The following is a 72089-nucleotide window of genomic DNA, read 5'->3' as shown; positions in this document are numbered from 1 at the left end:
TAGGTTGTTGTGGGCAATGGAAAAACAGCAAGAATGGGACAGAAGGGAGGGCAAGGCAAAGGCCAGAGGGCAGGGTGTGGAAGAAGAAAACATGTGTAAAAATGCCATTATGAAATCTACTACTTTGTAGCTAACTTAATAATCTTGTAATTGGAAATACTTGTTCCTGTAGCCATCGTCCCACTTGAAATGGAGTCCATGGGGCAGGTGTTGTGCTATATTAGTTCAGACATCTATTACAGTACCAGGCATATGGTCATGCGTAAAGCATTTGCTGAGCCAGTTGTTGCCATGCATGCATCTAATTCCAGCATTTAGAGGACCTAGGAAGGCCCAAAGATTCTGGCTAGAGACTCACCTAATCTGAGCAAGACCTTATCTTAAATAATAATTGCCTATTTGCCAAATACATTTTGATAGCAATTATTGAGCTTTGTATATTATGTCTGTCGGTGATTGGTTTGATTTCATAATGATGCCTATAAGTTGTTGTACACGCATATAGTAGCCTCTTGATAATTGTGTTTATGTTCTATGACAACTCTCATGTTTAAAAACCATCTGACCTTTAATTATTTGAAAGCATTCATCTGTAAAATAATTTGTTAATAAATCATTTTGTGAGAGTTAATATTTGATTTTTTTCTGGTTATTTTGACTTTTCCATTTTGATATTTTATTGTTTATGCTGTAATCCCTCTTAATATCTATTTTCTAAAATTTAGAAAGGTTTTTGCTATACATACCAGGGTAACCTTGGACTTGTTATGTAGCTCAGGCTAACCTTGAACTCAAGATTCTCCTCTCAGCTTCCAGAGTGCTGGGATTACTGGCATGCACCACCATGTCTTGCTCAATTATTTTTAAAATAAATTATGTGTCTAGGTGTTTTGTAAACTTTGTACATCATGTGCACACAATGTTCAAGTAGGCCAGAAGAGGGCATCAGATCCAGGGGACTGGAGTTACTGAGGGTTGTGATTGACCAAGCAGGTGCTGGCAATGAACACAGGCCCTTTGGAAGAACAAGTGCTCTTAACTGCTGAGCTACCTCTTCAGCCTCTCGTCAATTATTATGTACATGTATATTTATGCATATAAACATCTTCACTGCATGTAAGCATGTGTGTTGTGTGCTCCTAGATGAGAAGAACTGCAGTTACAGATGGTCTGAGTTTCTGTGTGAGTGCCAGAAATTGAATTCAGGTCCTCTGCAAGAGCAAACAGTTTTCTCAATCACAGAAAAAACCCTCCAGTCCTACATACATATAGTTTTTCTTTTCTTTTATTCTTCTTTTTTTTTTTTGAGTCATGAGTTTACATAGCCCAGAACAATGGATTCTCCTGCTTTCCAAATCTGGGATTATAGGTATGTCCTACTGCACAAATATTTAGATCATCAACTCTTTTGGTTTTATGGGACAGGGTTTCTTTGTGTAGGCTTGGCTGTCTTGGAGCTCACTCTGTAGCCCAGGCTGGCCTCTAACGCATAGAGCTCTTCCTGCCTCTGGCTCCTGAGTGCTGGGATTAAAGGCATGTGCTCCCACCACTACCACCACCGGGCTTCATCAATTTTTCTTCCTTCATTTCTTTTCCTTCCTTCCTTCCTTCCTTCCTTCCTTCCTTCCTTCCTTCCTTCCTTCCTTTTTTTCTTTAAAAACTTATTTTTATTTATATGAGTACTCTACCTGCACGTCCAACTTTATGTCAGACGAGGACATGGGATCACACTATAGACAGTTGTGAGCCAGTATGTGGTTACTGGGAACTGAACTCAGCACCTCTGGAAGAGTAAGCAGTGTTCTTAGATGCTGAGCCACCTCTTCAGACCCTCAGCAACATTTTCTTATAGACTGATTTTTGTTTAAATTTTTCATGACTCAAACTAACTTGCACTATTACTAAACATAGACCATTTTTCATTTTAAGATTTCCTGGCTGTTATGTATTTTAGATAGGGTCTTACTATGTGACCCTGCCTGACCTGGAACTTGCAATCCCCCCAGTGTCTGATAAGAAAGTGCTGGAATTGATGATACAAGGCACACTCCTGACCTCTCTTTTATTGAGGAAGGGAAAAGGGTCTTCCTAGTAAAAAGTAGTTGTTTTGTTTTGTTTTGTTCTTTTTGGTGGTACTGGGAATTGAGCCCAGGTCTGAAGCCACATGCTAAGAAAGTACTTTACCACAGGGCCATGTTTGTAGCCCATGTCAAATGCCATAGAAATTGTTAACGGTGAAAACAACTTTGTGTGGATTACTTGAATAGCTATTTTTGTAAAACTGTGGGTTTTACTTATACATTGCTTTTAAAAAAACAATAAAACTGGGTGCTAGTGGCTCACACCTTTAATCCCAGCAAATCCCAGCACTCCTGAGCCAGAGGCAGGCAGATGTCTGTGAGTTCAAGGCCAGCCTGGTCTACAGAGTGAGTTCCACTGACAGCCAGAGCTAGACAGAGAAACCCTGTCTCAGACAAACCAGAATTTAAACCACACTGCAAAATCACTCAAATCAGACAATTTAATACCTTATATAGATGTTGGATATTTTTCTGAATAAATACTTTATCATGGATAGGTCTTGTATCCTTTATTTTTTTAGAACTTGAAAACATACCAAGTTGCATATTAAGAAGGCAATCAAAAACATTTCCTCCTCTGTTCAAGTCTGCATTATTTCAAGGCTATCCATCACACACACACACACACACACACACACACACACACACACACATCGTAAGAACAGCATCAAACATTAGTCTTTAAGCTTTAAATAACTAAAGACAATGCATTCCTAAAAGCAGGAGAGCATACCATGAAGTTACAGCAGTTTTAGGTATAAAATATGGGGGGAATGAAATGTACTTCTGTGACAGGGATATATCTCAGTGTTTTGTTCAGCTTGTGCTCAATCCTCAGCACCACAAATAACAAACCAAATTTCCTTGTGCATGACATTATCAACACATATATTCCTTAAAGGTGTGTTTCAGGCCCATAGATCTTCTGTACCAAGTAGTCTAAAGGCCTGTTCAATAACCTAAACACTTTCGTCTCTATTTATGCCCCTATAACTGCTCCCTTTTTTGTACTCCCTTGTTTGCCATTGTGCCTTAAGGGAAAGTTGTCACCGAGTATCAAGAGTTAATATGCATGAAGAACTTAAGAGCAGTTGACCTATATAAACACTCAATAAATATTCAGAACAACTTGTAAAGGAGAGTCTGCCATTATCTCCATTAAAAAAGTGAAAAGTTCTATTTTATATTCTATGTATATTTTGTTTGTATAGGCATAACCACACATGCACGAGAGTGCCTATGGAGGTCACAAAAGGGGCACCAGATCTCCTTGAGCTGGAGTCACAGGCGGTTGTGACCTGCCCAATGTGGGTACTGGGAACTGAATTTGGGTCCTGTGGTAGAATAGGAACGACTCTAAACCACTGAGCAATCTCCCAGTATCTCCACTCTTTTTCTTTCTTTTTTTGGAAGACAGGTTTTTCTGTGTAGCTCTGGTTGTCTTGGAATTTGTCTGTAGACCAGGCTGGCCTCAAACCCAGAGATTAGACTGCCTCCGTTTAATTAAATACGTGCACCACCGCTCAACCTATCCCCATTCTTATACACAAGGGATTCAAAGTACAAAAAGGTGAGGTCATACCCCAGGTCATACAAATAACAGACTGTTTCCTGTCAATCTGTATCAAACTTCCACACCTCCAATCCAGACAACTGCTGATCTAGACTAGACATGTTCTCCAAGGTATGTATATCTAGGTATCACTACATCAAAACTAAGATGTTGTTTGTTCTTCTCATGCTCATCCTTTCATGCATACATTGCTACCTAGAGACTGGCTGCTAGGACAGTCTGAATGCAGCAGCAGAATAGATTCTAACTGTCTTTCATTAGTCAGATATTAAAGGGATCTGACGTTAAAAGGGGAGACCATGTTTTGCTGCCCAATGAAATTGTTTTGCATTGGAAATATTTTAACTTTATTACATTTATTATTGTGTGTGTGTGTGTGTGTGTGTGAGAGAGAGAGAGAGAGAGAGAGAGAGAGAGAGAGAGAGACAGAAAGAGAGCGAGCAGCTGGTGGTCAGTAGCTGCTGATGCAGCAGGTTCTCTTCTACCATGTGGGTCTGGGGATTGAAAGCAGGTGTTTGGGTTTGTTGATAAGTGCCTTTACCTGCTGAGTCATCTTGCTTACCCAGATTTTTTTTTAAATTAAAAGCATTGTAGGTGGTGGTGGCACGCACCTTTAATCTGAGCACTTTGGAAGCAGAGAAAGGTATATCCCAAAGTTCGATGCTAACCTGGTCTACAGAGTGAATGCCAGGAAAACTAGGGCTGCATCGAGAAATCTTGTCTCCAAAACAAACCAAAACAAACAAAGAAGCAAATAAATAAATAAAACCATTTTAGTTTTGAAACCTTATAATAAGATTGTTATTTTAAATTGAGTTTATATTGACATTTTCTTAGTTTAATTGCTAATATAATTAATACTGCCAGACTTAGACAGTAAAACCAAAGCTCTCTGAAGGAATTACTAACCTTTGGAGAGTGAGCGACTCAAGTGTGGAACTAGAGAAGACCCGCTTTCACCATCTGATTCTACAGTTTCTGAGAACTAGGTACAGAACATGGCAGCATGCAGCTGAGATCCATAGTTGGAGGCACTTACGCTTGACGGGTATAAAGGTCTGGTTCGTCGAGGTCCTGAGATCTTAATTCCTGTGTGGAGAGGCAGCCAGCACCACCGGTGGAAATGGAACTGCGCTTCATGCTCAGAACCTAATTTATGATTTCAATATCAGAAAAATGTTCCAGATGCAAGTGGATCATTAAGCAATAATTGTCACTTTTATTCTGAAGTAGAAGAGTAACTAAGTTTATTCCTTTACGATAGTATTTTCCCTGTGTGCTGTATTTGTTTGTCGTGTATACTTAAGTCCTCACTAAAGATAACACCTATGCAACTTCAAGTATTCAATACACTCGAGCAAGACAATGCAAAAATGAACATATATGATTCCTGCATCACACGGCAATCCATGATCGCAAAATTTCAATGTGTTATCCCGAATACATCACTGGTATCTCTTATGTCTATTTCAATGGTAACTCACAGACTGCTTGACAAGAAATCTCAGGCTCCTTAACTCTCCTCAAAATGTTTCCTTTGGCTTCAAAATCAGGATTCATTCTCTTTTCCTAATATCTACTTTTCTTGCTTTATGTTTAACCCCATAGTTTAATACCCACTATTGTCTTTCTGGTTCTAATCTCTCTTTCAGTAAAGACAAGCAATCCGTTCCATAACATAATGTAGAGGCTGCTTCCATTCTCAAAATATTTTAGTATCATAAGCATACCTATGTCAGACCCTGTCTTCGTCTCTGCAGCACTAGACGCTAGCCACTCAGCTTTTTCTGGTCCTGCCCTGGCTTCTTTCTAGGATAAGACAGAACTCACTGTTGACAAAATTATATATATATATATATATATATATATATATATATATATATATATATATGTAGTGAAGAGAAGTCACGCTATGCGATAAGGCTTATACAGGAGGCTTATTGGAAGATGAGAGAGAAGGGACAGAGAAGGCAGAGAGGGGAGCAGACTAGTCCCATGGGGTAAAAAGTGCGGGAGAGAGAGGGAGGTAGACACAGGAGAAGGGGGAGGTTAGGGGTAGGTCCACCTGTTACAAGGAACCATAGCAAATGTGCCCAGAAGTGGCTACAGGTGAAGTGCTCTTAGTGGCTACAGGTGAGGAGGTTTCCTGTCAGGACCCTAAGGACAGGCAGGCCAATGCAGATTCCCAAATACTAACACCAAATAATAACACCCACTTTATTGTTTGTTTGAGCTGGGGACTTTAGCACAATAGGCTGTGCACTGAGTCACATCACTCCTTGTTCGACTGCTTACATTCCACTTAGGTCTTATTCTCAAGCCTTCAGTTTCCCAGACTTTTTCTTCTTACATGGCTTTTCAGATGCTGCATTACCACAAGAACGCAGTGTTTTAACCTGTCCCTCCCAGGCAGTCCTCCCCTTCTCCCCCTCCCTGCGGAACACCTTGGTCAGCAATCAGCATCCTCTTTTCCCTCTCCAGGCGCTGCCCACACAAACTTACTGATCCCTGAACCCAGAACCTGGCAGATGCCGCCCCAGGTCTCTGATGCCACAGAGTATCTTAGCAGGAACAGAGTTAACCCCATACCAGCAGTTACCTTTCTCTCTGGTTCTTGACCCCCAGCGCCCACTTCCAGTAAAATGCACAACTGCTTAGGAAGACACCCACCAATGCCAACCAGGAGCCATTTGGATTTTAAAGTCTCCGCCTGCGTGACGTCAGAAAGCCTCTTGCGAGTACTCTTAAGCAAGAAGGCTATGCCAGTTCCCAGACAGTGGTGGGAAGTCCTAGGGCAAAAGCTTAGATTTCTAAATCTTGCAGCTGTTGTGCCTCTGGCTAGAATTGTAGTTTTGTCCCTAGCAGCCCTTTTGAGTTTCAGTCTTTCCTAGCCATCAGTGTGTCTCCTCATCTGTATTTGAGACAATCAAGTACTTTTGCAGCAGTGCCCAGTTGTTTTCCATAGTATCTTTTATTGTTGTTTTGTTTTGTAAAATATCCCTGGGCCTGGTGAAATGGCTCCATGGGTAAGAGCACTGCCTGCTCTTCCAAAGAAATGGGTTAAATCCCCAGGACCCATAACTATAACTCTAATTTCAGGAGGTCTGATGCCCTCTTCTGGCCTTGGTGGGCACCAGACACACGTGTGGTATACAGACATACATGTAGGCAAAACACTTTATACATAAAATAAAAATAATAAAGATCTTTTTTAAAAAAATAAAGGCAAATAAAAAGTATTCTTGTACAGTTTTATCAGGACCTAAGTTCTCAAAATTCATTTCAACACTCATCTTAGTTTCAAGATGCCTTAAGAAGTACAAAATTTGCTGGTCAGTGGTGGTACATTCCTTTACTCCCAGTACTCAAGAGGCAGAGGCAGGGGGATCTCTGTGAGTTTGAGAAGAGTCTACAGAAGAAATACAAAATCACTTTAGCTAAGACATTTGAATTGGAAGTATTATCTCTGTTTGACCAAGATCTCCCATATTTTGTCATTACAAGGTCAATTAGCAAGACTATTGTAATAGCTATTGCTTATGCATTAACTACTCCTGGATTCTTTTTATAGAAGACTGAAGTGAGAAAGGATTAATGTTCTACGGGTGCTTAAATAAAGCAAGTTTTCACATACTAGTCCTTCTAAAATCATTCCTCATCAAAGAACTCATTGAAACATTTTTTTTTGTACAAATTTTAAAAAGTTGAAGTCTACAGTCATCAGGCTGGTAGTCATAGACACACAAAAACCTGACAAGCTTGCTTTCTATGTCTACTTCTGAATGCCACTCAGGATCAAGTGAGATAATTGTATCAGGATTTTAGCTTAGTGATACATGGCGTTAATAAATTAAAATTCATCCTAAGGAATGTAGTGGGAAGAAATGATAATGTAATCAAGTTGAATTTAATTTGCTAGATATTTTATAATGACATTTTAAGTCATAAGCAACTGTAATATACTTTACTATTAGAAACTCTTTTAATTAATGCAGGCCACCTTATTCCCATGTGGTTATGCCGTGGCAGTATCTGTGAAAAATTCTTCAGAGCAGGTAATAGGGATATGTTACATCTCTTTTTATCTTCTTTTTTTTTCTGAGACAAGCTTGTCTATTTAACAGTCTTGGCTGTGTCCCTTTTTTACCTTTTATGTTAATTCTTTAAAAACAACTACTTCTTTATTTTATTTATTGTATTATGTGTAGTTGGAATTTTCCTTTGGGCCACCAAGAAACTCCCAAATAATTTATTATGAATGCTTCTTATTAATTATAAGTGCTTAGTCTTAGCTTAGGCTCGTCCTGCTAGCTCTTTGAACTTAATTTAACCTGTTTCTATTCATCTACATTTTTCCTTGGGGCTTTTTACCTTTCTTTTATTCTGTATGTCTTGGTTTCCTGCTTCCTCCATGTGTGTCTGATTGGCCACTGGTTTCTCCCTGGTATCTCTTTTTCTTTCTTCCTTTCTAAGCCTAAATTCCTCCTGCTACTCAGTTTCCCTGCCTGCAAGTCCTGCCTATACCTCTTTCTTGCTATTGGCCATTTAGCTTTTTGTTAGACTAATCAGGTGCCTTAGGCAGACAAGGTAAAACAGCAACACATTTTTACATATAATTCAACAAATGCAACACGTCTTTACATAGTTATACAAATATTTTGTAACAATGAAACATCATTTCTCCTTTTACTTTTTTTCTTCAAACACGCTCTTATATGCCTCCTTGTTCCCTTTCAAATTCATGGATTTTTCATTAATTTTGTTACATGCATATGTGTATGTAACATGCCCAATCTGTATGTTACTTGTCTGTATGCTGTCAGGGTTATAATTAGGTTGAAGGGAGATAAATACACAGGGAGAAAGGAGAGCAAAATAATAGTATGGATATGTGAAAAAAATCACAAGGATTCATACTGTTAAGTACCTAAGAAACTATAACACACGCATACTTTAATTTAGTATAATGTTATTTGTATGTATGATTCAGGGCTCACCATTTGGTATTGGATAAGCATTTCGTGTACTCTTCCCACAGTAGGACTAAAACTGTTTCTCCACTCCCGGCATTTGTGAGTTCCCTATAGTTCTTTGTGTAGGGCTGGTTGGCCCCTTGTCCCTTATAGATTGCCTCTTGTCCTTATTCAGCTCATACTTAAGCAGCCATGTTAATAAGATTTTATTGGTGTAGATTCTGACATTCCTAGGAGATACAATGTCACAGCAAACTCCATGATGCTCTGGCTCTTATAATCTATGTGTCCCCTCCTTTAAAATGTTTCGTGATACTTACGTGTAGTGATATTTCATTTATTTTAATAAAGAAAGTTTAGCTGAAGATCAGAGAGTAAGTGGTAGCACACACCTTTAATCTCAGTAGCCACACTAGTTTGCCATAGAAACCTGGCGGTGCACGCCTTTAATCCCAGTGGTGCACATCTTTAATCCCAACCTAAAGAATGGAATGCAAGACAGAAGGAGAAAGCTCTCAGACACAGTCTCATCACCCTGTTATTTGATTTCTCTGTTAGATTGCCTTCACATATGCATTTATTTCAGGAAGCATCGACTGTATCAATACCCATGCCACTGCACACTACTTCCGTGGCCTTAGTTTTAGCTGTTTCTCCCTGTATACACTCCCTCGTCCCTCTATTTCTCTCCGTGCACCTCCCCTCACCAGCCTGTACCTTTCTATTCTATTTCTTCTTTCCTGATGAGATGCTTCTCTCCTCCTTAGTCTGTTACTCTATGCTTAATCTCTGTGATTCTGTATATCCACATGTAAGCTAATACATGCCTCATTTGGCTTTCTGTGTCTGGGTACCTCACTCAGGGTGATTTCTCCCCCTAGTTCTACCCATTTACTGTGAATTTAATTCTTTATAATGGCTGAGTAATATTCATTTGTATAAAGGTTCCAATTTTTATTATCCATTCATATTCATGTCTTGAATATGTTATCCAATTTCTGGGCATTATTAATAGAGCAGCAATGGACATGGTTGAGTAAGCGTCTCTGTGGTAGGATGAAGTTTCCTTTGGGTAAATGCCCAAGAGTGATAGAGCTGGATCACGAGGTAGATCAGTTCCCATCTCTCTAAGGTAAATCCACACTCATTTCCATAGTGACTGTATGAGTCTGCACTCCTACCAGCAGTGGATGAGTGTACCCCTTATTCTATGTCCTTGCCAGCAGGAACTGTCACTCGTATTATTGATCCTAGGGATTCTGACAGGTGTAAAATGGACTCTCAAAGCAGACTTGGTTTGCATTTCACGAATGACTGAGAATGTTGAACATTTAAGTCTTTCTCAGCCACTTAAGATTCCCTATTGAGAATTCTCTGTTTAAAAATTCCCAGTTTTAATTGAGTCATTTGTTTTCTTGATATCTAGCCTTTTGAGTTCTTTATACATTTTGTTTGAGTTTTTTTTTTTGTATAATTTTGGATATTAGCCCTCTATTGGGTGTGTAGTTGATAAAAAAATATTTTACCATTCTGTAAGCTGCCACTTTGTCTGAATGATGGGATCTTTTGTCATGCAGAAGCTTTTCAGTTTCATGAGATCCCATTTATTAATTGTTGAAATTAGTGTCTGTGTTAATTGTGTTCTGCTCAGAAAGTCTTTTCCTATGTCATTGATTTCAGGGATCTTCCCTTCTTTTTCTTCTGTTAGGTTCAAGATATCTGGTTTTAGGTTGAGGTCTGTGTGGGAATTCCTTTCCATTAAATATTTTTGGGATGTGGGGGTGTGTCAGCAATAGGGTGGCTTCTGTGTGCTGACATGATCTCTTATAAGGGAGAGAATGGTCTCCCATGTATTTCTGGTTTCTTCATCAAAGATCAGGAGTCCGCAGGCACTTGAATTACACCTGACTTCTCAGTGGAAACCATGAAAGCCAGAATGTCTTAGATAGATGTGCTGCCAACACTAAGAGACCATGAAGGCAATCCCAGAGTACTATTCGCAGCAAAGCTTGCATTCACCATCAATGGAGAAAAAAGATATTCCAGGACAAAAACAGATTTAAATAATAGGTAGCCACAAACCCAGCCTTACAGAAACTACTAGAAGGCAAAGCACAAACCAAGGAAGCTAAGAACACCCATAATAACACAGACATCTGACAACTCTCCACCACCACAACTCAAAGAAGGGAAACACACACTCTAATAGTAGGTTTCAACACTCCTCTCTCACCAATGGACAGGCTAAACAGACAGAAACTTAATGGAGCAATAAGAGATATCACAGATGTAGTGAAACAAATGAAATTAATAGACATCTATAGAACATTCCACCCAACAGAAAAGAAAATACCTTCTTCTCAGCATCTCATGGAACCTTCTCAAAAATTGATCACATAATCAGTAACAAAGCAAACATTCACAGATACAAAAGAAAATGTAGTAACCAGCTGCGTACTATTGGATTACCATGGAATAATGCTAGAATTCAACAACAATTCTACCCCCAGAATGCCTACAAACTCATGAAAACTGAACAGTCAACTACTCTCCAGAAGATGACATCAGATACCTTAGAATTAGAGATATAAGGGATTGTGAGCTGCCATATGGGTGCTGTTAACTGAACCTTTGTCCTCTGCAAGAGCGGCAAGTGCTCTTAATCATGGATTCATCAACCCAGCCCTAGAAGGTACTTCATTTTTTCCCTTAAACCCAGATGTCATTAGGAAAGATCCTTTTACAGATGGTGCTGAGAAAACTGGGTATGTACCTGTAGAAGAATGAAATCAGGTCGAGTCTCAAACTACATGAAACATTGAAAATAGATCACAGACTTCATGTGAAGACAGGACATGCTGAAACTGCAGGGAAGACACATCAACTATGTCCCGTGTCAACAATCATCCTATGCAGAGGTAGGAACTTCTGAATGGACTGTGACAGCAGAGAACACAACCCAAGGACTGACACATGGATTATAGCAAACTAAAAACCCGCCTAACAATGGAAGGAACCTCACAACTGAAGAGACAGCTTACAGATTTGAGAAATCATTGCCAACTCTGTATCGCATAGGGTTCTATTATGTAAAAACAGCCAAGATTAAACCAAATCCAATCCATACATGAGGTAATGAGGTGAGCAGACAGTCCTCAAAGGAAGAAATAGAAATGGCAAATAATATTTGATGATGGGTTCAACATCCTAAGCCATCAGGGAAAGGTGAAATTAAAATGATTTATACTGTCACCTTACTAGCTCAGAATGACTTTCATCAAGAAAACAGAACAACAGATGCTGGCAGGAATTTGAGGAAAGAGGAAACTTTACTCACTGCTAGTGAGCATAAATTGCAGCTACTGAGGAAATCAGTAAGTAGGTTTGTCAAAAATGAGAAAGTGGTGGGACAGATGTCTCAGGGAAAAGCACTGGCTGCTCTTACAGAGGAACTGGGTTTGGTTCCCAGCACCCACTTGGTGGCTCAGAACCATCTATAACTCCAGTTCCAGGGAATCCCTTTCTGGCCTCCACAGTCACCACGGATGTACACATATATTGCAGGAAAAATATTCACACACATAAAAATAAAAGATAAACAAATCTTTGAGGACGACAACCAAAACTATCACATGATCTGCCTATATGCCTCAGTGATAAAGAGCACTTCTTGTTCTTCCAGAGGACCAGCATTTGATTCCCAACACTCAAACCAGGCAGTTCACAACCACCTGTAACACAAGCCCCAGGAGGGTCTGACATCTCTCATCTCTGTGGTCACACACACACACACACACACACAGATTTAAAAGTAAAAAAATGACATTTGTAGGAAAATGGGTGAAATTTCAATTCAGAATGTTAGCTGAAATAAACTGCGTTCAGATAAGCACTATGTTTTCTCTCATATGTGTAGCCTTGATTGAAGTTTCTATGTGTGAGTGGGTCGGTGTCCATGTGTGGATGACTCATGAAACTAGAGAACTGTGAGAGGGAAAAAGAGACCTGAAGGATTAGGGTACAGGAACACTGACAGAAGATAATGCAATATTGTACTGGGAGAGCAGAAATTAAGTTGTTGTGGGCAATGGAAAAACAGCAAGAATGGGACAGAAGGGAGGGCAAGGCAAAGGCCAGAGGGCAGGGTGTGGAAGAAGAAAACATGTGTAAAAATGCCATTATGAAATCTACTACTTTGTAGCTAACTTAATAATCTTGTAATGGGAAATACTTGTTCCTGTAGCCATCGTCCCACTTGAAATGGAGTCCATGGGGCAGGTGTTGTGCTATATTAGTTCAGACATCTATTACAGTACCAGGCATATGGTCATGCGTAAAGCATTTGCTGAGCCAGTTGTTGCCATGCATGCATCTAATTCCAGCATTTAGAGGACCTAGGAAGGCCCAAAGATTCTGGCTAGAGACTCACCTAATCTGAGCAAGACCTTATCTTAAATAATAATTGCCTATTTGCCAAATACATTTTGATAGCAATTACTGAGCTTTGTATATTATGTCTGTCGGTGATTGGTTTGATTTTATTATGATGCCTATAAGTTGTTGTACACGCATATAGTAGCCTCTTGATAATTGTGTTTATGTTCTATGACAACTCTCATGTTTAAAAACCATCTGACCTTTAATTATTTGAAAGCATTCATCTGTAAAATAATTTGTTAATAAATCATTTTGTGAGAGTTAATATTTGATTTTTTTCTGGTTATTTTGACTTTTCCATTTTGATATTTTATTGTTTATGCTGTAATCCCTCTTAATATCTATTTTCTAAAATTTAGAAAGGTTTTTGCTATACATACCAGGGTAACCTTGGACTTGTTATGTAGCTCAGGCTAACCTTGAACTCAAGATTCTCCTCTCAGCTTCCAGAGTGCTGGGATTACTGGCATGCACCACCATGTCTTGCTCAATTATTTTTAAAATAAATTATGTGTCTAGGTGTTTTGTAAACTTTGTACATCATGTGCACACAATGTTCAAGTAGGCCAGAAGAGGGCATCAGATCCAGGGGACTGGAGTTACTGAGGGTTGTGATTGACCAAGCAGGTGCTGGCAATGAACACAGGCCCTTTGGAAGAACAAGTGCTCTTAACTGCTGAGCTACCTCTTCAGCCTCTCGTCAATTATTATGTACATGTATATTTATGCATATAAACATCTTCACTGCATGTAAGCATGTGTGTTGTGTGCTCCTAGATGAGAAGAACTGCAGTTACAGATGGTTTGAGTTTCTGTGTGAGTGCCAGAAATTGAATTCAGGTCCTCTGCATGAGCAAACAGTTTTCTCAATCACAGAAAAAACCCTCCAGTCCTACATACATATAGTTTTTCTTTTCTTTTATTCTTCTTTTTTTTTTTTGAGTCATGAGTTTACATAGCCCAGAACAATGGATTCTCCTGCTTTCCAAATCTGGGATTATAGGTATGTCCTACTGCACAAATATTTAGATCATCAACTCTTTTGGTTTTATGGGACAGGGTTTCTTTGTGTAGGCTTGGCTGTCTTGGAGCTCACTCTGTAGCCCAGGCTGGCCTCTAACGCATAGAGCTCTTCCTGCCTCTGGCTCCTGAGTGCTGGGATTAAAGGCATGTGCTCCCACCACTACCACCACCGGGCTTCATCAATTTTTCTTCCTTCATTTCTTTTCCTTCCTTCCTTCCTTCCTTCCTTCCTTCCTTCCTTCCTTCCTTTTTTTCTTTAAAAACTTATTTTTATTTATATGAGTACTCTACCTGCACGTCCAACTTTATGTCAGACGAGGACATGGGATCACACTATAGACAGTTGTGAGCCAGTATGTGTTTACTGGGAACTGAACTCAGCACCTCTGGAAGAGTAAGCAGTGTTCTTAGATGCTGAGCCACCTCTTCAGACCCTCATCAACATTTTCTTATAGACTGATTTTTGTTTAAATTTTTCATGACTCAAACTAACTTGCACTATTACTAAACATAGACCATTTTTCATTTTAAGATTTCCTGGCTGTTATGTATTTTAGATAGGGTCTTACTATGTGACCCTGCCTGACCTGGAACTTGCAATCCCCCCAGTGTCTGATAAGAAAGTGCTGGAATTGATGATACAAGGCACACTCCTGACCTCTCTTTTATTGAGGAAGGGAAAAGGGTCTTCCTAGTAAAAAGTAGTTGTTTTGTTTTGTTTTGTTCTTTTTGGTGGTACTGGGAATTGAGCCCAGGTCTGAAGCCACATGCTAAGAAAGTACTTTACCACAGGGCCATGTTTGTAGCCCATGTCAAATGCCATAGAAATTGTTAACGGTGAAAACAACTTTGTGTGGATTACTTGAATAGCTATTTTTGTAAAACTGTGGGTTTTACTTATACATTGCTTTTAAAAAAACAATAAAACTGGGTGCTAGTGGCTCACACCTTTAATCCCAGCAAATCCCAGCACTCCTGAGCCAGAGGCAGGCAGATGTCTGTGAGTTCAAGGCCAGCCTGGTCTACAGAGTGAGTTCCACTGACAGCCAGAGCTAGACAGAGAAACCCTGTCTCAGACAAACCAGAATTTAAACCACACTGCAAAATCACTCAAATCAGACAATTTAATACCTTATATAGATGTTGGATATTTTTCTGAATAAATACTTTATCATGGATAGGTCTTGTATCCTTTATTTTTTTAGAACTTGAAAACATACCAAGTTGCATATTAAGAAGGCAATCAAAAACATTTCCTCCTCTGTTCAAGTCTGCATTATTTCAAGGCTATCCATCACACACACACACACACACACACACACACACATCGTAAGAACAGCATCAAACATTAGTCTTTAAGCTTTAAATAACTAAAGACAATGCATTCCTAAAAGCAGGAGAGCATACCATGAAGTTACAGCAGTTTTAGGTATAAAATATGGGGGGAATGAAATGTACTTCTGTGACAGGGATATATCTCAGTGTTTTGTTCAGCTTGTGCTCAATCCTCAGCACCACAAATAACAAACCAAATTTCCTTGTGCATGACATTATCAACACATATATTCCTTAAAGGTGTGTTTCAGGCCCATAGATCTTCTGTACCAAGTAGTCTAAAGGCCTGTTCAATAACCTAAACACTTTCGTCTCTATTTATGCCCCTATAACTGCTCCCTTTTTTGTACTCCCTTGTTTGCCATTGTGCCTTAAGGGAAAGTTGTCACCGAGTATCAAGAGTTAATATGCATGAAGAACTTAAGAGCAGTTGACCTATATAAACACTCAATAAATATTCAGAACAACTTGTAAAGGAGAGTCTGCCATTATCTCCATTAAAAAAGTGAAAAGTTCTATTTTATATTCTATGTATATTTTGTTTGTATAGGCATAACCACACATGCACGAGAGTGCCTATGGAGGTCACAAAAGGGGCACCAGATCTCCTTGAGCTGGAGTCACAGGCGGTTGTGACCTGCCCAATGTGGGTACTGGGAACTGAATTTGGGTCCTGTGGTAGAATAGGAACGACTCTAAACCACTGAGCAATCTCCCAGTATCTCCACTCTTTTTCTTTCTTTTTTTGGAAGACAGGTTTTTCTGTGTAGCTCTGGTTGTCTTGGAATTTGTCTGTAGACCAGGCTGGCCTCAAACCCAGAGATTAGACTGCCTCCGTTTAATTAAATACGTGCACCACCGCTCAACCTATCCCCATTCTTATACACAAGGGATTCAAAGTACAAAAAGGTGAGGTCATACCCCAGGTCATACAAATAACAGACTGTTTCCTGTCAATCTGTATCAAACTTCCACACCTCCAATCCAGACAACTGCTGATCTAGACTAGACATGTTCTCCAAGGTATGTATATCTAGGTATCACTACATCAAAACTAAGATGTTGTTTGTTCTTCTCATGCTCATCCTTTCATGCATACATTGCTACCTAGAGACTGGCTGCTAGGACAGTCTGAATGCAGCAGCAGAATAGATTCTAACTGTCTTTCATTAGTCAGATATTAAAGGGATCTGACGTTAAAAGGGGAGACCATGTTTTGCTGCCCAATGAAATTGTTTTGCATTGGAAATATTTTAACTTTATTACATTTATTATTGTGTGTGTGTGTGTGTGTGTGTGTGTGTGAGAGAGAGAGAGAGAGAGAGAGAGAGAGAGAGAGAGAGACAGAAAGAGAGCGAGCAGCTGGTGGTCAGTAGCTGCTGATGCAGCAGGTTCTCTTCTACCATGTGGGTCTGGGGATTGAAAGCAGGTGTTTGGGTTTGTTGATAAGTGCCTTTACCTGCTGAGTCATCTTGCTTACCCAGATTTTTTTTTAAATTAAAAGCATTGTAGGTGGTGGTGGCACGCACCTTTAATCTGAGCACTTTGGAAGCAGAGAAAGGTATATCCCAAAGTTCGATGCTAACCTGGTCTACAGAGTGAATGCCAGGAAAACTAGGGCTGCATCGAGAAATCTTGTCTCCAAAACAAACCAAAACAAACAAAGAAGCAAATAAATAAATAAAACCATTTTAGTTTTGAAACCTTATAATAAGATTGTTATTTTAAATTGAGTTTATATTGACATTTTCTTAGTTTAATTGCTAATATAATTAATACTGCCAGACTTAGACAGTAAAACCAAAGCTCTCTGAAGGAATTACTAACCTTTGGAGAGTGAGCGACTCAAGTGTGGAACTAGAGAAGACCCGCTTTCACCATCTGATTCTACAGTTTCTGAGAACTAGGTACAGAACATGGCAGCATGCAGCTGAGATCCATAGTTGGAGGCACTTACGCTTGACGGGTATAAAGGTCTGGTTCGTCGAGGTCCTGAGATCTTAATTCCTGTGTGGAGAGGCAGCCAGCACCACCGGTGGAAATGGAACTGCGCTTCATGCTCAGAACCTAATTTATGATTTCAATATCAGAAAAATGTTCCAGATGCAAGTGGATCATTAAGCAATAATTGTCACTTTTATTCTGAAGTAGAAGAGTAACTAAGTTTATTCCTTTACGATAGTATTTTCCCTGTGTGCTGTATTTGTTTGTCATGTATACTTAAGTCCTCACTAAAGATAACACCTATGCAACTTCAAGTATTCAATACACTCGAGCAAGACAATGCAAAAATGAACATATATGATTCCTGCATCACACGGCAATCCATGATCGCAAAATTTCAATGTGTTATCCCGAATACATCACTGGTATCTCTTATGTCTATTTCAATGGTAACTCACAGACTGCTTGACAAGAAATCTCAGGCTCCTTAACTCTCCTCAAAATGTTTCCTTTGGCTTCAAAATCAGGATTCATTCTCTTTTCCTAATATCTACTTTTCTTGCTTTATGTTTAACCCCATAGTTTAATACCCACTATTGTCTTTCTGGTTCTAATCTCCCTTTCAGTAAAGACAAGCAATCCGTTCCATAACATAATGTAGAGGCTGCTTCCATTCTCAAAATATTTTAGTATCATAAGCATACCTATGTCAGACCCTGTCTTCGTCTCTGCAGCACTAGACGCTAGCCACTCAGCTTTTTCTGGTCCTGCCCTGGCTTCTTTCTAGGATAAGACAGAACTCACTGTTGATAAAATTATATATATATATATATATATATATATATATATATATATGTAGTGAAGAGAAATCACGCTATGCGATAAGGCTTATACAGGAGGCTTATTGGAAGATGAGAGAGAAGGGACAGAGAAGGCAGAGAGGGGAGCAGACTAGTCCCATGGGGTAAAAAGTGCGGGAGAGAGAGGGAGGTAGACACAGGAGAAGGGGGAGGTTAGGGGTAGGTCCACCTGTTACAAGGAACCATAGCAAATGTGCCCAGAAGTGGCTACAGGTGAAGTGCTCTTAGTGGCTACAGGTGAGGAGGTTTCCTGTCAGGACCCTAAGGACAGGCAGGCCAATGCAGATTCCCAAATACTAACACCAAATAATAACACCCACTTTATTGTTTGTTTGAGCTGGGGACTTTAGCACAATAGGCTGTGCACTGAGTCACATCACTCCTTGTTCGACTGCTTACATTCCACTTAGGTCTTATTCTCAAGCCTTCAGTTTCCCAGACTTTTTCTTCTTACATGGCTTTTCAGATGCTGCATTACCACAAGAACGCAGTGTTTTAACCTGTCCCTCCCAGGCAGTCCTCCCCTTCTCCCCCTCCCTGCGGAACACCTTGGTCAGCAATCAGCATCCTCTTTTCCCTCTCCAGGCGCTGCCCACACAAACTTACTGATCCCTGAACCCAGAACCTGGCAGATGCCGCCCCAGGTCTCTGATGCCACAGAGTTTCTTAGCAGGAACAGAGTTAACCCCATACCAGCAGTTACCTTTCTCTCTGGTTCTTGACCCCCAGCGCCCACTTCCAGTAAAATGCACAACTGCTTAGGAAGACACCCACCAATGCCAACCAGGAGCCATTTGGATTTTAAAGTCTCCGCCTGCGTGACGTCAGAAAGCCTCTTGCGAGTACTCTTAAGCAAGAAGGCTATGCCAGTTCCCAGACAGTGGTGGGAAGTCCTAGGGCAAAAGCTTAGATTTCTAAATCTTGCAGCTGTTGTGCCTCTGGCTAGAATTGTAGTTTTGTCCCTAGCAGCCCTTTTGAGTTTCAGTCTCTCCTAGCCATCAGTGTGTCTCCTCATCTGTATTTGAGACAATCAAGTACTTTTGCAGCAGTGCCCAGTTGTTTTCCATAGTATCTTTTATTGTTGTTTTGTTTTGTAAAATATCCCTGGGCCTGGTGAAATGGCTCCATGGGTAAGAGCACTGCCTGCTCTTCCAAAGAAATGGGTTAAATCCCCAGGACCCATAACTATAACTCTAATTTCAGGAGGTCTGATGCCCTCTTCTGGCCTTGGTGGGCACCAGACACACGTGTGGTATACAGACATACATGTAGGCAAAACACTTTATACATAAAATAAAAATAATAAAGATCTTTTTTAAAAAAATAAAGGCAAATCAAAAGTATTCTTGTACAGTTTTATCAGGACCTAACTTCTCAAAATTCATTTCAACACTCATCTTAGTTTCAAGATGCCTTAAGAAGTACAAAATTTGCTGGTCAGTGGTGGTACATTCCTTTACTCCCAGTACTCAAGAGGCAGAGGCAGGGGGATCTCTGTGAGTTTGAGAAGAGTCTACAGAAGAAATACAAAATCACTTTAGCTAAGACATTTGAATTGGAAGTATTATCTCTGTTTGACCAAGATCTCCCATATTTTGTCATTACAAGGTCAATTAGCAAGACTATTGTAATAGCTATTGCTTATGCATTAACTACTCCTGGATTCTTTTTATAGAAGACTGAAGTGAGAAAGGATTAATGTTCTACGGGTGCTTAAATAAAGCAAGTTTTCACATACTAGTCCTTCTAAAATCATTCCTCATCAAAGAACTCATTGAAACATTTTTTTTGTACAAATTTTAAAAAGTTGAAGTCTACAGTCATCAGGCTGGTAGTCATAGACACACAAAAACCTGACAAGCTTGCTTTCTATGTCTACTTCTGAATGCAACTCAGGATCAAGTGAGATAATTGTATCAGGATTATAGCTTAGTGATACATGGCGTTAATAAATTAAAATTCATCCTAAGGAATGTAGTGGGAAGAAATGATAATGTAATCAAGTTGAATTTAATTTGCTAGATATTTTATAATGACATTTTAAGTCATAAGCAACTGTAATATACTTTACTATTAGAAACTCTTTTAATTAATGCAGGCCACCTTATTCCCATGTGGTTATGCCGTGGCAGTATCTGTGAAAAATTCTTCAGAGCAGGTAATAGGGATATGTTACATCTCTTTTTATCTTCTTTTTTTTTTCTGAGACAAGCTTGTCTATTTAACAGTCTTGGCTGTGTCCCTTTTTTACCTTTTATGTTAATTCTTTAAAAACAACTACTTCTTTATTTTATTTATTGTATTATGTGTAGTTGGAATTTTCCTTTGGGCCACCAAGAAACTCCCAAATAATTTATTATGAATGCTTCTTATTAATTATAAGTGCTTAGTCTTAGCTTAGGCTCGTCCTGCTAGCTCTTTGAACTTAATTTAACCTGTTTCTATTCATCTACATTTTTCCTTGGGGCTTTTTACCTTTCTTTTATTCTGTATGTCTTGGTTTCCTGCTTCCTCCATGTGTGTCTGATTGGCCACTGGTTTCTCCCTGGTATCTCTTTTTCTTTCTTCCTTTCTAAGCCTAAATTCCTCCTGCTACTCAGTTTCCCTGCCTGCAAGTCCTGCCTATACCTCTTTCTTGCTATTGGCCATTTAGCTTTTTGTTAGACTAATCAGGTGCCTTAGGCAGACAAGGTAAAACAGCAACACATTTTTACATATAATTCAACAAATGCAACACGTCTTTACATAGTTATACAAATATTTTGTAACAATGAAACATCATTTCTCCTTTTACTTTTTTTCTTCAAACACGCTCTTATATGCCTCCTTGTTCCCTTTCAAATTCATGGATTTTTCATTAATTTTGTTACATGCATATGTGTATGTAACATGCCCAATCTGTATGTTACTTGTCTGTATGCTGTCAGGGTTATAATTAGGTTGAAGGGAGATAAATACACAGGGAGAAAGGAGAGCAAAATAATAGTATGGATATGTGAAAAAAATCACAAGGATTCATACTGTTAAGTACCTAAGAAACTATAACACACGCATACTTTAATTTAGTATAATGTTATTTGTATGTATGATTCAGGGCTCACCATTTGGTATTGGATAAGCATTTCGTGTACTCTTCCCACAGTAGGACTAAAACTGTTTCTCCACTCCCGGCATTTGTGAGTTCCCTATAGTTCTTTGTGTAGGGCTGGTTGGCCCCTTGTCCCTTATAGATTGCCTCTTGTCCTTATTCAGCTCATACTTAAGCAGCCATGTTAATAAGATTTTATTGGTGTAGATTCTGACATTCCTAGGAGATACAATGTCACAGCAAACTCCATGATGCTCTGGCTCTTATAATCTATGTGTCCCCTCCTTTAAAATGTTTCGTGATACTTACGTGTAGTGATATTTCATTTGTATTTTAATAAAGAAAGTTTAGCTGAAGATCAGAGAGTAAGTGGTAGCACACACCTTTAATCTCAGTAGCCACACTAGTTTGCCATAGAAACCTGGCGGTGCACGCCTTTAATCCCAGTGGTGCACATCTTTAATCCCAACCTAAAGAATGGAATGCAAGACAGAAGGAGAAAGCTCTCAGACACAGTCTCATCACCCTGTTATTTGATTTCTCTGTTAGATTGCCTTCACATATGCATTTATTTCAGGAAGCATCGACTGTATCAATACCCATGCCACTGCACACTACTTCCGTGGCCTTAGTTTTAGCTGTTTCTCCCTGTATACACTCCCTCGTCCCTCTATTTCTCTCCTTGCACCTCCCCTCACCAGCCTGTACCTTTCTATTCTATTTCTTCTTTCCTGATGAGATGCTTCTCTCCTCCTTAGTCTGTTACTCTATGCTTAATCTCTGTGATTCTGTATATCCACATGTAAGCTAATACATGCCTCATTTGGCTTTCTGTGTCTGGGTACCTCACTCAGGGTGATTTCTCCCCCTAGTTCTACCCATTTACTGTGAATTTAATTCTTTATAATGGCTGAGTAATATTCATTTGTATAAAGGTTCCAATTTTTATTATCCATTCATATTCATGTCTTGAATATGTTATCCAATTTCTGGGCATTATTAATAGAGCAGCAATGGACATGGTTGAGTAAGCGTCTCTGTGGTAGGATGAAGTTTCCTTTGGGTAAATGCCCAAGAGTGATAGAGCTGGATCACGAGGTAGATCAGTTCCACACTCATTTCCATAGTGACTGTATGAGTCTGCACTCCTACCAGCAGTGGATGAGTGTACCCCTTATTCTATGTCCTTGCCAGCAGGAACTGTCACTCGTATTATTGATCCTAGGGATTCTGACAGGTGTAAAATGGACTCTCAAAGCAGACTTGGTTTGCATTTCACGAATGACTGAGAATGTTGAACATTTAAGTCTTTCTCAGCCACTTAAGATTCCCTATTGAGAATTCTCTGTTTAAAAATTCCCAGTTTTAATTGAGTCATTTGTTTTCTTGATATCTAGCCTTTTGAGTTCTTTATACATTTTGTTTGAGTTTTTTTTGTATAATTTTGGATATTAGCCCTCTATTGGGTGTGTAGTTGATAAAAATATTTTACCATTCTGTAAGCTGCCACTTTGTCTGAATGATGGGATCTTTTGTCATGCAGAAGCTTTTCAGTTTCATGAGATCCCATTTATTAATTGTTGAAATTAGTATCTGTGTTAATAGTGTTCTGCTCAGAAAGTCTTTTCCTATGTCATTGATTTCAGGGATCTTCCCTTCTTTTTCTTCTGTTAGGTTCAAGATATCTGGTTTTAGGTTGAGGTCTGTGTGGGAATTCCTTTCCATTAAATATTTTTTGGGATGTGGGGGTGTGTCAGCAATAGGGTGGCTTCTGTGTGCTGACATGATCTCTTATAAGGGAGAGAATGGTCTCCCATGTATTTCTGGTTTCTTCATCAAAGATCAGGAGTCCGTAGGCACTTGAATTACACCTGACTTCTCAGTGGAAACCATGAAAGCCAGAATGTCTTAGATAGATGTGCTGCCAACACTAAGAGACAATGAAGGCAATCCCAGAGTACTATTCACAGCAAAGCTTGCATTCACCATCAATGGAGAAAAAAGATATTCCAGGACAAAAACAGATTTAAATAATAGGTAGCCACAAACCCAGCCTTACAGAAACTACTAGAAGGCAAAGCACAAACCAAGGAAGCTAAGAACACCCATAATAACACAGACATCTGACAACTCTCCACCACCACAACTCAAAGAAGGGAAACACACACTCTAATAGTAGGTTTCAACACTCCTCTCTCACCAATGGACAGGCTAAACAGACAGAAACTTAATGGAGCAATAAGAGATATCACAGATGTAGTGAAACAAATGAAATTAATAGACATCTATAGAACATTCCACCCAACAGAAAAGAAAATACCTTCTTCTCAGCATCTCATGGAACCTTCTCAAAAATTGATCACATAATCAGTAACAAAGCAAACATTCACAGATACAAAAGAAAATGTAGTAACCAGCTGTGTACTATTGGATTACCATGGAATAATGCTAGAATTCAACAACAATTCTACCCCCAGAATGCCTACAAACTCATGAAAACTGAACAGTCAACTACTCTCCAGAAGATGACATCAGATACCTTAGAATTAGAGATATAAGGGATTGTGAGCTGCCATATGGGTGCTGTTAACTGAACCTTTGTCCTCTGCAAGAGCGGCAAGTGCTCTTAATCATGGATTCATCAACCCAGCCCTAGAAGGTACTTCATTTTTTCCCTTAAACCCAGATGTCATTAGGAAAGATCCTTTTACAGATGGTGCTGAGAAAACTGGGTATGTACCTGTAGAAGAATGAAATCAGGTCGAGTCTCAAACTACATGAAACATTGAAAATAGATCACAGACTTCATGTGAAGACAGGACATGCTGAAACTGCAGGGAAGACACATCAACTATGTCCCGTGTCAACAATCATCCTATGCAGAGGTAGGAACTTCTGAATGGACTGTGACAGCAGAGAACACAACCCAAGGACTGACACATGGATTATAGCAAACTAAAAACCCGCCTAACAATGGAAGGAACCTCACAACTGAAGAGACAGCTTACAGATTTGAGAAATCATTGCCAACTCTGTATCGCATAGGGTTCTATTATGTAAAAACAGCCAAGATTAAACCAAATCCAATCCATACATGAGGTAATGAGGTGAGCAGACAGTCCTCAAAGGAAGAAATAGAAATGGCAAATAATATTTGATGATGGGTTCAACATCCTAAGCCATCAGGGAAAGGTGAAATTAAAATGATTTATACTGTCACCTTACTAGCTCAGAATGACTTTCATCAAGAAAACAGAACAACAGATGCTGGCAGGAATTTGAGGAAAGAGGAAACTTTACTCACTGCTAGTGAGCATAAATTGCAGCTACTGAGGAAATCAGTAAGTAGGTTTGTCAAAAATGAGAAAGTGGTGGGACAGATGTCTCAGGGAAAAGCACTGGCTGCTCTTACAGAGGAACTGGGTTTGGTTCCCAGCACCCACTTGGTGGCTCAGAACCATCTATAACTCCAGTTCCAGGGAATCCCTTTCTGGCCTCCACAGTCACCACGGATGTACACATATATTGCAGGAAAAATATTCACACACATAAAAATAAAAGATAAACAAATCTTTGAGGACGACAACCAAAACTATCACATGATCTGCCTATATGCCTCAGTGATAAAGAGCACTTCTTGTTCTTCCAGAGGACCAGCATTTGATTCCCAACACTCAAACCAGGCAGTTCACAACCACCTGTAACACAAGCCCCAGGAGGGTCTGACATCTCTCATCTCTGTGGTCACACACACACACACACACACACAGATTTAAAAGTAAAAAAATGACATTTGTAGGAAAATGGGTGAAATTTCAATTCAGAATGTTAGCTGAAATAAACTGCGTTCAGATAAGCACTATGTTTTCTCTCATATGTGTAGCCTTGATTGAAGTTTCTATGTGTGAGTGGGTCGGTGTCCATGTGTGGATGACTCATGAAACTAGAGAACTGTGAGAGGGAAAAAGAGACCTGAAGGATTAGGGTACAGGAACACTGACAGAAGATAATGCAATATTGTACTGGGAGAGCAGAAATTAGGTTGTTGTGGGCAATGGAAAAACAGCAAGAATGGGACAGAAGGGAGGGCAAGGCAAAGGCCAGAGGGCAGGGTGTGGAAGAAGAAAACATGTGTAAAAATGCCATTATGAAATCTACTACTTTGTAGCTAACTTAATAATCTTGTAATGGGAAATACTTGTTCCTGTAGCCATCGTCCCACTTGAAATGGAGTCCATGGGGCAGGTGTTGTGCTATATTAGTTCAGACATCTATTACAGTACCAGGCATATGGTCATGCGTAAAGCATTTGCTGAGCCAGTTGTTGCCATGCATGCATCTAATTCCAGCATTTAGAGGACCTAGGAAGGCCCAAAGATTCTGGCTAGAGACTCACCTAATCTGAGCAAGACCTTATCTTAAATAATAATTGCCTATTTGCCAAATACATTTTGATAGCAATTACTGAGCTTTGTATATTATGTCTGTCGGTGATTGGTTTGATTTTATTATGATGCCTATAAGTTGTTGTACACGCATATAGTAGCCTCTTGATAATTGTGTTTATGTTCTATGACAACTCTCATGTTTAAAAACCATCTGACCTTTAATTATTTGAAAGCATTCATCTGTAAAATAATTTGTTAATAAATCATTTTGCGAGAGTTAATATTTGATTTTTTTCTGGTTATTTTGACTTTTCTATTTTGATATTTTATTGTTTATGCTGTAATCCCTCTTAATATATATTTTCTAAAATATATATTTAGAAAGGTTTTTGCTATACATACCAGGGTAACCTTGGACTTGTTATGTAGCTCAGGCTAACCTTGAACTCAAGATTCTCCTCTCAGCTTCCAGAGTGCTGGGATTACTGGCATGCACCACCATGTCTTGCTCAATTATTTTTAAAATAAATTATGTGTCTAGGTGTTTTGTAAACTTTGTACATCATGTGCACACAATGTTCAAGTAGGCCAGAAGAGGGCATCAGATCCAGGGGACTGGAGTTACTGAGGGTTGTGATTGACCAAGCAGGTGCTGGCAATGAACACAGGCCCTTTGGAAGAACAAGTGCTCTTAACTGCTGAGCTACCTCTTCAGCCTCTCGTCAATTATTATGTACATGTATATTTATGCATATAAACATCTTCACTGCATGTAAGCATGTGTGTTGTGTGCTCCTAGATGAGAAGAACTGCAGTTACAGATGGTTTGAGTTTCTGTGTGAGTGCCAGAAATTGAATTCAGGTCCTCTGCAAGAGCAAACAGTTTTCTTAATCACAGAAAAAACCCTCCAGTCCTACATACATATAGTTTTTCTTTTCTTTTATTCTTCTTTTTTTTTGAGTCATGAGTTTACATAGCCCAGAACAATGGATTCTCCTGCTTTCCAAATCTGGGATTATAGGTATGTCCTACTGCACAAATATTTAGATCATCAACTCTTTTGGTTTTATGGGACAGGGTTTCTTTGTGTAGGCTTGGCTGTCTTGGAGCTCACTCTGTAGCCCAGGCTGGCCTCTAACGCATAGAGCTCTTCCTGCCTCTGGCTCCTGAGTGCTGGGATTAAAGGCATGTGCTCCCACCACTACCACCACCGGGCTTCATCAATTTTTCTTCCTTCATTTCTTTTCCTTCCTTCCTTCCTTCCTTCCTTCCTTCCTTCCTTCCTTCCTTCCTTCCTTTTTTTCTTTAAAAACTTATTTTTATTTATATGAGTACTCTACCTGCACGTCCAACTTTATGTCAGACGAGGACATGGGATCACACTATAGACAGTTGTGAGCCAGTATGTGGTTACTGGGAACTGAACTCAGCACCTCTGGAAGAGTAAGCAGTGTTCTTAGATGCTGAGCCACCTCTTCAGACCCTCATCAACATTTTCTTATAGACTGATTTTTGTTTAAATTTTTCATGACTCAAACTAACTTGCACTATTACTAAACATAGACCATTTTTCATTTTAAGATTTCCTGGCTGTTATGTATTTTAGATAGGGTCTTACTATGTGACCCTGCCTGACCTGGAACTTGCAATCCCCCCAGTGTCTGATAAGAAAGTGCTGGAATTGATGATACAAGGCACACTCCTGACCTCTCTTTTATTGAGGAAGGGAAAAGGGTCTTCCTAGTAAAAAGTAGTTGTTTTGTTTTGTTTTGTTCTTTTTGGTGGTACTGGGAATTGAGCCCAGGTCTGAAGCCACATGCTAAGAAAGTACTTTACCACAGGGCCATGTTTGTAGCCCATGTCAAATGCCATAGAAATTGTTAACGGTGAAAACAACTTTGTGTGGATTACTTGAATAGCTATTTTTGTAAAACTGTGGGTTTTACTTATACATTGCTTTTAAAAAAACAATAAAACTGGGTGCTAGTGGCTCACACCTTTAATCCCAGCAAATCCCAGCACTCCTGAGCCAGAGGCAGGCAGATGTCTGTGAGTTCAAGGCCAGCCTGGTCTACAGAGTGAGTTCCACTGACAGCCAGAGCTAGACAGAGAAACCCTGTCTCAGACAAACCAGAATTTAAACCACACTGCAAAATCACTCAAATCAGACAATTTAATACCTTATATAGATGTTGGATATTTTTCTGAATAAATACTTTATCATGGATAGGTCTTGTATCCTTTATTTTTTTAGAACTTGAAAACATACCAAGTTGCATATTAAGAAGGCAATCAAAAACATTTCCTCCTCTGTTCAAGTCTGCATTATTTCAAGGCTATCCATCACACACACACACACACACACACACACACACACACACATCGTAAGAACAGCATCAAACATTAGTCTTTAAGCTTTAAATAACTAAAGACAATGCATTCCTAAAAGCAGGAGAGCATACCATGAAGTTACAGCAGTTTTAGGTATAAAATATGGGGGGAATGAAATGTACTTCTGTGACAGGGATATATCTCAGTGTTTTGTTCAGCTTGTGCTCAATCCTCAGCACCACAAATAACAAACCAAATTTCCTTGTGCATGACATTATCAACACATATATTCCTTAAAGGTGTGTTTCAGGCCCATAGATCTTCTGTACCAAGTAGTCTAAAGGCCTGTTCAATAACCTAAACACTTTCGTCTCTATTTATGCCCCTATAACTGCTCCCTTTTTTGTACTCCCTTGTTTGCCATTGTGCCTTAAGGGAAAGTTGTCACCGAGTATCAAGAGTTAATATGCATGAAGAACTTAAGAGCAGTTGACCTATATAAACACTCAATAAATATTCAGAACAACTTGTAAAGGAGAGTCTGCCATTATCTCCATTAAAAAAGTGAAAAGTTCTATTTTATATTCTATGTATATTTTGTTTGTATAGGCATAACCACACATGCACGAGAGTGCCTATGGAGGTCACAAAAGGGGCACCAGATCTCCTTGAGCTGGAGTCACAGGCGGTTGTGACCTGCCCAATGTGGGTACTGGGAACTGAATTTGGGTCCTGTGGTAGAATAGGAACGACTCTAAACCACTGAGCAATCTCCCAGTATCTCCACTCTTTTTCTTTCTTTTTTTGGAAGACAGGTTTTTCTGTGTAGCTCTGGTTGTCTTGGAATTTGTCTGTAGACCAGGCTGGCCTCAAACCCAGAGATTAGACTGCCTCCGTTTAATTAAATACGTGCACCACCGCTCAACCTATCCCCATTCTTATACACAAGGGATACAAAGTACAAAAAGGTGAGGTCATACCCCAGGTCATACAAATAACAGACTGTTTCCTGTCAATCTGTATCAAACTTCCACACCTCCAATCCAGACAACTGCTGATCTAGACTAGACATGTTCTCCAAGGTATGTATATCTAGGTATCACTACATCAAAACTAAGATGTTGTTTGTTCTTCTCATGCTCATCCTTTCATGCATACATTGCTACCTAGAGACTGGCTGCTAGGACAGTCTGAATGCAGCAGCAGAATAGATTCTAACTGTCTTTCATTAGTCAGATATTAAAGGGATCTGACGTTAAAAGGGGAGACCATGTTTTGCTGCCCAATGAAATTGTTTTGCATTGGAAATATTTTAACTTTATTACATTTATTATTGTGTGTGTGTGTGTGTGTGTGTGTGTGAGAGAGAGAGAGAGAGAGAGAGAGAGAGAGAGAGACAGAAAGAGAGCGAGCAGCTGGTGGTCAGTAGCTGCTGATGCAGCAGGTTCTCTTCTACCATGTGGGTCTGGGGATTGAAAGCAGGTGTTTGGGTTTGTTGATAAGTGCCTTTACCTGCTGAGTCATCTTGCTTACCCAGATTTTTTTTTAAATTAAAAGCATTGTAGGTGGTGGTGGCACGCACCTTTAATCTGAGCACTTTGGAAGCAGAGAAAGGTATATCCCAAAGTTCGATGCTAACCTGGTCTACAGAGTGAATGCCAGGAAAACTAGGGCTGCATCGAGAAATCTTGTCTCCAAAACAAACCAAAACAAACAAAGAAGCAAATAAATAAATAAAACCATTTTAGTTTTGAAACCTTATAATAAGATTGTTATTTTAAATTGAGTTTATATTGACATTTTCTTAGTTTAATTGCTAATATAATTAATACTTCCAGACTTAGACAGTAAAACCAAAGCTCTCTGAAGGAATTACTAACCTTTGGAGAGTGAGCGACTCAAGTGTGGAACTAGAGAAGACCCGCTTTCACCATCTGATTCTACAGTTTCTGAGAACTAGGTACAGAACATGGCAGCATGCAGCTGAGATCCATAGTTGGAGGCACTTACGCTTGACGGGTATAAAGGTCTGGTTCGTCGAGGTCCTGAGATCTTAATTCCTGTGTGGAGAGGCAGCCAGCACCACCGGTGGAAATGGAACTGCGCTTCATGCTCAGAACCTAATTTATGATTTCAATATCAGAAAAATGTTCCAGATGCAAGTGGATCATTAAGCAATAATTGTCACTTTTATTCTGAAGTAGAAGAGTAACTAAGTTTATTCCTTTACGATAGTATTTTCCCTGTGTGCTGTATTTGTTTGTCATGTATACTTAAGTCCTCACTAAAGATAACACCTATGCAACTTCAAGTATTCAATACACTCGAGCAAGACAATGCAAAAATGAACATATATGATTCCTGCATCACACGGCAATCCATGATCGCAAAATTTCAATGTGTTATCCCGAATACATCACTGGTATCTCTTATGTCTATTTCAATGGTAACTCACAGACTGCTTGACAAGAAATCTCAGGCTCCTTAACTCTCCTCAAAATGTTTCCTTTGGCTTCAAAATCAGGATTCATTCTCTTTTCCTAATATCTACTTTTCTTGCTTTATGTTTAACCCCATAGTTTAATACCCACTATTGTCTTTCTGGTTCTAATCTCCCTTTCAGTAAAGACAAGCAATCCGTTCCATAACATAATGTAGAGGCTGCTTCCATTCTCAAAATATTTTAGTATCATAAGCATACCTATGTCAGACCCTGTCTTCGTCTCTGCAGCACTAGACGCTAGCCACTCAGCTTTTTCTGGTCCTGCCCTGGCTTCTTTCTAGGATAAGACAGAACTCACTGTTGATAAAATTATATATATATATACGTAGTGAAGAGAAGTCACGCTATGCGATAAGGCTTATACAGGAGGCTTATTGGAAGATGAGAGAGAAGGGACAGAGAAGGCAGAGAGGGGAGCAGACTAGTCCCATGGGGTAAAGAGTGCGGGAGAGAGAGGGAGGTAGACACAGGAGAAGGGGGAGGTTAGGGGTAGGTCCACCTGTTACAAGGAACCATAGCAAATGTGCCCAGAAGTGGCTACAGGTGAAGTGCTCTTAGTGGCTACAGGTGAGGAGGTTTCCTGTCAGGACCCTAAGGACAGGCAGGCCAATGCAGATTCCCAAATACTAACACCAAATAATAACACCCACTTTATTGTTTGTTTGAGCTGGGGACTTTAGCACAATAGGCTGTGCACTGAGTCACATCACTCCTTGTTCGACTGCTTACATTCCACTTAGGTCTTATTCTCAAGCCTTCAGTTTCCCAGACTTTTTCTTCTTACATGGCTTTTCAGATGCTGCATTACCACAAGAACGCAGTGTTTTAACCTGTCCCTCCCAGGCAGTCCTCCCCTTCTCCCCCTCCCTGCGGAACACCTTGGTCAGCAATCAGCATCCTCTTTTCCCTCTCCAGGCGCTGCCCACACAAACTTACTGATCCCTGAACCCAGAACCTGGCAGATGCCGCCCCAGGTCTCTGATGCCACAGAGTTTCTTAGCAGGAACAGAGTTAACCCCATACCAGCAGTTACCTTTCTCTCTGGTTCTTGACCCCCAGCGCCCACTTCCAGTAAAATGCACAACTGCTTAGGAAGACACCCACCAATGCCAACCAGGAGCCATTTGGATTTTAAAGTCTCCGCCTGCGTGACGTCAGAAAGCCTCTTGCAAGTACTCTTAAGCAAGAAGGCTATGCCAGTTCCCAGACAGTGGTGGGAAGTCCTAGGGCAAAAGCTTAGATTTCTAAATCTTGCAGCTGTTGTGCCTCTGGCTAGAATTGTAGTTTTGTCCCTAGCAGCCCTTTTGAGTTTCAGTCTTTCCTAGCCATCAGTGTGTCTCCTCATCTGTATTTGAGACAATCAAGTACTTTTGCAGCAGTGCCCAGTTGTTTTCCATAGTATCTTTTATTGTTGTTTTGTTTTGTAAAATATCCCTGGGCCTGGTGAAATGGCTCCATGGGTAAGAGCACTGCCTGCTCTTCCAAAGAAATGGGTTAAATCCCCAGGACCCATAACTATAACTCTAATTTCAGGAGGTCTGATGCCCTCTTCTGGCCTTGGTGGGCACCAGACACACGTGTGGTATACAGACATACATGTAGGCAAAACACTTTATACATAAAATAAAAATAATAAAGATCTTTTTTAAAAAAATAAAGGCAAATCAAAAGTATTCTTGTACAGTTTTATCAGGACCTAAGTTCTCAAAATTCATTTCAACACTCATCTTAGTTTCAAGATGCCTTAAGAAGTACAAAATTTGCTGGTCAGTGGTGGTACATTCCTTTACTCCCAGTACTCAAGAGGCAGAGGCAGGGGGATCTCTGTGAGTTTGAGAAGAGTCTACAGAAGAAATACAAAATCACTTTAGCTAAGACATTTGAATTGGAAGTATTATCTCTGTTTGACCAAGATCTCCCATATTTTGTCATTACAAGGTCAATTAGCAAGACTATTGTAATAGCTATTGCTTATGCATTAACTACTCCTGGATTCTTTTTATAGAAGACTGAAGTGAGAAAGGATTAATGTTCTACGGGTGCTTAAATAAAGCAAGTTTTCACATACTAGTCCTTCTAAAATCATTCCTCATCAAAGAACTCATTGAAACATTTTTTTTGTACAAATTTTAAAAAGTTGAAGTCTACAGTCATCAGGCTGGTAGTCATAGACACACAAAAACCTGACAAGCTTGCTTTCTATGTCTACTTCTGAATGCCACTCAGGATCAAGTGAGATAATTGTATCAGGATTTTAGCTTAGTGATACATGGCGTTAATAAATTAAAATTCATCCTAAGGAATGTAGTGGGAAGAAATGATAATGTAATCAAGTTGAATTTAATTTGCTAGATATTTTATAATGACATTTTAAGTCATAAGCAACTGTAATATACTTTACTATTAGAAACTCTTTTAATTAATGCAGGCCACCTTATTCCCATGTGGTTATGCCGTGGCAGTATCTGTGAAAAATTCTTCAGAGCAGGTAATAGGGATATGTTACATCTCTTTTTATCTTCTTTTTTTTTTCTGAGACAAGCTTGTCTATTTAACAGTCTTGGCTGTGTCCCTTTTTTACCTTTTATGTTAATTCTTTAAAAACAACTACTTCTTTATTTTATTTATTGTATTATGTGTAGTTGGAATTTTCCTTTGGGCCACCAAGAAACTCCCAAATAATTTATTATGAATGCTTCTTATTAATTATAAGTGCTTAGTCTTAGCTTAGGCTCGTCCTGCTAGCTTTTTGAACTTAATTTAACCTGTTTCTATTCATCTACATTTTTCCTTGGGGCTTTTTACCTTTCTTTTATTCTGTATGTCTTGGTTTCCTGCTTCCTCCATGTGTGTCTGATTGGCCACTGGTTTCTCCCTGGTATCTCTTTTTCTTTCTTCCTTTCTAAGCCTAAATTCCTCCTGCTACTCAGTTTCCCTGCCTGCAAGTCCTGCCTATACCTCTTTCTTGCTATTGGCCATTTAGCTTTTTGTTAGACTAATCAGGTGCCTTAGGCAGACAAGGTAAAACAGCAACACATTTTTACATATAATTCAACAAATGCAACACGTCTTTACATAGTTATACAAATATTTTGTAACAATGAAACATCATTTCTCCTTTTACTTTTTTTCTTCAAACACGCTCTTATATGCCTCCTTGTTCCCTTTCAAATTCATGGATTTTTCATTAATTTTGTTACATGCATATGTGTATGTAACATGCCCAATCTGTATGTTACTTGTCTGTATGCTGTCAGGGTTATAATTAGGTTGAAGGGAGATAAATACACAGGGAGAAAGGAGAGCAAAATAATAGTATGGATATGTGAAAAAAATCACAAGGATTCATACTGTTAAGTACCTAAGAAACTATAACACACGCATACTTTAATTTAGTATAATGTTATTTGTATGTATGATTCAGGGCTCACCATTTGGTATTGGATAAGCATTTCGTGTACTCTTCCCACAGTAGGACTAAAACTGTTTCTCCACTCCCGGCATTTGTGAGTTCCCTATAGTTCTTTGTGTAGGGCTGGTTGGCCCCTTGTCCCTTATAGATTGCCTCTTGTCCTTATTCAGCTCATACTTAAGCAGCCATGTTAATAAGATTTTATTGGTGTAGATTCTGACATTCCTAGGAGATACAATGTCACAGCAAACTCCATGATGCTCTGGCTCTTATAATCTATGTGTCCCCTCCTTTAAAATGTTTCGTGATACTTACGTGTAGTGATATTTCATTTGTATTTTAATAAAGAAAGTTTAGCTGAAGATCAGAGAGTAAGTGGTAGCACACACCTTTAATCTCAGTAGCCACACTAGTTTGCCATAGAAACCTGGCGGTGCACGCCTTTAATCCCAGTGGTGCACATCTTTAATCCCAACCTAAAGAATGGAATGCAAGACAGAAGGAGAAAGCTCTCAGACACAGTCTCATCACCCTGTTATTTGATTTCTCTGTTAGATTGCCTTCACATATGCATTTATTTCAGGAAGCATCGACTGTATCAATACCCATGCCACTGCACACTACTTCCGTGGCCTTAGTTTTAGCTGTTTCTCCCTGTATACACTCCCTCGTCCCTCTATTTCTCTCCGTGCACCTCCCCTCACCAGCCTGTACCTTTCTATTCTATTTCTTCTTTCCTGATGAGATGCTTCTCTCCTCCTTAGTCTGTTACTCTATGCTTAATCTCTGTGATTCTGTATATCCACATGTAAGCTAATACATGCCTCATTTGGCTTTCTGTGTCTGGGTACCTCACTCAGGGTGATTTCTCCCCCTAGTTCTACCCATTTACTGTGAATTTAATTCTTTATAATGGCTGAGTAATATTCATTTGTATAAAGGTTCCAATTTTTATTATCCATTCATATTCATGTCTTGAATATGTTATCCAATTTCTGGGCATTATTAATAGAGCAGCAATGGACATGGTTGAGTAAGCGTCTCTGTGGTAGGATGAAGTTTCCTTTGGGTAAATGCCCAAGAGTGATAGAGCTGGATCACGAGGTAGATCAGTTCCACACTCATTTCCATAGTGACTGTATGAGTCTGCACTCCTACCAGCAGTGGATGAGTGTACCCCTTATTCTATGTCCTTGCCAGCAGGAACTGTCACTCGTATTATTGATCCTAGGGATTCTGACAGGTGTAAAATGGACTCTCAAAGCAGACTTGGTTTGCATTTCACGAATGACTGAGAATGTTGAACATTTAAGTCTTTCTCAGCCACTTAAGATTCCCTATTGAGAATTCTCTGTTTAAAAATTCCCAGTTTTAATTGAGTCATTTGTTTTCTTGATATCTAGCCTTTTGAGTTCTTTATACATTTTGTTTGAGTTTTTTTTGTATAATTTTGGATATTAGCCCTCTATTGGGTGTGTAGTTGATAAAAAAATATTTTACCATTCTGTAAGCTGCCACTTTGTCTGAATGATGGGATCTTTTGTCATGCAGAAGCTTTTCAGTTTCATGAGATCCCATTTATTAATTGTTGAAATTAGTGTCTGTGTTAATAGTGTTCTGCTCAGAAAGTCTTTTCCTATGTCATTGATTTCAGGGATCTTCCCTTCTTTTTCTTCTGTTAGGTTCAAGATATCTGGTTTTAGGTTGAGGTCTGTGTGGGAATTCCTTTCCATTAAATATTTTTTGGGATGTGGGGGTGTGTCAGCAATAGGGTGGCTTCTGTGTGCTGACATGATCTCTTATAAGGGAGAGAATGGTCTCCCATGTATTTCTGGTTTCTTCATCAAAGATCAGGAGTCCGTAGGCACTTGAATTACACCTGACTTCTCAGTGGAAACCATGAAAGCCAGAATGTCTTAGATAGATGTGCTGCCAACACTAAGAGACCATGAAGGCAATCCCAGAGTACTATTCACAGCAAAGCTTGCATTCACCATCAATGGAGAAAAAAGATATTCCAGGACAAAAACAGATTTAAATAATAGGTAGCCACAAACCCAGCCTTACAGAAACTACTAGAAGGCAAAGCACAAACCAAGGAAGCTAAGAACACCCATAATAACACAGACATCTGACAACTCTCCACCACCACAACTCAAAGAAGGGAAACACACACTCTAATAGTAGGTTTCAACACTCCTCTCTCACCAATGGACAGGCTAAACAGACAGAAACTTAATGGAGCAATAAGAGATATCACAGATGTAGTGAAACAAATGAAATTAATAGACATCTATAGAACATTCCACCCAACAGAAAAGAAAATACCTTCTTCTCAGCATCTCATGGAACCTTCTCAAAAATTGATCACATAATCAGTAACAAAGCAAACATTCACAGATACAAAAGAAAATGTAGTAACCAGCTGTGTACTATTGGATTACCATGGAATAATGCTAGAATTCAACAACAATTCTACCCCCAGAATGCCTAAAAACTCATGAAAACTGAACAGTCAACTACTCTCCAGAAGATGACATCAGATACCTTAGAATTAGAGATATAAGGGATTGTGAGCTGCCATATGGGTGCTGTTAACTGAACCTTTGTCCTCTGCAAGAGCGGCAAGTGCTCTTAATCATGGATTCATCAACCCAGCCCTAGAAGGTACTTCATTTTTTCCCTTAAACCCAGATGTCATTAGGAAAGATCCTTTTACAGATGGTGCTGAGAAAACTGGGTATGTACCTGTAGAAGAATGAAATCAGGTCGAGTCTCAAACTACATGAAACATTGAAAATAGATCACAGACTTCATGTGAAGACAGGACATGCTGAAACTGCAGGGAAGACACATCAACTATGTCCCGTGTCAACAATCATCCTATGCAGAGGTAGGAACTTCTGAATGGACTGTGACAGCAGAGAACACAACCCAAGGACTGACACATGGATTATAGCAAACTAAAAACCTGCCTAACAATGGAAGGAACCTCACAACTGAAGAGACAGCTTACAGATTTGAGAAATCATTGCCAACTCTGTATCGCATAGGGTTCTATTATGTAAAAACAGCCAAGATTAAACCAAATCCAATCCATACATGAGGTAATGAGGTGAGCAGACAGTCCTCAAAGGAAGAAATAGAAATGGCAAATAATATTTGATGATGGGTTCAACATCCTAAGCCATCAGGGAAAGGTGAAATTAAAATGATTTATACTCTCACCTTACTAGCTCAGAATGACTTTCATCAAGAAAACAGAACAACAGATGCTGGCAGGAATTTGAGGAAAGAGGAAACTTTACTCACTGCTAGTGAGCATAAATTGCAGCTACTGAGGAAATCAGTAAGTAGGTTTGTCAAAAATGAGAAAGTAGTGGGACAGATGTCTCAGGGAAAAGCACTGGCTGCTCTTACAGAGGAACTGGGTTTGGTTCCCAGCACCCACTTGGTGGCTCAGAACCATCTATAACTCCAGTTCCAGGGAATCCCTTTCTGGTCTCCACAGTCACCACGGATGTACACATATATTGCAGGAAAAATATTCACACACATAAAAATAAAAGATAAACAAATCTTTGAGGACGACAACCAAAACTATCACATGATCTGCCTATATGCCTCAGTGATAAAGAGCACTTCTTGTTCTTCCAGAGGACCAGCATTTGATTCCCAACACTCAAACAAGGCAGTTCACAACCACCTGTAACACAAGCCCCAGGAGGGTCTGACATCTCTCATCTCTGTGGTCACACACACACACACACACACACACAGATTTAAAAGTAAAAAAAAATGACATTTGTAGGAAAATGGGTGAAATTTCAATTCAGAATGTTAGCTGAAATAAACTGCGTTCAGATAAGCACTATGTTTTCTCTCATGTGTGTAGCCTTGATTGAAGTTTCTATGTGTGAGTGGGTCGGTGTCCATGTGTGGATGACTCATGAAACTAGAGAACTGTGAGAGGGAAAAAGAGACCTGAAGGATTAGGGTACAGGAACACTGACAGAAGATAATGCAATATTGTACTGGGAGAGCAGAAATTAGGTTGTTGTGGGCAATGGAAAAACAGCAAGAATGGGACAGAGGGGAGGGCAAGGCAAAGCCAGAGGGCAGGGTGTGGAAGAAGAAAACATGTGTAAAAATGCCATTATGAGCTTGTCCCATCCAGCTTGCATCCAGAACCCTTCTTCCTTCGGTCCCCTTTCCTCTTTGGGCACATAAGGCCATCCAGCTCAGTCTGTCTGGCGCTGGGGGCAAATCCTCAGGGCAAGTAGGCAGGCGAGACCTCCTTTGTTTCCCTGGCCCGCCTGCACTAACCAAGGTAGGCGCTTTGTTTACGAACTACCCAACCTGCACGGAGATCTGATCTCGGCACCAGGAGAGACAGCAGTGCGGTGAGTTTGTGACCAGCGGCGGCGGAAGCAGCCCTGGACAGGGAACTCTGAAGTTCCTCATCCCCCTCCCTATACTCCCCGGGCTCCCTGCAGGGGCTCTACCCCCCCATACTGCCTCTCTCTTCTTGTCCCACCCAGCTTGCATCCAGAACCCTTCTTCCTTCTGTCCCCTTTCCTCTTTGGGCACATAACACCATCCAGCTCAGTCTGTCTGGTGCTGGGGGCAAATCCTCAGGGCAAGTAGGCAGGCGAGACTTCCTTTGTTTCACTGGCCTGCCTGCAACAAGCAAGGAGAGACATCACTAGAACACCAGGAGAGCTAGCACTGCAGAGAGCCATCACTGGGAAGGTACATCAGTAGGCAAGGAGACCTGATCTGGTAAAAGAAGATCCAGAGGGGAGCATTCGGAGAAAGAGATGGGCAGGCGCCAATGCAAGAATTCACCTAACAATCTGAAAAACTATATGAAACCACCAGAACCCAGCGACATCCCAACAGGTGGACATGAACACCTTAATCATGAAGAAGTAGATAAAATTGACTTTATGAAAGTGATTGACGCCCTTAAACAACATGTAAAAAATGCCCTTATAGAAATGGATGAGAAGTATAACAGAAAGTTTGAAGAATTGAGTAAATCAGTGAATGATACCCTAGGAAACCAAGGAAAAACAATCAAACAGATAATGGAAACAGTTCAAGACTTAAAAACTGAAATGGAGGCAAAGAAGAAAACACAAACAGAAGGCCAGCTGGACAGGGAAAATCTAGGTAAACGAATAGAGACTACAGAAGCAAGCATAACCAACAGAATACAAGAGATAGAAGAAAGAATCTCAGATTCTGAAGATACCATAGAGAAAATAAACACGCTGATCAAAGAAAACAGCAAGGCCAACAAATTCTCATCACAAAACATTCAGGAAATATGGGACACAATAAAAAGACCAAACCTAAGAATAATAGGAATAGAAGAAGGAGAAGAAGCGCAGCTCAACGGTCCAGAAAATATATTTAATAAAATTATAGAAGAAAACTTTCCCAACCTAAAGAAAGATATACCTATGAAGGTTCAAGAAGCATACAGAACACCGAATAGGCTGGATCAAAAAAAAACATCCTCTCGCCATATAATAATCAAAACACAAAGCATACAGAATAAAGAAAGAATACTAAGAGCAGCGAAGGAAAAAGGCCAAGTTACTTATAAAGGTAAACCTATCAGACTTACACCTGACTTCTCTATGGAAACCATGAAAGCCAGAAGGTCCTGGATAGATGTACTGCAGAAACTAAGAGACCATGGATGCAAGCCCAGACTACTATACCCAGCCAAGCTTTCGTTCACTATAAATGGAGAAAACAATATTTTCCAGGATAAAAACAAATTTAAACAATACGTAGCCACAAATCCAGCCTTACAGAAAGTAATAGAAGGAAAATCACTAATCAAGGAGTCCAACAATGACCACAGTAACTCAGACATCTAGAAACCCTTTACCAGCATATCTCAATAAAGGGAAACACACAAAATCTACTACTAAAAAAAAATGACCGGAGTTAACAGCCACTGGTCATTAATATCACTTAATGTCAATGGACTCAACTCACCTATAAAAAGGCACAGACTAAGAGATTGGATACGAAAACAGGATCCAACATTCTGCTGTTTACAAGAAACACACCTCAACCACAAAGACAGGCACCTACTCAGAGTAAAGGGCTGGGATAAGGCTTATCAAGTAAATGGACCTAGAAAACAAGCAGGTGTGGCCATACTAATTTCTAACAAACTTGACTTCAAACTTAAATCAATCAGAAGAGATGGAGAGGGACATTTTCTACTCATAACAGGAACAATTCATCAGGATGAAATCTCAATCCTGAATATCTATGCCCCTAATATAAAAGCACCCACGTACGTAAAAGAAACATTGTTAAAACTCAAGGCAGCCATCAAACCGCACACATTAATAGTAGGAGACTTTAATACTCCTCTCTCACCAATGGACAGGTCAAGTAGACAGAAACCTAACAGAGAAATAAGAGAATTAATGGAGGTAATGAATCAAATGGACTTAACAGACATCTATAGAATATTCCACCCAAATAGGAAAGAATATACCTTCTTCTCTGCAGCTCATGGAACCTTCTCAAAAATCGACCACATACTCGGTAATAAAGCAAACATTCACAGTTACAAAAAAATATTCATAACCACCTGTATCTTATCAGATCACCATGGATTAAAGCTAGAATTCAGCAACAATGCTACCCCCAGAAAGCCTACAAACTCATGGAAACTGAATAGTCAACTACTGAACCATACCTGGATTAAGGAAGAAATAAAGAAAGAAATTAAACTCTTCCTTGAAGACAATGAAAATAAAGAAACAACATACTCAAACCTATGGGACACTATGAAAGCAGTTCCGAGAGGAAAGTTCATAGCACTAACTGCCCACTTAAAGAAAACAGAGAAAGCACACATTGGAGACTTAACAGCCCACCTGAAAGCTCTAGAAAAAAAAGAAGCAGACTCACCTAGAAGGGGTAGAAGACTGGAAATAATCAAACTGAGGGCTGAAATCAACAAAATAGAGACACAGAAAACAATTGAAAGAATCAATGAATCAAAAAGCTGGTTCCTGGAGAAAATCAACAAGATTGATAAACCCCTATCCAAACTAATCAAACGGCAGAGAGAGAATTTGCAAATTAATAAGATCAGAAATGAAAAGGGAGACATAACCACAGACACAGAGGAAATTCAGAGACTCATTAGATCTTACTACAAAAGCCTGTATGCCACAAAACTGGAAAATGCAAAAGAAATGGACGCTTTTTTAGATAAATACCATTTACCAAAGTTAAACCAGGACCAGGTGAACAACCTAAATAGACCTGTTAGTCGTGAAGAATTAGAAGCGGTTATCAAAAACCTCCCTTCCAAAAAAAGTCCAGGACCAGATGGTTTCAATGCGGAATTCTACCAGAACTTCCAAGAAGACCTAATACCTATTCTCCTTAATGTATTTCACAATATAGAAACAGAAGAGTCATTGCCAAATTCCTTTTATGAAGCTACAGTAACTCTGATACCAAAACCACACAAAGACCCAACCAAGAAAGAGAATTACAGGCCAATCTCACTCATGAACATCGATGCAAAAATCCTCAACAAAATTCTGGCAAACCGAATCCAAGAACACATTAGAAAAATTATCAATTATGATCAAGTAGGCTTCATACCAGAGATGCAGGGCTGGTTTAACATACGCAAATCTATCAATGTAATCCATCATATAAATAAACTGAAAGAAAAAAAACCATATGATCGTTTCATTAGATGCTGAAAAAGCATTTGACAAAATTCAACATCCCTTTATGATAAAAGTCTTGGAGAGATTAGGGATACAAGGGTCATACCTAAATATAATTAAAGCTATATACAGCAAGCCGACAGCTAATATCAAACTAAATGGAGAGAAACTTAAAGCCATCCCACTAAAATCAGGAACACGCCAAGGCTGTCCACTCTCTCCATACCTCTTCAATATAGTTCTCGAAGTTTTAGCAATAGCAATAAGACAACATAAGGGGATAAAGGGGATTCAAATTGGAAAGGAAGAAGTTAAACTTGCATAATTTGCAGATGATATGATAGTGTACATGAGCGACCCCAAAAACTCCTCCAAAGAACTCCTACAGCTGATAAACGCCTTTAGTAACGTGGCAGGATACAAGATCAACTCCAAAAAATCAGTCGCCCTCTTATACACAAAGGATCTGGAAGCAGAGAGAGAAATAAGAGAATCATCACCTTTCACGATAGCCACAAACAGCATAAAATATCTTGGGGTAACTCTAACCAAGGAAGTGAAAGATCTATTTGACAAAAACTTTAAGGCATTGAAGAAAGAAATTGAAAAGGATACCAGAAAATGGAAGGATCTCCCTTGCTCTTGGATTGGGAGAATCAACATAGTAAAAATGGCAATTCTACCAAGGGCAATTTATAGATTCAATGCAATCCCCATTAAAATCCCATCAAAATTCTTCACAGATCTTGAAAGGACAATAATCAACTTTATATGGAGAAACAAAAAACCCAGGATAGCCAAAACAATCTTATACAATAAAGGAACTTCTGGAGGCATTACCATCCCTGACTTCAAACTCTATTACAGAGCTACAGTAATGAAAACAGCGTGGTACTGGCATAAAAACAGAGAAGTCGACCAATGGAATCGTATAGAAGACCCGGATTTTAACCCACAAACCTATGAACAACTGATTTTCGATAAAGGAGCTAAAAGTATACAATGGAAGAAAGAAAGCATCTTCAACAAATGGTGCTGGCACAATTGGATGTCAACCTGTAGAAGAATGAAAATAGACCCATATCTATCACCATGCACAAAACTCAAGTCCAAATGGATCAAAGACCTCAATATCAATCTGAACACACTGAACCTGATAGAAGAGAAAATGGGAAGTACCCTACAACATATGGGCACTGGAGATCGCTTCCTATGTATAACCCCAGCAGCACAGACATTAAGGGCAACATTGAATAAATGGGACCTCCTGAAACTGAGAAGCTTCTGTAAAGCAAAGGACACTGTCATTAAGACAAAAAGGCAGCCTACTGACTGGGAGAAGATCTTCACCAACCCCGCAACAGACAAAGGTCTGATCTCCAAAATATATAAAGAACTCAAGAAACTAGACTTTAAAAGGATAATTAACCCAATTAAAAAATGGGGCACTGAACTGAACAGAGAATTCTCAACAGAAGAAGTTAAAATGGCCAAAAGATACTTAAGGTCATGCTCAACCTCCTTAGCGATCAGAGAAATGCAAATCAAAACAACTTTGAGATATCATCTTACACCTGTCAGAATGGCTAAAATCAAAAACACCCAGGATAGCCTTTGCTGGAGAGGTTGTGGAGAAAGGGGTACCCTCATCCATTGCTGGTGGGACTGCAAACTTGTGCAACCACTTTGGAAATCAGTGTGGCGGTTTCTCAGAAAAATTGGGATCAACCTACCCCTGGACCCAGCAATACCACTCTTGGGAATATACCCAAGATTTGCCCTATCATATGACAAAAGCATTTGTCCAACTATGTTCATAGCAGCATTATTTGTAATAGCCAGAACCTGGAAGCAACCTAGATGCCCTTCAATGGAAGAATGGATGAAGAAAGTGTGGAATATATACACATTAGAGTACTACTCTGCGGTAAAAAACAATGACTTCTCGAATTTTGCATGCAAATGGATGGAAATAGAAAATACGATCCTTAGTGAGGTAACCCAGACCCAAAAAGAAGAACATGGGATGTACTCACTCATAATTGGTTTCTAGCCATGGATAGGGGCCACTGAGTCTATAATTTGTGATCCTAAAGAAGCTAAACAAGAGGGTAAACCCAAGGAAAAACATATAGATATCCTCCCAGCTATGGGAAATAGACATGACTGATGGGCAAAAAATTGGAATCTTGGGGGTGGGGTGGGATGGGGATGAGGGGTGATGGGGAGAGAAAACTGTGAAGGAGAGGATGAGGGGAACTGGGGGAATCGGGGTGATTGGGGATAAAGGAAGGTTGGATAGGGGAGCAGGGAAACTCATACCTTAGGTAAGGGAGCCACCTAAGGGGTGGCAAGAGACTTGAACTTGGAATGGCTACCAGATGCCCAGGGTAATGTCCCCAGTTAGTTCATTGTGGCACCTGAGGATAGGGAACCTGAAATGAACCTATCCTATAATCATACTGATGAATATCTTGCATATCGCCATAGAACCTTCATCTAGCGATGGATGGAGATAGAGCCAGAGACCCACACTGGAGCACCGGACTGAGCTCCCAAGGTTATAATGAGGAGCAGAAGGAGAGAGAACATGAACAAGGAAGTCAGGACCATGAGGGGTGCACCCAACCACTGAGACAGTGGGGCCGATCTATTGGGAGCTCACCAAGGTCAGCTGGACTGCTACTGAAAAAACATGGGATAAAACCGGACTCTCGGAATGTGGCGGACAATGAGAGCTGACGAGAGGCCAAGGAGAATGGCACAGGAACTTTCAACTGGCGATAGATCGAGAGAGAGACAGAGACCCAAATTGGAGCAACGGTCTGAGCTCTTAAGGTCCAAATGAGGAGCAGAAGGAGGGAGAACATGAGCAAGGAAATCAGGACCACGAGGCGTGCACCCACCCACTGTGACAGTGGAACTGATCTATTGGGAGCTCTTCAAGGCCAGCTGGACTGGGACTGAATAAGCATGGGTTGAAACTGGACTCTCTGAACATGGCGGACAATGAAGGCTGATGAGAAGCCAAGGACAATGGCACTAGGTTTCGATCCTAGTACATGAACTGGCTTTGTGGGAGCTTAGCCTGTTTGGATGTTCACCTTCCTGGGCCTGGATGGAAGTGGGAGGACCTTGGCCTTCCTGTAGGGCAGGGAATTTGGACTGCTCTTCAGTATCGAGAGGGAGGGGGAATGGACTGGGGGGAGGAGAAGAGGAGTGGGGATGGGGGAGGGGAGGGGGGAGGGGGCAATGTGTGGGAGGAGGGGAGGGAAATGGGAAACAGGGAGCAGTTGGAAATTTTAATTAAAAAAGAATAAAAAAAAAAGAAAAAAAAAGAAAAAAAAATGCCATTATGAAATCTACTACTTTGTAGCTAACTTAATAATCTTGTAATGGGAAATACTTGTTCCTGTAGCCATCGTCCCACTGGAAATGGAGTCCATGGGGCAGGTGTTCTGCTATATTAGTTCAGACATCTATTACAGTACCAGGCATATGGTCATGCGTAAAGCATTTGCTGAGCCAGTTGTTGCCATGCATGCATCTAATTCCAGCATTTAGAGGACTAAGGTAGGCCCAAAGATTCTGGCTAGAGAATCACCTAATCTGAGCAAGACCTTATCTTAAATAATAATTGCCTATTTGCCAAATACATTTTGATAGCAATTATTGAGCTTTGTATATTATGTCTGTCGGTGATTGGTTTGATTTTATTATGATGCCTATAAGTTGTTGTACACGCATATAGTAGCCTCTTGATAATTGTGTTTATGTTCTATGACAACTGTTTAAAAACCATCTGACCTTTAATTATTTGAAAGCATTCATCTGTAAAATAATTTGTTAATAAATCATTTTGTGAGAGTTAATATTTGATTTTTTTCTGGTTATTTTGACTTTTCCATTTTGATATTTTATTGTTTATGCTGTAATCCCTCTTAATATCTATTTTCTAAAATTTAGAAAGGTTTTTGCTATACATACCAGGGTAACCTTGGACTTGTTATGTAGCTCAGGCTAACTTTGAACTCAAGATTCTCCTCTCAGCTTCCAGAGTGCTGGGATTACTGGCATGCACCACCATGTCTTGCTCAATTATTTTTAAAATAAATTATGTGTCTAGGTGTTTTGTAAACTTTGTACATCATGTGCACACAATGTTCAGGTAGGCCAGAAGAGGGCATCAGATCCAGGGGACTGGAGTTACTGAGGGTTGTGATTGACCAAGCAGGTGCTGGCAATGAACACAGGCCCTTTGGAAGAACAAGTGCTCTTAACTGCTGAGCTACCTCTTCAGCCTCTCGTCAATTATTATGTACATGTATATTTATGCATATAAACATCTTCACTGCATGTAAGCATGTGTGTTGTGTGCTCCTAGATGAGAAGAACTGCAGTTACAGATGGTTTGAGTTTCTGTGTGAGTGCCAGAAATTGAATTCAGGTCCTCTGCAAGAGCAAACAGTTTTCTTAATCACAGAAAAAACCCTCCAGTCCTACATACATATAGTTTTTCTTTTCTTTTATTCTTCTTTTTTTTTTTTCGAGTCATGAGTTTACATAGCCCAGAACAATGGATTCTCCTGCTTTCCAAATCTGGGATTATAGGTATGTCCTACTGCACAAATATTTAGATCATCAACTCTTTTGGTTTTATGGGACAGGGTTTCTTTGTGTAGGCTTGGCTGTCTTGGAGCTCACTCTGTAGCCCAGGCTGGCCTCTAACGCATAGAGCTCTTCCTGCCTCTGGCTCCTGAGTGCTGGGATTAAAGGCATGTGCTCCCACCACTACCACCACCGGGCTTCATCAATTTTTCTTCCTTCATTTCTTTTCCTTCCTTCCTTCCTTCCTTCCTTCCTTCCTTCCTTCCTTCCTTTTTTTCTTTAAAAACTTATTTTTATTTATATGAGTACTCTACCTGCACGTCCAACTTTATGTCAGACGAGGACATGGGATCACACTATAGACAGTTGTGAGCCAGTATGTGGTTACTGGGAACTGAACTCAGCACCTCTGGAAGAGTAAGCAGTGTTCTTAGATGCTGAGCCACCTCTTCAGACCCTCATCAACATTTTCTTATAGACTGATTTTTGTTTAAATTTTTCATGACTCAAACTAACTTGCACTATTACTAAACATAGACCATTTTTCATTTTAAGATTTCCTGGCTGTTATGTATTTTAGATAGGGTCTTACTATGTGACCCTGCCTGACCTGGAACTTGCAATCCCCCCAGTGTCTGATAAGAAAGTGCTGGAATTGATGATACAAGGCACACTCCTGACCTCTCTTTTATTGAGGAAGGGAAAAGGGTCTTCCTAGTAAAAAGTAGTTGTTTTGTTTTGTTTTGTTCTTTTTGGTGGTACTGGGAATTGAGCCCAGGTCTGAAGCCACATGCTAAGAAAGTACTTTACCACAGGGCCATGTTTGTAGCCCATGTCAAATGCCATAGAAATTGTTAACGGTGAAAACAACTTTGTGTGGATTACTTGAATAGCTATTTTTGTAAAACTGTGGGTTTTACTTATACATTGCTTTTAAAAAAACAATAAAACTGGGTGCTAGTGGCTCACACCTTTAATCCCAGCAAATCCCAGCACTCCTGAGCCAGAGGCAGGCAGATGTCTGTGAGTTCAAGGCCAGCCTGGTCTACAGAGTGAGTTCCACTGACAGCCAGAGCTAGACAGAGAAACCCTGTCTCAGACAAACCAGAATTTAAACCACACTGCAAAATCACTCAAATCAGACAATTTAATACCTTATATAGATGTTGGATATTTTTCTGAATAAATACTTTATCATGGATAGGTCTTGTATCCTTTATTTTTTTAGAACTTGAAAACATACCAAGTTGCATATTAAGAAGGCAATCAAAAACATTTCCTCCTCTGTTCAAGTCTGCATTCTTTCAAGGCTATCCATCACACACACACACACACACACACACATCATAAGAACAGCATCAAACATTAGTCTTTAAGCTTTAAATAACTAAAGACAATGCATTCCTAAAAGCAGGAGAGCATACCATGAAGTTACAGCAGTTTTAGGTATAAAATATGGGGGGAATGAAATGTACTTCTGTGACAGGGATATATCTCAGTGTTTTGTTCAGCTTGTGCTCAATCCTCAGCACCACAAATAACAAACCAAATTTCCTTGTGCATGACATTATCAACACATATATTATGTGTTTCAGGCCCATAGACCTTCTGTACCAAGTAGTCTAAAGGCCTGTTCAATACCCTAAACACTTTCGTCTCCATTTATGCCCCTACAACTGCTCCCTTTTTTGTACTCCCTTGTTTGCCATTGTGCCTTAAGGGAAAGTTGTCACCGAGTATCAAGAGTTAATATGCATGAAGAACTTAAGAGCAGTTGACCTATATAAACACTCAATAAATATTCAGAACAACTTGTAAAGGAGAGTCTGCCATTATCTCCATTAAAAAAGTGAAAAGTTCTATTTTATATTCTATGTATATTTTGTTTGTATAGGCATAACCACACATGCACGAGAGTGCCTATGGAGGTCACAAAAGGGGCACCAGATCTCCTTGAGCTGGAGTCACAGGCGGTTGTGACCTGCCCAATGTGGGTACTGGGAACTGAATTTGGGTCCTGTGGTAGAATAGGAACGACTCTAAACCACTGAGCAATCTCCCAGTATCTCCACTCTTTTTCTTTCTTTTTTTGGAAGACAGGCTTTTCTGTGTAGCTCTGGTTGTCTTGGAATTTGTCTGTAGACCAGGCTGGCCTCAAACCCAGAGATTAGACTGCCTCTGTTTAATTAAATACGTGCTCCACCGCTCAACCTATCCCCATTCTTATACACAAGGGATTCAAAGAACAAAAAGGTGAGGTCATACCCCAGGTCATACAAATAACAGACTGTTTCCTGTCAATCTGTATCAAACTTCCACACCTCCAATCCAGACAACTGCTGATCTAGACTAGACATGTTCTCCAAGGTATGTATATCTAGGTATCACTACATCAAAACTAAGATGTTGTTTGTTCTTCTCATGCTCATCCTTTCATGCATACATTGCTACCTAGAGACTGGCTGCTAGGACAGTCTGAATGCAGCAGCAGAATAGATTCTAACTGTCTTTCATTAGTCAGATATTAAAGGGATCTGACGTTAAAAGGGGAGACCATGTTTTGCTGCCCAATGAAATTGTTTTGCATTGGAAATATTTTAACTTTATTACATTTATTATTGTGTGTGTGTGTGTGTGTGTGTGAGAGAGAGAGAGAGAGAGAGAGAGAGAGAGAGAGAGAGAGAGAGAGACAGAAAGCGAGCGAGCAGCTGGTGGTCAGTAGCTGCTGATGCAGCAGGTTCTCTTCTACCATGTGGGTCTGGGGATTGAAAGCAGGTGTTTGGGTTTGTTGATAAGTGCCTTTACCTGCTGAGTCATCTTGCTTACCCAGATTTTTTTTTAAATTAAAAGCATTGTAGGTGGTGGTGGCACGCACCTTTAATCTGAGCACTTTGGAAGCAGAGAAAGGTATATCCCAAAGTTCGATGCTAACCTGGTCTACAGAGTGAATGCCAGGAAAACTAGGGCTGCATCGAGAAATCTTGTCTCCAAAACAAACCAAAACAAACAAAGAAGCAAATAAATAAATAAAACCATTTTAGTTTTGAAACCTTATAATAAGATTGTTATTTTAAATTGAGTTTATATTGACATTTTCTTAGTTTAATTGCTAATATAATTAATACTGCCAGACTTAGACAGTAAAACCAAAGCTCTCTGAAGGAATTACTAACCTTTGGAGAGTGAGCGACTCAAGTGTGGAACTAGAGAAGACCCGCTTTCACCATCTGATTCTACAGTTTCTGAGAACTAGGTACAGAACATGGCAGCATGCAGCTGAGATCCATAGTTGGAGGCACTTACGCTTGACGGGTATAAAGGTCTGGTTCGTCGAGGTCCTGAGATCTTAATTCCTGTGTGGAGAGGCAGCCAGCACCACCGGTGGAAATGGAACTGCGCTTCATGCTCAGAACCTAATTTATGATTTCAATATCAGAAAAATGTTCCAGATGCAAGTGGATCATTAAGCAATAATTGTCACTTTTATTCTGAAGTAGAAGAGTAACTAAGTTTATTCCTTTACGATAGTATTTTCCCTGTGTGCTGTATTTGTTTGTCATGTATACTTAAGTCCTCACTAAAGATAACACCTATGCAACTTCAAGTATTCAATACACTCGAGCAAGACAATGCAAAAATGAACATATATGATTCCTGCATCACACGGCAATCCATGATCGCAAAATTTCAATGTGTTATCCCGAATACATCACTGGTATCTCTTATGTCTATTTCAATGGTAACTCACAGACTGCTTGACAAGAAATCTCAGGCTCCTTAACTCTCCTCAAAATGTTTCCTTTGGCTTCAAAATCAGGATTCATTCTCTTTTCCTAATATCTACTTTTCTTGCTTTATGTTTAACCCCATAGTTTAATACCCACTATTGTCTTTCTGGTTCTAATCTCCCTTTCAGTAAAGACAAGCAATCCGTTCCATAACATAATGTAGAGGCTGCTTCCATTCTCAAAATATTTTAGTATCATAAGCATACCTATGTCAGACCCTGTCTTCGTCTCTGCAGCACTAGACGCTAGCCACTCAGCTTTTTCTGGTCCTGCCCTGGCTTCTTTCTAGGATAAGACAGAACTCACTGTTGATAAAATTATATATATATATATATATATGTAGTGAAGAGAAGTCACGCTATGCGATAAGGCTTATACAGGAGGCTTATTGGAAGATGAGAGAGAAGGGACAGAGAAGGCAGAGAGGGGAGCAGACTAGTCCCATGGGGTAAAGAGTGCGGGAGAGAGAGGGAGGTAGACACAGGAGAAGGGGGAGGTTAGGGGTAGGTCCACCTGTTACAAGGAACCATAGGAAATGTGCCCAGAAGTGGCTACAGGTGAAGTGCTCTTAGTGGCTACAGGTGAGGAGGTTTCCTGTCAGGACCCTAAGGACAGGCAGGCCAATGCAGATTCCCAAATACTAACACCAAATAATAACACCCACTTTATTGTTTGTTTGAGCTGGGGACTTTAGCACAATAGGCTGTGCACTGAGTCACATCACTCCTTGTTCGACTGCTTACATTCCACTTAGGTCTTATTCTCAAGCCTTCAGTTTCCCAGACTTTTTCTTCTTACATGGCTTTTCAGCTGCTGCATTACCACAGGAACGCAGTGTTTTAACCTGTCCCTCCCAGGCAGTCCTCCCCTTCTCCCCCTCCCTGCGGAACACCTTGGTCAGCAATCAGCATCCTCTTTTCCCTCTCCAGGCGCTGCCCACACAAACTTACTGATCCCTGAACCCAGAACCTGGCAGATGCCGCCCCAGGTCTCTGATGCCACAGAGTTTCTTAGCAGGAACAGAGTTAACCCCATACCAGCAGTTACCTTTCTCTCTGGTTCTTGACCCCCAGCGCCCACTTCCAGTAAAATGCACAACTGCTTAGGAAGACACCCACCAATGCCAACCAGGAGCCATTTGGATTTTAAAGTCTCCGCCTGCGTGACGTCAGAAAGCCTCTTGCGAGTACTCTTAAGCAAGAAGGCTATGCCAGTTCCCAGACAGTGGTGGGAAGTCCTAGGGCAAAAGCTTAGATTTCTAAATCTTGCAGCTGTTGTGCCTCTGGCTAGAATTGTAGTTTTGTCCCTAGCAGCCCTTTTGAGTTTCAGTCTTTCCTAGCCATCAGTGTGTCTCCTCATCTGTATTTGAGACAATCAAGTACTTTTGCAGCAGTGCCCAGTTGTTTTCCATAGTATCTTTTATTGTTGTTTTGTTTTGTAAAATATCCCTGGGCCTGGTGAAATGGCTCCATGGGTAAGAGCACTGCCTGCTCTTCCAAAGAAATGGGTTAAATCCCCAGGACCCATAACTATAACTCTAATTTCAGGAGGTCTGATGCCCTCTTCTGGCCTTGGTGGGCACCAGACACACGTGTGGTATACAGACATACATGTAGGCAAAACACTTTATACATAAAATAAAAATAATAAAGATCTTTTTTAAAAAAATAAAGGCAAATCAAAAGTATTCTTGTACAGTTTTATCAGGACCTAAGTTCTCAAAATTCATTTCAACACTCATCTTAGTTTCAAGATGCCTTAAGAAGTACAAAATTTGCTGGTCAGTGGTGGTACATTCCTTTACTCCCAGTACTCAAGAGGCAGAGGCAGGGGGATCTCTGTGAGTTTGAGAAGAGTCTACAGAAGAAATACAAAATCACTTTAGCTAAGACATTTGAATTGGAAGTATTATCTCTGTTTGACCAAGATCTCCCATATTTTGTCATTACAAGGTCAATTAGCAAGACTATTGTAATAGCTATTGCTTATGCATTAACTACTCCTGGATTCTTTTTATAGAAGACTGAAGTGAGAAAGGATTAATGTTCTACGGGTGCTTAAATAAAGCAAGTTTTCACATACTAGTCCTTCTAAAATCATTCCTCATCAAAGAACTCATTGAAACATTTTTTTTGTACAAATTTTAAAAAGTTGAAGTCTACAGTCATCAGGCTGGTAGTCATAGACACACAAAAACCTGACAAGCTTGCTTTCTATGTCTACTTCTGAATGCCACTCAGGATCAAGTGAGATAATTGTATCAGGATTTTAGCTTAGTGATACATGGCGTTAATAAATTAAAATTCATCCTAAGGAATGTAGTGGGAAGAAATGATAATGTAATCAAGTTGAATTTAATTTGCTAGATATTTTATAATGACATTTTAAGTCATAAGCAACTGTAATATACTTTACTATTAGAAACTCTTTTAATTAATGCAGGCCACCTTATTCCCATGTGGTTATGCCGTGGCAGTATCTGTGAAAAATTCTTCAGAGCAGGTAATAGGGATATGTTACATCTCTTTTTATCTTCTTTTTTTTTCTGAGACAAGCTTGTCTATTTAACAGTCTTGGCTGTGTCCCTTTTTTACCTTTTATGTTAATTCTTTAAAAACAACTACTTCTTTATTTTATTTATTGTATTATGTGTAGTTGGAATTTTCCTTTGGGCCACCAAGAAACTCCCAAATAATTTATTATGAATGCTTCTTATTAATTATAAGTGCTTAGTCTTAGCTTAGGCTCGTCCTGCTAGCTTTTTGAACTTAATTTAACCTGTTTCTATTCATCTACATTTTTCCTTGGGGCTTTTTACCTTTCTTTTATTCTGTATGTCTTGGTTTCCTGCTTCCTCCATGTGTGTCTGATTGGCCACTGGTTTCTCCCTGGTATCTCTTTTTCTTTCTTCCTTTCTAAGCCTAAATTCCTCCTGCTACTCAGTTTCCCTGCCTGCAAGTCCTGCCTATACCTCTTTCTTGCTATTGGTCATTTAGCTTTTTGTTAGACTAATCAGGTGCCTTAGGCAGACAAGGTAAAACAGCAACACATTTTTACATATAATTCAACAAATGCAACACGTCTTTACATAGTTATACAAATATTTTGTAACAATGAAACATCATTTCTCCTTTTACTTTTTTTCTTCAAACACGCTCTTATATGCCTCCTTGTTCCCTTTCAAATTCATGGATTTTTCATTAATTTTGTTACATGCATATGTGTATGTAACCTGCCCAATCTGTATGTTACTTGTCTGAATGCTGTCAGGGTTATAATTAGGTTGAAGGGAGATAAATACACAGGGAGAAAGGAGAGCAAAATAATAGTATGGATATGTGAAAAAAATCACAAGGATTCATACTGTTAAGTACCTAAGAAACTATAACACACGCATACTTTAATTTAGTATAATGTTATTTGTATGTATGATTCAGGGCTCACCATTTGGTATTGGATAAGCATTTCGTGTACTCTTCCCACAGTAGGACTAAAACTGTTTCTCCACTCCCGGCATTTGTGAGTTCCCTATAGTTCTTTGTGTAGGGCTGGTTGGCCCCTTGTCCCTTATAGATTGCCTCTTGTCCTTATTCAGCTCATACTTAAGCAGCCATGTTAATAAGATTTTATTGGTGTAGATTCTGACATTCCTAGGAGATACAATGTCACAGCAAACTCCATGATGCTCTGGCTCTTATAATCTATGTGTCCCCTCCTTTACAATGTTTCGTGATACTTACGTGTAGTGATATTTCATTAGTATTTTAATAAAGAAAGTTTAGCTGAAGATCAGAGAGTAAGTGGTAGCACACACCTTTAATCTCAGTAGCCACACTAGTTTGCCATAGAAACCTGGCAGTGCACGCCTTTAATCCCAGTGGTGCACATCTTTAATCCCAACCTAAAGAATGGAATGCAAGACAGAAGGAGAAAGCTCTCAGACACAGTCTCATCACCCTGTTATTTGATTTCTCTGTTAGATTGCCTTCACATATGCATTTATTTCAGGAAGCATCGACAGTATCAATACCCATGCCACTGCACACTACTTCCGTGGCCTTAGTTTTAGCTGTTTCTCCCTGTATACTCTCCCTCGTCCCTCTATTTCTCTCCTTGCACCTCCCCTCACCAGCCTGTACCTTTCTATTCTGTTTCTTCTTTCCTGATGAGATGCTTCTCTCCTCCTTAGTCTGTTACTCTATGCTTAATCTCTGTGATTCTGTATATCCACATGTAAGCTAATACATGCCACATTTGGCTTTCTGTGTCTGGGTACCTCACTCAGGGTGATTTCTCCCCCTAGTTCTACCCATTTACTGTGAATTTAATTCTTTATAATGGCTGAGTAATATTCATTTGTATAAAGGTTCCAATTTTTATTATCCATTCATATTCATGTCTTGAATATGTTATCCAATCTCTGGGCATTATTAATAGAGCAGCAATGGACATGGTTGAGTAAGCGTCTCTGTGGTAGGATGAAGTTTCCTTTGGGTAAATGCCCAAGAGTGATAGAGCTGGATCACGAGGTAGATCAGTTCCCATCTCTCTAAGGTAAATCCACACTCATTTCCATAGTGACTGTATGAGTCTGCACTCCTACCAGCAGTGGATGAGTGTACCCCTTATTCTATGTCCTTGCCAGCAGGAACTGTCACTCGTATTATTGATCCTAAGGATTCTGACAGGTGTAAAATGGACTCTCAAAGCAGACTTGGTTTGCATTTCACTAATGATTGAGAATGTTGAACATTTAAGTCTTTCTCAGCCACTTAAGATTCCCTATTGAGAATTCTCTGTTTAAAAATTCCCAGTTTTAATTGAGTCATTTGTTTTCTTGATATCTAGCCTTTTGAGTTCTTTATACATTTTGTTTGAGTTTTTTTGTATAATTTTGGATATTAGCCCTCTATTGGGTGTGTAGTTGATAAAAAAATATTTTACCATTCTGTAAGCTGCCACTTTGTCTGAATGATGGGATCTTTTGTCATGCAGAAGCTTTTCAGTTTCATGAGATCCCATTTATTAATTGTTGAAATTAGTGTCTGTGTTAATAGTGTTCTGCTCAGAAAGTCTTTTCCTATGTCATTGATTTCAGGGATCTTCCCTTCTTTTTCTTCTGTTAGGTTCAAGATATCTGGTTTTAGGTTGAGGTCTGTGTGGGAATTCCTTTCCATTAAATATTTTTTGGGATGTGGGGGTGTGTCAGCAATAGGGTGGCTTCTGTGTGCTGACATGATCTCTTATAAGGGAGAGAATGGTCTCCCATGTATTTCTGGTTTCTTCATCAAAGATCAGGAGTCCGTAGGCACTTGAATTACACCTGACTTCTCAGTGGAAACCATGAAAGCCAGAATGTCTTAGATAGATGTGCTGCCAACACTAAGAGACCATGAAGGCAATCCCAGAGTACTATTCGCAGCAAAGCTTGCATTCACCATCAATGGAGAAAAAAGATATTCCAGGACAAAAACAGATTTAAATAATAGGTAGCCACAAACCCAGCCTTACAGAAACTACTAGAAGGCAAAGCACAAACCAAGGAAGCTAAGAACACCCATAATAACACAGACATCTGACAACTCTCCACCACCACAACTCAAAGAAGGGAAACACACACTCTAATAGTAGGTTTCAACACTCCTCTCTCACCAATGGACAGGCTAAACAGACAGAAACTTAATGGAGCAATAAGAGATATCACAGATGTAGTGAAACAAATGAAATTAATAGACATCTATAGAACATTCCACCCAACAGAAAAGAAAATACCTTCTTCTCAGCATCTCATGGAACCTTCTCAAAAATTGATCACATAATCAGTAACAAAGCAAACATTCACAGATACAAAAGAAAATGTAGTAACCAGCTGTGTACTATTGGATTACCATGGAATAATGCTAGAATTCAACAACAATTCTACCCCCAGAATGCCTACAAACTCATGAAAACTGAACAGTCAACTACTCTCCAGAAGATGACATCAGATACCTTAGAATTAGAGATATAAGGGATTGTGAGCTGCCATATGGGTGCTGTTATCTGAACCTTTGTCCTCTGCAAGAGCGGCAAGTGCTCTTAATCATGGATTCATCAACCCAGCCCTAGAAGGTACTTCATTTTTTCCCTTAAACCCAGATGTCATTAGGAAAGATCCTTTTACAGATGGTGCTGAGAAAACTGGGTATGTACCTGTAGAAGAATGAAATCAGGTCGAGTCTCAAAGTACATGAAACATTGAAAATAGATCACAGACTTCATGTGAAGACAGGACATGCTGAAACTGCAGGGAAGACACATCAACTATGTCCCGTGTCAACAATCATCCTATGCAGAGGTAGGAACTTCTGAATGGACTGTGACAGCAGAGAACACAACCCAAGGACTGACACATGGATTATAGCAAACTAAAAACCTGCCTAACAATGGAAGGAACCTCACAACTGAAGAGACAGCTTACAGATTTGAGAAATCATTGCCAACTCTGTATCGCATAGGTTTCTATTATGTAAAAACAGCCAAGATTAAACCAAATCCAATCCATACATGAGGTAATGAGGTGAGCAGACAGTCCTCAAAGGAAGAAATAGAAATGGCAAATAATATTTGATGATGGGTTCAACATCCTAAGCCATCAGGGAAAGGTGAAATTAAAATGATTTATACTGTCACCTTACTAGCTCAGAATGACTTTCATCAAGAAAACAGAACAACAGATGCTGGCAGGAATTTGAGGAAAGAGGAAACTTTACTCACTGCTAGTGAGCATAAATTGCAGCTACTGAGGAAATCAGTAAGTAGGTTTGTCAAAAATGAGAAAGTGGTGGGACAGATGTCTCAGGGAAAAGCACTGGCTGCTCTTACAGAGGAACTGGGTTTGGTTCCCAGCACCCACTTGGTGGCTCAGAACCATCTATAACTCCAGTTCCAGGGAATCCCTTTCTGGCCTCCACAGTCACCACGGATGTACACATATATTGCAGGAAAAATATTCACACACATAAAAATAAAAGATAAACAAATCTTTGAGGACGACAACCAAAACTATCACATGATCTGCCTATATGCCTCAGTGATAAAGAGCACTTCTTGTTCTTCCAGAGGACCAGCATTTGATTCCCAACACTCAAACCAGGCAGTTCACAACCACCTGTAACACAAGCCCCAGGAGGGTCTGACATCTCTCATCTCTGTGGTCACACACACACACACACACACACAGATTTAAAAGTAAAAAAATGACATTTGTAGGAAAATGGGTGAAATTTCAATTCAGAATGTTAGCTGAAATAAACTGCGTTCAGATAAGCACCATGTTTTCTCTCATATGTGTAGCCTTGATTGAAGTTTCTATGTGTGAGTGGGTCGGTGTCCATGTGTGGATGACTCATGAAACTAGAGAACTGTGAGAGGGAAAAAGAGACCTGAAGGATTAGGGTACAGGAACACTGACAGAAGATAATGCAATATTGTACTGGGAGAGCAGAAATTAGGTTGTTGTGGGCAATGGAAAAACAGCAAGAATGGGACAGAAGGGAGGGCAAGGCAAAGGCCAGAGGGCAGGGTGTGGAAGAAGAAAACATGTGTAAAAATGCCATTATGAAATCTACTACTTTGTAGCTAACTTAATAATCTTGTAATGGGAAATACTTGTTCCTGTAGCCATCGTCCCACTTGAAATGGAGTCCATGGGGCAGGTGTTGTGCTATATTAGTTCAGACATCTATTACAGTACCAGGCATATGGTCATGCGTAAAGCATTTGCTGAGCCAGTTGTTGCCATGCATGCATCTAATTCCAGCATTTAGAGGACCTAGGAAGGCCCAAAGATTCTGGCTAGAGACTCACCTAATCTGAGCAAGACCTTATCTTAAATAATAATTGCCTATTTGCCAAATACATTTTGATAGCAATTACTGAGCTTTGTATATTATGTCTGTCGGTGATTGGTTTGATTTTATTATGATGCCTATAAGTTGTTGTACACGCATATAGTAGCCTCTTGATAATTGTGTTTATGTTCTATGACAACTCTCATGTTTAAAAACCATCTGACCTTTAATTATTTGAAAGCATTCATCTGTAAAATAATTTGTTAATAAATCATTTTGTGAGAGTTAATATTTGATTTTTTTCTGGTTATTTTGACTTTTCCATTTTGATATTTTATTGTTTATGCTGTAATCCCTCTTAATATCTATTTTCTAAAATTTAGAAAGGTTTTTGCTATACATACCAGGGTAACCTGGGACTTGTTATGTAGCTCAGGCTAACCTTGAACTCAAGATTCTCCTCTCAGCTTCCAGAGTGCTGGGATTACTGGCATGCACCACCATGTCTTGCTCAATTATTTTTAAAATAAATTATGTGTCTAGGTGTTTTGTAAACTTTGTACATCATGTGCACACAATGTTCAAGTAGGCCAGAAGAGGGCATCAGATCCAGGGGACTGGAGTTACTGAGGGTTGTGATTGACCAAGCAGGTGCTGGCAATGAACACAGGCCCTTTGGAAGAACAAGTGCTCTTAACTGCTGAGCTACCTCTTCAGCCTCTCGTCAATTATTATGTACATGTATATTTATGCATATAAACATCTTCACTGCATGTAAGCATGTGTGTTGTGTGCTCCTAGATGAGAAGAACTGCAGTTACAGATGGTCTGAGTTTCTGTGTGAGTGCCAGAAATTGAATTCAGGTCCTCTGCAAGAGCAAACAGTTTTCTTAATCACAGAAAAAACCCTCCAGTCCTACATACATATAGTTTTTCTTTTCTTTTATTCTTCTTTTTTTTTGAGTCATGAGTTTACATAGCCCAGAACAATGGATTCTCCTGCTTTCCAAATCTGGGATTATAGGTATGTCCTACTGCACAAATATTTAGATCATCAACTCTTTTGGTTTTATGGGACAGGGTTTCTTTGTGTAGGCTTGGCTGTCTTGGAGCTCACTCTGTAGCCCAGGCTGGCCTCTAACGCATAGAGCTCTTCCTGCCTCTGGCTCCTGAGTGCTGGGATTAAAGGCATGTGCTCCCACCACTACCACCACCGGGCTTCATCAATTTTTCTTCCTTCATTTCTTTTCCTTCCTTCCTTCCTTCCTTCCTTCCTTCCTTCCTTCCTTCCTTCCTTCCTTCCCTTTTTTCTTTAAAAACTTATTTTTATTTATATGAGTACTCTACCTGCACGTCCAACTTTATGTCAGACGAGGACATGGGATCACACTATAGACAGTTGTGAGCCAGTATGTGGTTACTGGGAACTGAACTCAGCACCTCTGGAAGAGTAAGCAGTGTTCTTAGATGCTGAGCCACCTCTTCAGACCCTCATCAACATTTTCTTATAGACTGATTTTTGTTTAAATTTTTCATGACTCAAACTAACTTGCACTATTACTAAACATAGACCATTTTTCATTTTAAGATTTCCTGGCTGTTATGTATTTTAGATAGGGTCTTACTATGTGACCCTGCCTGACCTGGAACTTGCAATCCCCCCAGTGTCTGATAAGAAAGTGCTGGAATTGATGATACAAGGCACACTCCTGACCTCTCTTTTATTGAGGAAGGGAAAAGGGTCTTCCTAGTAAAAAGTAGTTGTTTTGTTTTGTTTTGTTCTTTTTGGTGGTACTGGGAATTGAGCCCAGGTCTGAAGCCACATGCTAAGAAAGTACTTTACCACAGGGCCATGTTTGTAGCCCATGTCAAATGCCATAGAAATTGTTAACGGTGAAAACAACTTTGTGTGGATTACTTGAATAGCTATTTTTGTAAAACTGTGGGTTTTACTTATACATTGCTTTTAAAAAAAACAATAAAACTGGGTGCTAGTGGCTCACACCTTTAATCCCAGCAAATCCCAGCACTCCTGAGCCAGAGGCAGGCAGATGTCTGTGAGTTCAAGGCCAGCCTGGTCTACAGAGTGAGTTCCACTGACAGCCAGAGCTAGACAGAGAAACCCTGTCTCAGACAAACCAGAATTTAAACCACACTGCAAAATCACTCAAATCAGACAATTTAATACCTTATATAGATGTTGGATATTTTTCTGAATAAATACTTTATCATGGATAGGTCTTGTATCCTTTATTTTTTTAGAACTTGAAAACATACCAAGTTGCATATTAAGAAGGCAATCAAAAACATTTCCTCCTCTGTTCAAGTCTGCATTCTTTCAAGGCTATCCATCACACACACACACACACACACACACACACACACACATCGTAAGAACAGCATCAAACATTAGTCTTTAAGCTTTAAATAACTAAAGACAATGCATTCCTAAAACCAGGAGAGCATACCATGAAGTTACAGCAGTTTTAGGTATAAAATATGGGGGGAATGAAATGTACTTCTGTGACAGGGATATATCTCAGTGTTTTGTTCAGCTTGTGCTCAATCCTCAGCACCACAAATAACAAACCAAATTTCCTTGTGCATGACATTATCAACACATATATTATCCTTAAAGGTGTGTTTCAGGCCCATAGATCTTCTGTACCAAGTAGTCTAAAGGCCTGTTCAATAACCTAAACACTTTCGTCTCTATTTATGCCCCTATAACTGCTCCCTTTTTTGTACTCCCTTGTTTGCCATTGTGCCTTAAGGGAAAGTTGTCACCGAGTATCAAGAGTTAATATGCATGAAGAACTTAAGAGCAGTTGACCTATATAAACACTCAATAAATATTCAGAACAACTTGTAAAGGAGAGTCTGCCATTATCTCCATTAAAAAAGTGAAAAGTTCTATTTTATATTCTATGTATATTTTGTTTGTATAGGCATAACCACACATGCACGAGAGTGCCTATGGAGGTCACAAAAGGGGCACCAGATCTCCTTGAGCTGGAGTCACAGGCGGTTGTGACCTGCCCAATGTGGGTACTGGGAACTGAATTTGGGTCCTGTGGTAGAATAGGAACGACTCTAAACCACTGAGCAATCTCCCAGTATCTCCACTCTTTTTCTTTCTTTTTTTGGAAGACAGGTTTTTCTGTGTAGTTCTGGTTGTCTTGGAATTTGTCTGTAGACCAGGCCGGCCTCAAACCCAGAGATTAGACTGCCTCCGTTTAATTAAATACGTGCACCACCGCTCAACATATCCCCATTCTTATACACAAGGGATTCAAAGTACAAAAAGGTGAGGTCATACCCCAGGTCATACAAATAACAGACTGTTTCCTGTCAATCTGTATCAAACTTCCACACCTCCAATCCAGACAACTGCTGATCTAGACTAGACATGTTCTCCAAGGTATGTATATCTAGGTATCACTACATCAAAACTAAGATGTTGTTTGTTCTTCTCATGCTCATCCTTTCATGCATACATTGCTACCTAGAGACTGGCTGCTAGGACAGTCTGAATGCAGCAGCAGAATAGATTCTAACTGTCTTTCATTAGTCAGATATTAAAGGGATCTGACGTTAAAAGGGGAGACCATGTTTTGCTGCCCAATGAAATTGTTTTGCATTGTAAATATTTTAACTTTATTACATTTATTATTGTGTGTGTGTGTGTGTGTGAGAGAGAGAGAGAGAGAGAGAGAGAGAGAGAGAGAGAGACAGAAAGCGAGCGAGCAGCTGGTGGTCAGTAGCTGCTGATGCAGCAGGTTCTCTTCTACCATGTGGGTCTGGGGATTGAAAGCAGGTGTTTGGGTTTGTTGATAAGTGCCTTTACCTGCTGAGTCATCTTGCTTACCCAGATTTTTTTTTAAATTAAAAGCATTGTAGGTGGTGGTGGCACGCACCTTTAATCTGAGCACTTTGGAAGCAGAGAAAGGTATATCCCAAAGTTCGATGCTAACCTGGTCTACAGAGTGAATGCCAGGAAAACTAGGGCTGCATCGAGAAATCTTGTCTCCAAAACAAACCAAAACAAACAAAGAAGCAAATAAATAAATAAAACCATTTTAGTTTTGAAACCTTATAATAAGATTGTTATTTTAAATTGAGTTTATATTGACATTTTCTTAGTTTAATTGCTAATATAATTAATACTGCCAGACTTAGACAGTAAAACCAAAGCTCTCTGAAGGAATTACTAACCTTTGGAGAGTGAGCGACTCAAGTGTGGAACTAGAGAAGACCCGCTTTCACCATCTGATTCTACAGTTTCTGAGAACTAGGTACAGAACATGGCAGCATGCAGCTGAGATCCATAGTTGGAGGCACTTACGCTTGACGGGTATAAAGGTCTGGTTCGTCGAGGTCCTGAGATCTTAATTCCTGTGTGGAGAGGCAGCCAGCACCACCGGTGGAAATGGAACTGCGCTTCATGCTCAGAACCTAATTTATGATTTCAATATCAGAAAAATGTTCCAGATGCAAGTGGATCATTAAGCAATAATTGTCACTTTTATTCTGAAGTAGAAGAGTAACTAAGTTTATTCCTTTACGATAGTATTTTCCCTGTGTGCTGTATTTGTTTGTCATGTATACTTAAGTCGTCACTAAAGATAACACCTATGCAACTTCAGGTATTCAATACACTCGAGCAAGACAATGCAAAAATGAACATATAGGATTCCTGCATCACACGGCAATCCATGATCGCAAAATTTCAATGTGTTATCCCGAATACATCACTGGTATCTCTTATGTCTATTTCAATGGTAACTCACAGACTGCTTGACAAGAAATCTCAGGCTCCTTAACTCTCCTCAAAATGTTTCCTTTGGCTTCAAAATCAGGATTCATTCTCTTTTCCTAATATCTACTTTTCTTGCTTTATGTTTAACCCCATAGTTTAATACCCACTATTGTCTTTCTGGTTCTAATCTCCCTTTCAGTAAAGACAAGCAATCCGTTCCATAACATAATGTAGAGGCTGCTTCCATTCTCAAAATATTTTAGTATCATAAGCATACCTATGTCAGACCCTGTCTTCGTCTCTGCAGCACTAGACGCTAGCCACTCAGCTTTTTCTGGTCCTGCCCTGGCTTCTTTCTAGGATAAGACAGAACTCACTGTTGATAAAATTATATTTATATATATATATATATATATATATATATATATATATGTAGTGAAGAGAAGTCACGCTATGCGATAAGGCTTATACAGGAGGCTTATTGGAAGATGAGAGAGAAGGGACAGAGAAGGCAGAGAGGGGAGCAGACTAGTCCCATGGGGTAAAGAGTGCGGGAGAGAGAGGGAGGTAGACACAGGAGAAGGGGGAGGTTAGGGGTAGGTCCACCTGTTACAAGGAACCATAGCAAATGTGCCCAGAAGTGGCTACAGGTGAAGTGCTCTTAGTGGCTACAGGTGAGGAGGTTTCCTGTCAGGACCCTAAGGACAGGCAGGCCAATGCAGATTCCCAAATACTAACACCAAATAATAACACCCACTTTATTGTTTGTTTGAGCTGGGGACTTTAGCACAATAGGCTGTGCACTGAGTCACATCACTCCTTGTTCGACTGCTTACATTCCACTTAGGTCTTATTCTCAAGCCTTCAGTTTCCCAGACTTTTTCTTCTTACATGGCTTTTCAGATGCTGCATTACCACAGGAACGCAGTGTTTTAACCTGTCCCTCCCAGGCAGTCCTCCCCTTCTCCCCCTCCCTGCGGAACACCTTGGTCAGCAATCAGCATCCTCTTTTCCCTCTCCAGGCGCTGCCCACACAAACTTACTGATCCCTGAACCCAGAACCTGGCAGATGCCGCCCCAGGTCTCTGATGCCACAGAGTTTCTTAGCAGGAACAGAGTTAACCCCATACCAGCAGTTACCTTTCTCTCTGGTTCTTGACCCCCAGCGCCCACTTCCAGTAAAATGCACAACTGCTTAGGAAGACACCCACCAATGCCAACCAGGAGCCATTTGGATTTTAAAGTCTCCGCCTGCGTGACGTCAGAAAGCCTCTTGCGAGTACTCTTAAGCAAGAAGGCTATGCCAGTTCCCAGACAGTGGTGGGAAGTCCTAGGGCAAAAGCTTAGATTTCTAAATCTTGCAGCTGTTGTGCCTCTGGCTAGAATTGTAGTTTTGTCCCTAGCAGCCCTTTTGAGTTTCAGTCTTTCCTAGCCATCAGTGTGTCTCCTCATCTGTATTTGAGACAATCAAGTACTTTTGCAGCAGTGCCCAGTTGTTTTCCATAGTATCTTTTATTGTTGTTTTGTTTTGTAAAATATCCCTGGGCCTGGTGAAATGGCTCCATGGGTAAGAGCACTGCCTGCTCTTCCAAAGAAATGGGTTAAATCCCCAGGACCCATAACTATAACTCTAATTTCAGGAGGTCTGATGCCCTCTTCTGGCCTTGGTGGGCACCAGACACACGTGTGGTATACAGACATACATGTAGGCAAAACACTTTATACATAAAATAAAAATAATAAAGATCTTTTTTAAAAAAATAAAGGCAAATAAAAAGTATTCTTGTACAGTTTTATCAGGACCTAAGTTCTCAAAATTCATTTCAACACTCATCTTAGTTTCAAGATGCCTTAAGAAGTACAAAATTTGCTGGTCAGTGGTGGTACATTCCTTTACTCCCAGTACTCAAGAGGCAGAGGCAGGGGGATCTCTGTGAGTTTGAGAAGAGTCTACAGAAGAAATACAAAATCACTTTAGCTAAGACATTTGAATTGGAAGTATTATCTCTGTTTGACCAAGATCTCCCATATTTTGTCATTACAAGGTCAATTAGCAAGACTATTGTAATAGCTATTGCTTATGCATTAACTACTCCTGGATTCTTTTTATAGAAGACTGAAGTGAGAAAGGATTAATGTTCTACGGGTGCTTAAATAAAGCAAGTTTTCACATACTAGTCCTTCTAAAATCATTCCTCATCAAAGAACTCATTGAAACATTTTTTTTGTACAAATTTTAAAAAGTTGAAGTCTACAGTCATCAGGCTGGTAGTCATAGACACACAAAAACCTGACAAGCTTGCTTTCTATGTCTACTTCTGAATGCCACTCAGGATCAAGTGAGATAATTGTATCAGGATTTTAGCTTAGTGATACATGGCGTTAATAAATTAAAATTCATCCTAAGGAATGTAGTGGGAAGAAATGATAATGTAATCAAGTTGAATTTAATTTGCTAGATATTTTATAATGACATTTTAAGTCATAAGCAACTGTAATATACTTTACTATTAGAAACTCTTTTAATTAATGCAGGCCACCTTATTCCCATGTGGTTATGCCGTGGCAGTATCTGTGAAAAATTCTTCAGAGCAGGTAATAGGGATATGTTACATCTCTTTTTATCTTCTTTTTTTTTCTGAGACAAGCTTGTCTATTTAACAGTCTTGGCTGTGTCCCTTTTTTACCTTTTATGTTAATTCTTTAAAAACAACTACTTCTTTATTTTATTTATTGTATTATGTGTAGTTGGAATTTTCCTTTGGGCCACCAAGAAACTCCCAAATAATTTATTATGAATGCTTCTTATTAATTATAAGTGCTTAGTCTTAGCTTAGGCTCGTCCTGCTAGCTTTTTGAACTTAATTTAACCTGTTTCTATTCATCTACATTTTTCCTTGGGGCTTTTTACCTTTCTTTTATTCTGTATGTCTTGGTTTCCTGCTTCCTCCATGTGTGTCTGATTGGCCACTGGTTTCTCCCTGGTATCTCTTTTTCTTTCTTCCTTTCTAAGCCTAAATTCCTCCTGCTACTCAGTTTCCCTGCCTGCAAGTCCTGCCTATACCTCTTTCTTGCTATTGGCCATTTAGCTTTTTGTTAGACTAATCAGGTGCCTTAGGCAGACAAGGTAAAACAGCAACACATTTTTACATATAATTCAACAAATGCAACACGTCTTTACATAGTTATACAAATATTTTGTAACAATGAAACATCATTTCTCCTTTTACTTTTTTTCTTCAAACACGCTCTTATATGCCTCCTTGTTCCCTTTCAAATTCATGGATTTTTCATTAATTTTGTTACATGCATATGTGTATGTAACCTGCCCAATCTGTATGTTACTTGTCTGTATGCTGTCAGGGTTATAATTAGGTTGAAGGGAGATAAATACACAGGGAGAAAGGAGAGCAAAATAATAGTATGGATATGTGAAAAAAATCACAAGGATTCATACTGTTAAGTACCTAAGAAACTATAACACACGCATACTTTAATTTAGTATAATGTTATTTGTATGTATGATTCAGGGCTCACCATTTGGTATTGGATAAGCATTTCGTGTACTCTTCCCACAGTAGGACTAAAACTGTTTCTCCACTCCCGGCATTTGTGAGTTCCCTATAGTTCTTTGTGTAGGGCTGGTTGGCCCCTTGTCCCTTATAGATTGCCTCTTGTCCTTATTCAGCTCATACTTAAGCAGCCATGTTAATAAGATTTTATTGGTGTAGATTCTGACATTCCTAGGAGATACAATGTCACAGCAAACTCCATGATGCTCTGGCTCTTATAATCTATGTGTCCCCTCCTTTACAATGTTTCGTGATACTTACGTGTAGTGATATTTCATTTGTATTTTAATAAAGAAAGTTTAGCTGAAGATCAGAGAGTAAGTGGTAGCACACACCTTTAATCTCAGTAGCCACACTAGTTTGCCATAGAAACCTGGCGGTGCACGCCTTTAATCCCAGTGGTGCACATCTTTAATCCCAACCTAAAGAATGGAATGCAAGACAGAAGGAGAAAGCTCTCAGACACAGTCTCATCACCCTGTTATTTGATTTCTCTGTTAGATTGCCTTCACATATGCATTTATTTCAGGAAGCATCGACTGTATCAATACCCATGCCACTGCACACTACTTCCGTGGCCTTAGTTTTAGCTGTTTCTCCCTGTATACACTCCCTCGTCCCTCTATTTCTCTCCTTGCACCTCCCCTCACCAGCCTGTACCTTTCTATTCTATTTCTTCTTTCCTGATGAGATGCTTCTCTCCTCCTTAGTCTGTTACTCTATGCTTAATCTCTGTGATTCTGTATATCCACATGTAAGCTAATACATGCCACATTTGGCTTTCTGTGTCTGGGTACCTCACTCAGGGTGATTTCTCCCCCTAGTTCTACCCATTTACTGTGAATTTAATTCTTTATAATGGCTGAGTAATATTCATTTGTATAAAGGTTCCAATTTTTATTATCCATTCATATTCATGTCTTGAATATGTTATCCAATTTCTGGGCATTATTAATAGAGCAGCAATGGACATGGTTGAGTAAGCGTCTCTGTGGTAGGATGAAGTTTCCTTTGGGTAAATGCCCAAGAGTGATAGAGCTGGATCACGAGGTAGATCAGTTCCCATCTCTCTAAGGTAAATCCACACTCATTTCCATAGTGACTGTATGAGTCTGCACTCCTACCAGCAGTGGATGAGTGTACCCCTTATTCTATGTCCTTGCCAGCAGGAACTGTCACTCGTATTATTGATCCTAGGGATTCTGACAGGTGTAAAATGGACTCTCAAAGCAGACTTTGTTTGCATTTCACGAATGACTGAGAATGTTGAACATTTAAGTCTTTCTCAGCCACTTAAGATTCCCTATTGAGAATTCTCTGTTTAAAAATTCCCAGTTTTAATTGAGTCATTTGTTTTCTTGATATCTAGCCTTTTGAGTTCTTTATACATTTTGTTTGAGTTTTTTTTGTATAATTTTGGATATTAGCCCTCTATTGGGTGTGTAGTTGATAAAAAAATATTTTACCATTCTGTAAGCTGCCACTTTGTCTGAATGATGGGATCTTTTGTCATGCAGAAGCTTTTCAGTTTCATGAGATCCCATTTATTAATTGTTGAAATTAGTGTCTGTGTTAATAGTGTTCTGCTCAGAAAGTCTTTTCCTATGTCATTGATTTCAGGGATCTTCCCTTCTTTTTCTTCTGTTAGGTTCAAGATATCTGGTTTTAGGTTGAGGTCTGTGTGGGAATTCCTTTCCATTAAATATTTTTTGGGATGTGGGGGTGTGTCAGCAATAGGGTGGCTTCTGTGTGCTGACATGATCTCTTATAAGGGAGAGAATGGTCTCCCATGTATTTCTGGTTTCTTCATCAAAGATCAGGAGTCCGTAGGCACTTGAATTACACCTGACTTCTCAGTGGAAACCATGAAAGCCAGAATGTCTTAGATAGATGTGCTGCCAACACTAAGAGACCATGAAGGCAATCCCAGAGTACTATTCGCAGCAAAGCTTGCATTCACCATCAATGGAGAAAAAAGATATTCCAGGACAAAAACAGATTTAAATAATAGGTAGCCACAAACCCAGCCTTACAGAAACTACTAGAAGGCAAAGCACAAACCAAGGAAGCTAAGAACACCCATAATAACACAAACATCTGACAACTCTCCACCACCACAACTCAAAGAAGGGAAACACACACTCTAATAGTAGGTTTCAACACTCCTCTCTCACCAATGGACAGGCTAAACAGACAGAAACTTAATGGAGCAATAAGAGATATCACAGATATAGTGAAACAAATGAAATTAATAGACATCTATAGAACATTCCACCCAACAGAAAAGAAAATACCTTCTTCTCAGCATCTCATGGAACCTTCTCAAAAATTGATCACATAATCAGTAACTAAGCAAACATTCACAGATACAAAAGAAAATGTAGTAACCAGCTGTGTACTATTGGATTACCATGGAATAATGCTAGAATTCAACAACAATTCTACTCCCAGAATGCCTACAAACTCATGAAAACTGAACAGTCAACTACTCTCCAGAAGATGACATCAGATACCTTAGAATTAGAGATATAAGGGATTGTGAGCTGCCATATGGGTGCTGTTAACTGAACCTTTGTCCTCTGCAAGAGCGGCAAGTGCTCTTAATCATGGATTCATCAACCCAGCCCTAGAAGGTACTTCATTTTGTCCCTTAAACCCAGATGTCATTAGGAAAGATCCTTTTACAGATGGTGCTGAGAAAACTGGGTATGTACCTGTAGAAGAATGAAATCAGGTCGAGTCTCAAAGTACATGAAACATTGAAAATAGATCACAGACTTCATGTGAAGACAGGACATGCTGAAACTGCAGGGAAGACACATCAACTATGTCCCGTGTCAACAATCATCCTATGCAGAGGTAGGAACTTCTGAATGGACTGTGACAGCAGAGAACACAACCCAAGGACTGACACATGGATTATAGCAAACTAAAAACCTGCCTAACAATGGAAGGAACCTCACAACTGAAGAGACAGCTTACAGATTTGAGAAATCATTGCCAACTCTGTATCGCATAGGGTTCTATTATGTAAAAACAGCCAAGATTAAACCAAATCCAATCCATACATGAGGTAATGAGGTGAGCAGACAGTCCTCAAAGGAAGAAATAGAAATGGCAAATAATATTTGATGATGGGTTCAACATCCTAAGCCATCAGGGAAAGGTGAAATTAAAATGATTTATACTGTCACCTTACTAGCTCAGAATGACTTTAATCAAGAAAACAGAACAACAGATGCTGGCAGAAATTTGAGGAAAGGGGAAACTTTACTCACTGCTAGTGAGCATAAATTGCAGCTACTGAGGAAATCAGTAAGTAGGTTTGTCAAAAATGAGAAAGTGGTGGAACAGATGTCTCAGGGAAAAGCACTGGCTGCTCTTACAGAGGAACTGGGTTTGGTTCCCAGCACCCACTTGGTGGCTCAGAACCATCTATAACTCCAGTTCCAGGGAATCCCTTTCTGGCCTCCACAGTCACCACGGATGTACACATATATTGCAGGAAAAATATTCACACACATAAAAATAAAAGATAAACAAATCTTTGAGGACGACAACCAAAACTATCACATGATCTGCCTATATGCCTCAGTGATAAAGAGCACTTCTTGTTCTTCCAGAGGACCAGCATTTGATTCCCAACACTCAAACAAGGCAGTTCACAACCACCTGTAACACAAGCCCCAGGAGGGTCTGACATCTCTCATCTCTGTGGTCACACACACACACACACACACACAGATTTAAAAGTAAAAAAATGACATTTGTAGGAAAATGGGTGAAATTTCAATTCAGAATGTTAGCTGAAATAAACTGCGTTCCGATAAACACTATGTTTTCTCTCATGTGTGTATTCTTGATTGAAGTTTCTATGTTTGAGTGGGTCGGTGTCCATGTGTGGATGACTCATGAAACTAGAGAACTGTGAGAGGGAAAAAGAGACCTGAAGGATTAGGGTACAGGAACACTGACAGAAGATAATGCAATATTGTACTGGGAGAGCAGAAATTAGGTTGCTGTGGGCAATGGAAAAACAGCAAGAATGGGACAGAGGGGAGGGCAAGGCAAAGGCCAGAGGGCAGGGTGTAGAAGAAGAAAACATGGGTAAAAATGCCATTATGAGCTTCTTCCATCCAGCTTGCATCCAGAACCCTTCTTCCTTCTGTCCCCTTTCCTCTTTGGGCACATAAGGCCATCCAGCTCAGTCTGTCTGGCGCTGGGGCCAAATCCTCAGGGCAAGTAGGCAGGCGAGACCTCCTTTGTCTCACTGGCCCGCCTGCACCAACCAAGGTAGGTGCTTTGTTTACGAACTACCCAACCTGCACGGAGATCCGATCTCGGCACCAGGAGAGACAGCAGTGCGGTGAGTTTGTGACCAGCAGCGGCGGAAGCAGCTCTGGACAGGGAACTCTGAAGTTCCTCATCCCCCACCCTATACTCCCCGGGCTCCCTGCAGGGGCTCTACCCCCCCATACTGCCTCTCTCTTCTTGCCCCACCCAGCTTGCATCCAGAACCCTTCTTCCCTCTGTCCCCTTTCCTCTTTGGGCACATATCACCATCCAGCTCAGTCTGTCTGGCGCTGGGGGCAAATCCTCAGGGCAAGTAGGCAGGCGAGACCTCCTTTGTTTCCCTGGCCCGCCTGCACTAACCAAGGTAGGCGCTTTGTTTACGAACTACCCAACCTGCACGGAGATCTGATCTCGGCACCAGGAGAGACAGCAGTGCGGTGAGTTTGTGACCAGCGGCGGCGGAAGCAGCCCTGGACAGGGAACTCTGAAGTTCCTCATCCCCCTCCCTATACTCCCCGGGCTCCCTGCAGGGGCTCTACCCCCCCATACTGCCTCTCTCTTCTTGTCCCACCCAGCTTGCATCCAGAACCCTTCTTCCTTCTGTCCCCTTTCCTCTTTGGGCACATAACACCATCCAGCTCAGTCTGTCTGGTGCTGGGGGCAAATCCTCAGGGCAAGTAGGCAGGCGAGACTTCCTTTGTTTCACTGGCCTGCCTGCAACAAGCAAGGAGAGACATCACTAGAACACCAGGAGAGCTAGCACTGCAGAGAGCCATCACTGGGAAGGTACATCAGTAGGCAAGGAGACCTGATCTGGTAAAAGAAGATCCAGAGGGGAGCATTCGGAGAAAGAGATGGGCAGGCGCCAATGCAAGAATTCACCTAACAATCTGAAAAACTATATGAAACCACCAGAACCCAGCGACATCCCAACAGGTGGACATGAACACCTTAATCATGAAGAAGTAGATAAAATTGACTTTATGAAAGTGATTGACGCCCTTAAACAACATGTAAAAAATGCCCTTATAGAAATGGATGAGAAGTATAACAGAAAGTTTGAAGAATTGAGTAAATCAGTGAATGATACCCTAGGAAACCAAGGAAAAACAATCAAACAGATAATGGAAACAGTTCAAGACTTAAAAACTGAAATGGAGGCAAAGAAGAAAACACAAACAGAAGGCCAGCTGGACAGGGAAAATCTAGGTAAACGAATAGAGACTACAGAAGCAAGCATAACCAACAGAATACAAGAGATAGAAGAAAGAATCTCAGATTCTGAAGATACCATAGAGAAAATAAACACGCTGATCAAAGAAAACAGCAAGGCCAACAAATTCTCATCACAAAACATTCAGGAAATATGGGACACAATAAAAAGACCAAACCTAAGAATAATAGGAATAGAAGAAGGAGAAGAAGCGCAGCTCAACGGTCCAGAAAATATATTTAATAAAATTATAGAAGAAAACTTTCCCAACCTAAAGAAAGATATACCTATGAAGGTTCAAGAAGCATACAGAACACCGAATAGGCTGGATCAAAAAAAAAAACATCC

The sequence above is a fragment of the Chionomys nivalis genome, unplaced genomic scaffold (assembly GCF_950005125.1).
Source record: "Chionomys nivalis unplaced genomic scaffold, mChiNiv1.1 scaffold_60, whole genome shotgun sequence".
Taxonomy (NCBI): Eukaryota; Metazoa; Chordata; class Mammalia; order Rodentia; family Cricetidae; genus Chionomys; species Chionomys nivalis.
Note: the sequence above shows the minus strand (reverse complement) of the source record.